This window comes from Mastigoproctus giganteus, chromosome 3 (genome assembly GCF_048544385.1).
Source record: "Mastigoproctus giganteus isolate SK-2022 chromosome 3, ASM4854438v1, whole genome shotgun sequence".
NCBI classification, from domain to species: domain Eukaryota; kingdom Metazoa; phylum Arthropoda; class Arachnida; order Uropygi; family Thelyphonidae; genus Mastigoproctus; species Mastigoproctus giganteus.
In genome coordinates this window covers 17432694-17504782 of record NC_143577.1, presented here as the reverse complement: position 1 = coordinate 17504782, position 72089 = coordinate 17432694, and the positions used below count along the sequence as shown (strand labels likewise).

Below are 72089 nucleotides of genomic sequence, written 5' to 3'. Positions count from 1 at the left end.
GATAACAAATTAAGAGGCACTAAATCCAATAGTAATGATGGATCTGTGAAGGTAAGTTATTTAAGGTGTCTCTTGTAGAAAATAAACATATTACGAGGTTTCCTTTTAATTAAAACATGTTTGATGCATTACCAACACGTTTAAGCAGATTTATAAGAACACTCGTTTCGTTCCGTTTGCTCGTTGTTATGGTTGTGTGTATGCCAAGTTTTGTATGGCATTTCAAATATATGCCCTTCAAGCATGTGTCACTTCTTACATCAACCCAATCTGAGGAATAGCCATTTATTACAACCCTCTGCCTCCTGCCTTGAAGCCATCCTACTATCCATCTAAGAAATTTCCCAGTGATTCCAACCCGTTCCAGCTTATAAAGCAACCGCTCATGTGGGACTGAGTCAAAAGCTTTGCTGAAATCTAAATAAACAATGTCAAAATTATTCCTTAAATCCAGCTCGTGAGTGACCCTTTCAAAATAGCGAACCAGATTTGTTAAACATGATTTTCCCTTTTCAAAACCATGCTTAGTATCCTTGAGAATTTCAATTCGATCCAAATGATCCTGAATTCCACCCCTTCGAGTTAATGTGTTCGTCGAAGGCCAAGAGGACTCAGAGATCCCCCGAGATTTCTTTTGAGCACAACCAACACGATCCAGCAAAGGGCCACCATTTTCATGTTACAAGAAAACATTGGACCTTCGATCTCGTGCTGTGTACTCTTGTCTGTCTTTATTTTATTCTCACTCCAATAATTAACTAATTCATATTAGTTAATTGGCGAATAGATTTCTACAGCAATCTGATTCGTTTAGGTCACGAAGAATGTATTAACTGAATTGTGAAGAGAAGTGGGTTAATCTTTACAAGCGGGTACTGCCTTCTTTGGATTTTTCAAAGGACTTGGAGTGATACACTGTTTAACAAGCGTCGCTCCTCCTCCTAATTGATCACGTGGTGTCACGTTACTTACATTCCTAGAGAACTGACTAGATTGCTCCTTGCCTTCGCAAACTGGTCATTGATATCAATCGCGCCATGTCGGTGTTTTCCCTCCGATCTCAGCGACAAGCCAAGAGAGAGAGAAAGTACGGGTACCTTTTTCACCAGTCATGACCAGGAGACCGGATTTGTAGAGAAATGCAGCGTCTGTACTAAGAGAACTCTTAGTACAGACGCTGAACTATCAATATCATTTATCCATTTAGCTTGAATTTTCTAAATAGTAAAAAATTCCTTATGGCAGCTCCACTCATTCTTTGGCACATCCTTTAAGGGCATGAAGTCACGCTTGCAACAATTAATACTGTTGCAAACTTTTTCGCCTCCAGGACGGTGAAAACTACTTCCCACTGGAAAGCGTGGTTGAACCACGACCTCCATGTAGTTTTTCAATTGAAACAAATTTATAAAATTTAGAAGGAGAGATCGCTGAAGAATAATAAAGTTTACGTTTATCCTGACCAATGGATGGACCACATTACGAGATTTCGATTAAGTGTACTGCCCCCAAACCTAGACGTGCCAGATCACAGATCACATGTCCCATCTGGATAACCTTCATAGTTATAATTTCACTACACCTCAACTTATAAAAGCTATCAATTCATTGTCTCCCGCTACTGTCGCGGGAGCTAATAATGTTCCCCAATTCATCGTTAAGTGCCTGAACCCTTTTATTATTCAACCACCATTATTCGTTCGTTCCCAATTGAGTGGAACAGTTATAGTGTTAGGCCTATTACTCATTTGAAAAATGCTGCTACCAGTCCTCACCAAACAGATTCTTGCAGATTACATTATCAGCGTTCGAGAGCATTTAACTTATTTAGATATAGAGGTTGCATTTGATGCTGTGAATGTTGTTTGTACCTTCTCTATTGTGGCTTTTAGAATCATACTATCACATTAAGGGAGATATTCTGTGCTTTCTTTCTGCTCTCCTTGGCAAGAGGTTGCTGTGACTTGATATAGCAGAAAGATGCTATTGGAGCACTGTTACCGCTGGAGTCCTTCAGAGTAGCATTCACTCTGGATTGTTATTCACGGCGATTATAGTCCCACTAGTACAGAACCAACAAATAGTCTCATACGCCGATAACCTTAAGATTCTTATCCCAATTGGGCCTAGTCCCAACCTCAACTTGACCACTAACCATACCAATGTTCCCTTGGTATGGTTAGTGTATGGTTAATCCTTGCTTCAGGAAGTAAAATTTACTTCCTGAAGCAAGGATGCAATGAAAATTGCATCCTTGCTTCAGCACTTTGGCCTGATGAACAACCCCGAGAAGACCAAGATGATGGTATTCTCTCTGAAGACCAATCCCACAGTAATCGCTGCGACTTTTGGTAACACCTAAATCCCTGTTGTAACTACGCATTCTGGTCACGTGTAATGTTCGACCCTAAATTCCGTTTTAATACAGTTGGATAAACTCGCCTCACGAACCTCGAGTCTGCGTTGAACAACAAAACAAAATCTGCTGCATACAAAAGAGATCCAGGAATCGTTAAAAAATACATAGAACGATTGTCTACCCACTATTATTGTACCAGTCGGAAGTAGGGGCTTCGGCAACCCTAACAACCAAAAAGCCTCTCATTGCATCTGAATATTGGCTACTGAAGTGGACCAATTGGAAGTCCAATCTGATGCCGCAAATTAGAACAACACAATTAGTAAATGCAATGGGGGGGGGAGGTCCCCGTCTCTCCGAGCTTATTGACTCCCGGAGGCTGATTATCATGGTGAAAATGGTTGCGAGACTTATTTCTGAACCATCCATATGGGATTCATTCCCTCCCCCAGAATACGAGACTTTTCCTGATTGTTTCCTCCCTTTTCAGATGCTCTCTCAGATCTATAAACCGAGGATGACCTTCACAAATCTGCACGTGACAAAAAGCTTAGAAAGGAAGTCTTATCCATGCAACGACAACCGGGCAAAGATATTGACTCTTGTGATGATGCTTCCCAAAAAGAATTAACTGTCATGTGATATACAAACTGGAGGTGTGGAGAGCTGTCTCTCTCTCAGTGTTTATTAACTTTAATTTATTTTATTTTTTTTTTGTAAATACCCTGTACTTTGTATGTAAAGGTATTTACAAAGAAAAAGATTTAAAAGATGGATTTTAATTTTCGGGAACAGAAAAAGTCGCACGGCGCTAGATCTGAAGCATAAGGCGGGTGCTCCAATGTTGTGATCTTGTTTTTCGTTACAAACTCTCTCACTGTGATGGAGGAATGACAGGGTGCATTATCATGATGCGAAAACCATTTGTCCGGCCATAAATGGGCCGTGTCTTTCGGATTTTTTCAAGAAGTCTTCCTAAACCCTCAATGTTCTGATTAACAGTCTGATTTGGCGGGACAAAATCCTGATGAACAACACCACGACAAGCATGAACTTGATCTTTGATGGACACATTCTTGTTTTCTTTAAACGGAGAGAAGAGGGAGTTTGCCACTGCATGCTTTGAAGCTTGGTTTGTGGACCATACTGAAAGACCCCGAATTCATCTCCTGTTATCACTAAATCCAAAAATTTTATAACAGTCTTTGCTCTAAATTACAATCACTTATTTTTCCACCGAAATGTTAAAACATTGATTCACTCAAAGAAGCACAGTTCAATCAAAACTTAATCGATTGTAACGAAACAAAAACTAAACTATAGAGGAAAAAACAAGTTATAGCAAAATATGAATGTTGTTGACATGCGCAGTTGTAAAGCGTTGGTATGCAACGATTCTCTTTTCATTTTAGCTGCACCTTTTATACCTCTATGTTTAACTGCTGCAACAAACACCATATGTACATCACCTGTAGAAGAACATGGCACTATTAGAATAAACGGCGCCCAAGAAGAACCCTCCTGGGTAGCACAGTTGGTAGGATAGCCGTCCTCCCCCACACCAGGTTAAAAAGACCTGACTTCGAGTCCCAACAAAGACAGGAGGAATTTTATGAGCTGTTTTCACAACGTGGTGAGTTAGTTAGTCTCAGGCAAGGTGGCATAGTTTTTCTCCCGGGTTTTTCATCCAGCAAAACAGAAAATCGACCTCAGAACACTGACAGTATACGCGGTGCAATATTCCCTTAGTTGCTGATGCTCCTAAGACCTCACTACTACAACAGCCAAGGACGTATACATAAGCAATTTTTTTTTTTAAATAAAGGGAAAAGTTGGTGTAATCCTCACATATATTAAATGAGAGTATGTATTTTTTCGCTGTAGTAAATTTGCAATGTTCTTACAGTCTGTACTAACTTAATTTAATTACTGTTTATCTTTCTAGATTCGTGACAATAAAAAATAGTTAACCCCGTGATGGAGGCAGCAGGAGCCCCGTGAGGGCCAATCGAGCCCACGTTGTCTGTTAATTGAGGATAAAACTTTGAGTTGCTGTACTATAATAAATACTGTATAAATAAATTTTTACTTCGTTGGTTTTTGATTTTTTTTTATAGTTTTCTTATAGTTATGGCGTTCGTGGGCGGATTGGGGACAGGGCCGGTTGTTTGTCCTATATTTTGGTCATAAAGCTTGCATGGAAACCTGATTAATATTGGTGATAGAAAGAATGGAATTAAGTGTTGTTTCTGTTCAAGTTATTTATAGAATTCTCTCTCACACATGATCTATAGACGTCAAACATTTTTTAAATTCTTAAATGACTTATTTTCAAATTAAGCCATGAATGATAATTTTGAAATGATGAATTTCGAAAAAAATTGAAAATGGAAGTGAATAAGAGCTTCGCTAATTATCAAAATTTGCCGCCCATATATAGCTGATCTTCTACTTCACCTTTTCAGACCAATCCTGCAATCTGGAATAGTTCCTCCAGTTTGGAGAACTCACCATGTTAAGCCCATTCTAAAAATCAAGAAACCCAAATCTCCTAAAGACCTGCGACCAATCTCCATCAGTTGTTCTTTACTTGGAGCCACAATTGGGCTGCATCTGACCCCTTCCAAATCAGCACAACTGACGATAACCAAGAAGAGAGTCAAAAATGATATCAAAATCTTTGTTAGTAGGGTGCGAAAAGTGACCTCCCATACTGACAAGGAAAGATTGGGGACACAAGAAAAAAACCCTGATGCTTTACTATAAAACAACCTTCCTGCCAGCAATCACCTACGCAGCAGCTGTGTGGTATCCAAAAACGACACTGGTAGTCAACAAAAGAACACTAGAAATGACCCAAAGGACCATACTCTATCAGCAACGCGCTTGCAGCACGGTAAGTACCCCATCATTGCAGGTACTTGCTGGAGCGCTCCCTCTGGACCTGGACACTGTTCGGGCGGGGCTACTGTTTTTGCTGGCCAGGGGAGTGGCCGCCACCCACCAAGAATACACTACTGACCCAGCGGGCAACCTAAAAAACGAAAAAAATAGGCTACAGATCCACCTCCTAGACCTTTGGCAGAGAAAGTGGACGGAGACTACAAAAGGCGAAGTAACAAAAAGATTTCTACCAGACCTCCGGAAAATATACCCAAATCAGCCGGCCTGGTACTTCCCAGGGTATCTTATGACAACACTATTAACCGGACACGGACCCTACAAGGAGAAGCTGTTTGGCTTTGGACGCGTTGAGAACCCCAACTGCGTATGTGGGGAGAGCTAAAGCTGGAGCCACATACTCTTTGATTTTCAACACAATGAAGACCTCAGAGGAGTATCTTAATCTTGTTATTAGTAGTCTTTGTTTGCAAAGGACTGGAACATCACTTCCTGGACACTGAAGATGAATATAGGGCGCTCTCCCAGTATGCGCAAGACCTATTCACCAGAGAAAAACACCAATAGTTATCTACAGCAACGTACATAGAGATGAACAGGATGGTAAGCCACCCCCCCCCCCTAACTATCTCCAGATCGATCCTACAAGCAAATCTGGGCACCACTCCCTGGAGACATCTCATCATGACAAAAAATGTCCTCACGCTTGCACGGCTTCTAACGAGGCGAATTGATGCTCTAACGGTATCCACATTAATCTCGGGCCAGAGGAGGGCAAGAGGGGAGCACCCCGACTCCTGTCTCCCTCTGCGTCTTACGCTGTCAAGCATTGATTCCATGAGGAACATGTTTCCAGCCAATTGCCTTCAGATCTTCAATAAATTTAGGATACACAGTGATAAGTTCTGTGAAGACAAGCACCACAGGAAGGAAATCCTCAAGAACTGCTACCAGATAATGAATCGACGATATTCACCTGCTCCTGGACATGACTGACTGTTTTTTTTTTAACTAGCCTCTTTGTATTTGACAAAGACTTTGTTTTGTCTCCATGCAATTGTATATTTAATGCTGTAAATTTCTCGGGTCGAGCACGCATGTACGCTTGTTTTTGGGTAACATAAGTCAGCATGTCCCAAGTGGATCGACGCTGAAGGAATCCATACTGGCGATCGTCGATCTGATGGAGGGGTTTCATGATAGTTTAGGAGTTTGCAATTAACGGATTTCTCCATACCTTTAGAAAAAACACAAGTAAGCCAAAGGAATGATGGTTGGATGGGAGGAATTTTCCACCCCTTTTTAGGAACTGGCTGGCTGGATATGAGAAATTTCCAAGCAGAAGAAAAACGCCAGTCAAATAAGAAAGTTTGAAAAATGTGACTCTGAGCAGGGATTACCTCACGAGCACAGGTTTTGAGAACAATTGAAGAAATACCATCAGAATCTCGCACTTACTCGGCATCAAGACTGCTCAAAATTCTGATATCCTCTTGATGGAAGACCATAGGAGGCACTGAATGGTGTACTAGGAAAAGTTTACCAAGGTCATTAATACAAGAATTAGAAGAAAAGTATGATGCTAGGAGGTTGGCTTTATCTTTACCTGAGCTGTCAACAGAACCATCGGGTTTTAACAGAGATAAGAGTACAGATGGACAGAAGTTGCGATCAATAGCTTCGGCAAGAAACCAGAACGATCGACTACCATTTGGACAAGAAGCAAGTTTTCTACTTTTTAGCCTTTTCAAAATCTAATTTGCAATGATTGATAAGTGTTTTACAATTGTTGTGAGCTTTGGTGTAGGCAAAAAATAAACATGGAGATTTGAATTCAAGCCATTTGCAATATGATTGTTCAAGCCAATTTGGATGCAAGCCAGTTGCGAGATGTGCTAAGGCTGTTGAAGATATGAATTACATTTATCATGAACAGCCTTAGCGCATTTATGGGAACACTACGGTTTATATCAAGAATGAGAATTTAAAGTGAAATGTAAAATAAAGGATTTCATCCCCACAAGAATAATTTCCCTTATAACATTTGAGCACGCATTGACATCAGAAGATTTAAAACAGTAATCAAACCAAGGAAACCAATAGAAATCTTGCAGTTCATCCAATATTGCGTTCTTGAAATGAGAAACAACCAGAACCTTAAATGGCCACAAAAGATCATTACCAAATTGTGATCATAGGTACCTAAAGGACCACTCACCTCGACAGTGTATTTCAAAGGTTTCTTTCTGAGAAAAAAAGGTCAGTACTTAGTAGTACTTAGTACTGTGCTTGGGTTGGAGGTTGAGAAGACGAAAGAAGATATTTGTTGACATTGGACTTGAACTTCTCCACACTGTAATTTGCAGGAAATACGTATGAAGGAAGGTTCAGAGTCAATTAAATCTTTGGTCTTGTCCATTCTTGCACTGATTCGCGTACAGCAACCCTATCCACTTGCATAAAATATCGCATCGTATAACAGATAATACTAGTATCGAAGAGTTCTCCTTTTTATGAAAAGGGTGTGTATGTGTGCGTTCCTAATAAATTGGATACTTGGCGTATATTTGCTTGTTTTTAGTTTTGATTTTTAATCCTGAAAACAAGACTGAAGGAGATGCAGATAATTTTTAATGGTTTGAAGCTGCATGATATGAAATAAGATTGGACAGATTTAAATAAAATAAAAATTAATGGAATTATTTAAATCTTTTGCATAAGAATAAAATTATTAATGTAATATCTCAAGGCCATTTAGAGTACATGTGTAGTAATCTCACACATTAACGAAGCAACTAAAGGTAACTCTGATAACTTTTTCAATGTACACGAGTGTACAATAAATGCTACCACATACGTTGTGGCAAATAGATGAATTAATCAAAATTACATGTAAAAATGTTTTTCATAATTTTCTTCTGAAAACTTTATGCGAATTAATACGGTAAAATACGGTTTATACGGGTAAATACGGTTTGGTTTATTGGGATGGAAATAAATTATCAAGTTTCAGTATAAAATCAATTTTTATTATAAAAACTGTTTATACATTGGTGGTTAAATTTATAAAATTAAATTTAACACTTGAAAATTCAATCGTCACGAAATCTTCATAACTACTTCTTTGGTATAATGTTCTGTAACAAGTTGCTAGATGAACTCAACAATGTCTGTACCACTATCTTCAAATGCTCCAGAAAGTGATGTAATTATAACACAGTGCAGCCCTAGAAAGACAAACAGTCATTAAATGAGTTAACACAGAAGAAATGTAAAAAAATCTTAATTTTTTGTTGTGGTGAAAACATAGACTGCAATTTAACAATGTCTTCTAAAAGCAATGGCAATATATCTTTTTACAAGTGTACATTGAACTAATTTCATCGTTTCCCAGGACATTGTCGTTCAAGCAGTAGTCCAACATGATGATATATTCACCGAGTTCGCTTTTCATTAGAAACACACCTAATAGCTCGTGGGGGCACCCTTTGCCCGTAATATAGCGCGTACAACGTGCTGGCGTAGATTCCAAAGTGACTGTAAGATGTTCTGTGGTAGTGCTGCCCATGCATTACATAATGCCCAGTAAAGCTCGCACATTGTCAAGTGGTTGGTAGTAGCATCCAATATCCTCTTCCCAATAGGTCCCAAACACTTGGGTTAAGATCGGCTGATTTGGAGGCCATTGTTGGATGGAGAATTCACTGTCCGGATTCAGAAGCCAGTTAGTAACTTGCATAGACTTGTGGCATGGCGCGTTGTCTTTTTGTTAGAGCTGGAGTTGTCTGGATACACTGTCATAATGAACGGGTGTAATGGTCGACGACGATAGAAGGGAAGGCGTTCCCATCGAGGCTTTAATTAATGGTGATCAGAGGACCTAGGGTATGCCATGAAAACTGTCCCCAAATTACAACACCACCACCTCAAGCCTGCCGAACACCAAGGGCATCTAGGTGCCATGGCCTTTACTTTTCACAAATGCTGATTAGTACATACATCAGCATTTGGAGTATCTGATTTAGGGCTGCCTCTGAATGCCCTTCCACTACGCTGTGGTGTTCTGTGATGATACAGAATTCTGTATCACCACAGAACACCACAGCGGAGTGGACGATACAGAATTCTGTATCATCACAGAACGGAAATAAGTGTAGTGCTATTTGTGCAGTGTGTTGTTTAGTTGTTCCTGGCCACACCCATCAGCATGATAGAGCTGTAAACGGAATTCATCAGACCAGGCCACGGATTTCTACGTGTCAATGGTCCAGTGTTAGTGCTGAAAGGTGTCGATGCTGACTTCTTCTTCCTTGCAGAATCTCAAAATCTGTTCGCCACGTGTGCTAAATAAAATTTTATGTCAGCCGTTCCCGACTTTGAGGCCTTTACCAGCTTCACAGAACAGTCCATTTCTATGCCAGGGGATGTTCTAAGTAAAGCCAACTCAGTATATACTGTATTTCTTCTGCAAGCAACTCTGTCGGCTGTTGGTGGAACCATACTTCGACGACTGTTATGACTTCAGCATTTGAAATGAATCCTTATAAAGGTTATACCTTTGAAGAAAAAGATGAAAGAATTGGAAAGGAATGGAAAGGTGTGCTCTGGAGAAACCAGTCGCGGTACATGATCAGACAGTCGTACCAGGTAGTGTCGGATGCCCGAAGAAAGCTATCTACCGAACTATATCATTTCGACAGTGGAGCTTAGTGGAGAGAGTGCGTAAATTTGTGGAGTTGTCTTTCATGGTCTCGTCTGAGATCAATCGCTATTTTGGACAAAACCATGAATGCTGAGGTCTGTCTAGACGTAGAAATTGGTGAAATAATGAGCATTTAAACCTAAATGGAGTGTAATCTGTCTTATTTCTTAAATAATTTCAGATTTCTCAGACATTTCGTAGTATTTCTTGTACCACTGCTTCAGTTCACCAATTTCCAGTTCTTGATATACCTGCACATCATATCGCTAAAAGACTGTTTAAGATGTCTAGACGTCCTGGTCTTTAATGTCTAGACGTCCTGGACAATAATGCATTACCTTCGTTGTGGTAGCACATCGGGGGAAGGCCCCTACCTGTATTAGCAAGACACACTCCACGTCTACTGCTTGCTTTGTAACTGACTTGTTTGAAGATAAGAGCGTCGAAAAGACCGTGCTCCACTGTCTCATTCGCAAAGAAAACAGCAAAATTTTGTGTTTCTCTGCTGCACTCTTAACAAGATAGTAATAACTTTTAAATCACCGGAAATCTGCCATTGGTATTTCTTCTTGATGAATTCAATAAGAAGCTTTAGTTATCGTACGATTCTTTCATATGGACAACATGGCCAATTGTAATCGATAGTAGTACGTTGCCATTATGTAATAGCACTACTTTTGACCTCAATTTAGAATAATCTATGAAGAGTCTCCAGTCTTGTGGTCAATATTAAGAGAGTTCGTTAAACCATTGATGTCAGTGCAAGCAAGAAGGTTATTTTCCATTTTACTGGGTAAAATCCTTTTTGGCGGCACCGGTATATAAACATTTTTAACATTATCTTGAAGGAGATTCCACTGCAGTCTTGGAGCCTAAAAGTTCTTCTGCCTTATTTTTTGGTAAATCAAGATCTCTGATGAGATCATTTAATTCATTTTGCGTAATACTGGGTGGCTCTGTAGAGGGATAAATTGGAAATAAAATCAGGATCTGTTGATGTGGAGGGTTCAGGAATTTATCTCTGCCATCACCTTTCTCTTCATCAGAACCTAAAACATATTTGGCTCCCGAATTGGAAGTCCTTTTCTGAGGGTTACCGGTCGAATAGGAAATTGTGTGACTCAGCACCTAATGGCTGCAGCGTTGCCACACAAACTATAACTCAAGGCCAAAGTCCCACAAAAATCTAAAGTCTAGACTAGAGTCACCAATACAAACTACATACTTAGATAGATTTGGTATTTGTAATTTTTTCAAAAAGCAGGATTATTCGCTTTGCCACAGGATTCACTGTGTCCCAACTTCCTACTCTCTCTCTCTTCTGTCACTATTCTAAGAACTGTCACGTGTTTCAATTACAATTAAAACATTAATTGAAAACAAACCTTGCGATATACTGTATGTTAAATAACTTACCTGCGAGCTTTCATCTTTGAGTCTTGTGTTTTTCTCTGTTCCCTTATCTTTTTCTTTCTCTCTCTCACATTTGAACACTTGCTGGCGTTTCTGCTCACTGTTGACTTCAGGTGGAAAGTTGGAATTTCGGTTATTCCTTTCAGGGACAAATCCTCCTCGAAAGCTATCTAGATCTGGTCTGTTCTCTAAGAATGGATTTCTAGCAGTCATCTTGAATTTTTTATAGAACCTCGTGCGAATATAAAATAAATGTGCTTCATTATGTGTTAGAACTGTGGCATGATTTTTTATTTTATATAAAATAAATAAATATATTTTTTATTTTTGTTTATTTATTTATTAATGCAGTTATTCTTTACATTGTGAAGATTCTGTCATGTTTTTGTTTTGGTTCTGAAACTATCCAATCAGATTCCATCCCCTTCCTCAAGGATTATCGACCGATATGTTGGGGGGAACTTGGTAGACATACCATAAAAACCTTCCCATATCACCTGTTCGTTCCCTCCAGAAATCTGTGCAGTTCTTTTATTTATTCAAACTGCCCACTTCCTCAACAACAAATGAAAGTTTGTTCCAACAATCAGCCGCCAGCTGGCTGAATGCAAACTTCTATCCTGCAATCATCCTTCCACAATTAGAATTTGTGGCACCTCATGTGAGTAGTCTAAGCAAGAGAAAGAATGCCATCAGCATTGAGTTTGCTGAAGCCATTCAAAGCCTTAAACACCTCAGTTAGGTCACCTCGCAGCTGCCCACTCTCCAGACGCAGCAATTTGCAGAACTGGGGCCTTTCTTGATAAGAGCGCTACTTTTGTTATCCTTACTAATCTCCTTTGCCCTTCTCTGCACCTGTTCCAGCAGCTCTACATCCTTCCTAAAATGAGGCCTCCAGACCTGTATGCGGTACTCAAGAAGCGGCCAAAGAATTGTACATTAAAATTGCACATAAGCCATGTCCATTGGGATAATCACCTCCTTATGCTAGCAAAAATCCTGTATATCATTGACAAAACCACATGGGCCGTCCTGGCAGTCTGTCTGCAGTGCTCAGTGATCTTCATGTCTGACTGCACAATCACCCTCGGGTCTTTTTCATTTTCCATCATCAGGAGTGTAATAACACACACACAGTTGGTCATTACTCTGGAATTACTGATACTCATATGCAGTAATCAACAGCCAGAGACAGCTAAAGCCCAGAAGCGTCACCATATAAATAATTAAATAAATCGCAACTATTACGTATATATTTCACGATCTGATTGATATTTTTTAGGATAAAGAACTCAGATTTTTTCGCAAAAAAACAATCTTCGCACACAATTAACTAATTGCACCACATTTTCGTTGTGGCCAATTTCGCCGTGCCCTCAGGTATGATGGACCAGCTGGACAGAAGGACGCTTTGACAATTGAGCAAGGCACCAGCATGGAATGGCGATTTTCACCGCGCGCATGTTCGATGAGATTAATGTCGAGTGTATTGGGTCTCCGGAAGGGAGGGACACGAAATGCTTGGAAATGGTCCTCGAACCATTCCTGCGGGCCTTGTGACATGAGGGATTGCCTTTTTGATAGAGTCCAGTGCCATCTGGATACACGGCCACTAATTAGCGCAAAACGTGGTCTGAAACAACGCCAAGGTGGGAACTAGGAGGAGGGTGTTCAATGGGGATGAGAAGACCCAGTGATGGCCATGAAAACATCCTCCTAAACCACGATACCACTACTGCCAGAGATCTAATTCAAAAAATTAGATCTCTCCCATAATTGAAATGAAATGACAGAATAAGGAATTTTATATGCAAATTTGTTTAATCTGCATTGTATACTTTATATTATCAGATCTACATTGAATTCAGGAAAGCATTTCAAAGGATGAACATTTAACGGGAAAAAAAAAAACATTCAAGGTACTGCCATCTATTGTCAGAATAGTCACCTAAGTGCTCCTGGATCTTCGTGACCCGAAACTTCTATCCTGATAAGGCTGTAGAAAATCAGATGAAATCTTAATCCGTCTGCCCTCGTGGGTAGACAGTTGGTAGGATCACTGTCCTACCCACACCGGGTGGATAAGACCTGAGTTCGAGCCCTTCGATGAAGACAAGAATTGTTATGGGCCTTTTTCACAACGTGGCTGAGTTAGTTGTTCTTATGCGACGGAAGCATGGTGGTTTCTCCCAGAAACTCGGATTTTTCGACCAGTAAACAGAAAATCGACCTCAGAACACACAATTTACAGACAGTATACAAGGAGCAACATGGCCTTAGTCACTGATGCTCCTGAAACCTTACCACAACAACCTAATTCGTCTATTCGATAGAGATTCGAATATATACTCATAGAGGGGAAATTGTTTGGCCCATCACAACAGATTAGGGCAGGTGGAACAGACCACACAGAGAGAGAGAGAGAGAGATTTTTAGAGGCCCAAAAAGAAGATCGTGGTCGTAGAACAACAGTAATTTCATTATTATGCTTCAAGTTTATAATTATAACTAATGTTCTTATTCCTGTAATAACGTGTATTTTTATTTAAAAATTATTTCTAATTGTAATATTAATCCTCGGCCCTGGAAGTTTTTTTGTAATTAGCTCTTCGAACCCTAAATAGCCTGGTTGACTTTCGACAGTAATGTTATATTACTATCCTTCATTCTTTTAAATAAAGTATGCTCACGAACAGCGCGAATTAGAATGAAGTGTCCACTACAGAATGGTTAGGATACTTGGGAAACATTAAGAGAATTTTACGAAAGGAAGAAGACCTCAGTGATACCAAAACAGTACTATATTCTCTCAATAAATCTTCATAATAAACATCTTTCTAGTTAGAACACTTACCTTTCTCTTAGCTATTGATTTCTTCCTGAGATTACTCGCACCACCTACTCTTCTGATCTACACACGAACTTCTACCCTTTCTTAAGATGAGTTATTATCGGAAACCATATCAAAAGAAAAAAGTTCAACATCCAATGAACTTCCTCCAATGTGACCTCATACTCTTAAAGCTCCGATACACAGAGATAGCGTAAAACGAAAGTAACTGCCCTTGGAAGTTGGATGAATATAGATGGCAGCACAAGTTGTATACATCTTGGCTGTCCATGTCTGTTCTTCAAGGATTTGTTTGTTTTATTTACTTTATAATACTGGAAAGTCGAGAGCTACACTCATCCAATATTTTGACCTTTTGTGTGCAGGTGATTGTGAAGATTATGACAAAAGCCTCTACATGCAGATGGAATGGGCAAGTAAGCGTCAATGTCTTATTATGGGTGATTTCAATTTGCCTCTAATTGATTGGAGTAATTAAAACACCTGATTCTTTTATCTAATGCGCTTTGAGGAAAACTGAGGTATCTTGCCAGGAACACGTTGCCAGCTCGTTTTTGAGCATTGATCATGGCCACAGGTTATCCTGGGGAGGCTGATTGCTTACAATAATAAAATAAGAAGATTCGAGAGTGTGCTAAATAAGATTGAAAAGTTAAGAATTTTTTTATAAACTATGGATTATTCATAAATAATGTATGGAACAGTCAAATGAAAAGTGACCTTTTCTGTAACTGATTAACAACTGTATTGCTAAGGGTGCTGTAATTTATCTTATCAGAGTTAACTGATAACAATAATCGCTATTAGTTATACACCTAACAGCTGTACGAATTGGACTTTGAATGTTTTCCTTTGACAATTGAAATACGTGAAAGTGGAAGGGTTGTATCCCCGGATCAAATCAGCCAACGAAAGGATTGCTTGTTTTTATTTTCATTCGGTGATGCAACATTGCTCCAGGTACCAATGAAAGGATCGCGTGTTTTATGGTTCCATTCAGCGAGGCAACGTGACTTTGGGTAATAGGGCAAAGAGAAACTAACAGGGACCCTGATACCATGCAGAACACACTTCCTCTTATTATTACAGGAAAAGAAGGAACTTCAACAAAAATTTAGAAACGATAGATGTCACGTGTCGGTGATTTTTTTTTTTTTTTTTCGGATTGGTAAGTTGGTTTCTATGTTTTTTTGTCGTGTACTCACGGGGGAACCCTACTCCCTACATTCCATGTCCTCTGAGTTAAAATCTATAAATGAACTATAACCATTGATAGGAAGATTACCAATAATGGATTTATTGGATGATTGTTTTCTGCAGCAGCATGTTCGGGAGGCAACTAGAGGGAGTAACACTCTTGATTTGATTATCAGCAGTGATTCTTCATGCATTAGGAATCTGCAGATAAAGGAACCACTAGGTGGCAGTGATCACAGTGTGCTGAGGTGGGATTTACTCAAAGAGGTAACTACCATTAGGGGCAAAAGGAAGGGTTTTTGCTTTCGTAAAGGCGACTACGATGGACTGAGACAGTATTTAAATTCTGTACAGTGGGACCAACTGATGATGTTACCAACAGCAAACTCAAAATGGGAAGCATTCAAAGAACTTATCTTGGAAGCTACTAGGCTTTACATACCAACTAAGAAATATTGTTCAAGGTTTAGGCCAAAATGGATGTCAGATGAACTAATGAGGCATATGGCAGAGAAGAAAAATGCATGGGATACATACAAATTAGCACGTGACACAGAAGCCTATGATAGATACAAGTTGATCTGTAACCAAGTTAAAAAGGAGGTAAGGCAAGCGAAGGCAGATTATGAGAAATCCTTGGCAAAGGATGCAAAGAAAAACGGAAACGAGTTCTTCACCTATGTAAACTCTGGAAGGAAGGGGATGAATCAGATTGGTCCACTTGATGTCGATGGGTCAACTGTTGATGACCCTGCTCAGGTAGCTAACAAACTAAATGAATATTTTGCATCGAAATTCACACATGATGAGTTATTCAGGAAGTGGAATGTCAGAAGTGTATTCAACTCTGGCAGTAAGCTAGATAATCTTGTAATAACTGAGAGTAAAGTGGAGGAGAAACTGTTGAAGATAAACACAAGAAAGGCACCCGGGGTGGATGGGATCTATCCAGTTATATTAAAGGAGGCAGCAGAGGAAGTAAGCAAACCCTTAGCCATAATTATGAGAGCTTCCTTGGACTCAGGGGAGGTACCCATAGACTGGAAATGTGCAAATGTGACCCCAATTCACAAAGGAGGATCAAAGGCTGACACAAGTAATTATAGACCTGTGAGCTTAACTTCTGTTCCAGGAAAATTAATGGAGGCACTGGTTAAAGACGCACTGCAGGATCATCTAGACAAGACTTCAGTTATAGCTGGGACACAGCATGGTTTTGTTAAGGGAAAGTCCTGTCTGACCAATTTGATTGGATACTATGATGCAGTCACAAAAGAAAAGCTGGTTGAGAGAAGATTGAGGGCCGTTATAAAAGCAAAAGGTTTCAGCACAAAATATTAAATGACACACAATAAAAGCTCTTTTTTTGTCTAAAGGCAGGTGTTCAGATATTAATGTAGAGCAGTGTATATGCTAATGCGCAGAATCGGCCCCAGGTCTATCAGCGCCCTGTGCGAGATTTTTTGGTGCGCCCTCTCCGACTTGAAATTTACAGCAAATCAGTGACTTTTTGGGGAACTTTGCGCCCCCTAAATTTTGACGCCCTGTTCGGGGAAGCTGCTCGATCGTGCCTTAAGCCGGCCCTGCTAATGCGCCTAAATACCGCAGTGTGATCTCTGAACTTACTTCATGACATTATTTTCAATTTTGGTTTAACAATTCCCATAGACCGAATTCTCGAACGCACACCGAATCGTCATGCAATGAAGTGACGTGACCACCCCCCCCCTTGCAGCTGGCGTCAGTTCCTGGATTATATCTAGTGTTTGTAACCTTGAACAGGTCATTGGCATTGCTTACTATCAAATTGCGCAACGGAACTTTTACGAGTACTTCGACGTTATTGCACAACCAAAGTGAAATTCAAATTCTTGTAATGTTTGAGTGAATGAAGGGTTTTTTTCTTGTATTGAGGAAAAGCGATAAGCAATCGCTTTATGAAGTACAGGAACTCGACTGGAACTGGTTTTTCCTTACCTATGGTAAGGCATTGATGTGTACAAGGACATAAGCACCTCTTATTTATTATCAAGGACTATTGCATGTAGATTCCACAGGAGGCGATCAGTCTGTGTAGCACTGTAAACACTTATTTTTATTTTATTACCTCTTTACTTCTTAATTCATCGTAATTTATTTTGTTATAAAACATACATTGTGTTGGGACTACCTTCTTCATATTTCTGTGAAAATATACCTATTTGATCTCACTTAGTTTTATTCTTAAATTTGCTTTTCTTCCACAGGTATGGACAAGTACAGAAACGCAGTCTTTGATACATGATCAGGTGTAGTCCCCTGATGATGAAGTATTAATATTTATTTTTAGCTAACATCAGATTTTAATTTCATAATTTCTCTACCCCCCCCCCCTTTTTGGATCTATTACCAAAATCACCCATCCATATCAAGGGGACTGATTTTCATTAAATTTTATATTTGGATCTTTTGAAAAGATTTGTCGAGCCATTCCAATATCCATTAAAATCAGACTAATAGAAATCCGAAAATTATTTCTTTATCTGTCCGTCCGCATGTAATAATTGGCTGTCAATGGATGGATTTTCACGAAATTTTATATTTGAGACTCTCTCAGAAAGATTTTTGAGCCTTCCCAAATTAAATTAAAATTATACCAATAGAAATCCGGTAATTATTATTCTTATTATTAATTTTTTTGTGCATTAAATAACTTGTTTATTTAAAAATTACAAACAGAAATGCTTTTGTTATTTGATAGCTCTTCATTTACACAATTTTCGAATAAAAAGAGAAACTTGATGAGTTCGTTATGGTCTCCACTAATTCTAAAGAGGTAGATAACGTATACAAAGAAAAAATGTATCAAGGAAATCTGCTGCCTAGGAAACCACAAAACACATCTCTCTCTATCAATCTTAACCTTCTCTATAAGCTCCAATATGTCCCCAGTTGGAAGAAACTCATAAATTTGAAATACCAATGCACAAATACACTGCTCGACAGAATTAATAGAACAAAATGTTTTAGATGAACATTTTATTGTGAACAGTGTCACCGAAGAAGAGTATTTGATATAATAGACATCCTGGCATGCAAATTCCCAGTATCCAATACAAATCGATCTACCACTTTACACATATTATACAAATTTATTCACACATCTAAAAACACGGGTTGTCACATCACTCTAGTGAGATAGCCTCATCTCCAGTACTCAGGATGGCAAGTCATCGTCGTTTAGATGATTCCTTGAGATGGCGGGCCGTTGGAGGCGGAAGTGGCCCGTTGGCTTAATGGTTCCTATCTCCTGAAACTGCTTCTATTCCACCGAGAGGACACTGTGTAAGCATCATTCCGATGTCCTGGAAATAACGACGGCAACAAAAACGCCCCAAGGATCCCTCACTAAAACATGGGATGATTCAATTAATAACATTCTTAATACAATCATTCTAGAACCCCCAGACAATCTCAGTGACAAGCAAGAAGAAATCTCCCAAGCGAACGAGGCATACACATCGCAACAAATGGAGCCGCTCTTCACCATGGAGGAGCTACAAAATGCCGCGTCACAGATGCGAAATAGGAAATGCCCGGGACCGGATCTCCTGGAGCCGGAGCTGATCAAAAAGGCTGTGGAACACATACCTGGCTTCCTGCTTCTAAACTGCTGCCTGCAAGCGGGGAAATTTCCGACCTCCTGGAAAACCGCAAATCTGAAACTCATCCTGAAGAACCCTAACAAGCCACCGGAACAACCGGATTCCTACCGACCAATAGCTTTACTGACTACCCTGAGTAAACTATACGAAAGGCTGTTGCATAAAAGAATTATGAGCCACTACAAAGCTGCAAACCTAGAATCACCAAAACAATATGGATTCAAACCGGGATTATCAACCATAGAAGCAGTCCAAAACCTTATATTCAAAGCAACCCAATGCGACAGGAAGTACTTCCTAGTCATTGCAGTGGACTTCGCAGGGGCGTTCGACACCCTGTGGTGGCCGAGCGTCCTCGGCCGGCTCCGTGAGGCAGCGCTCCCAACAAGTGTATACCTCTACAAGTGTATAAAGGATTACCTAACTGATCGAAGAATTGAGGTGGTAACACCTTTTCGAAAAGTGGCTCGATGGGTCCGCAGGGGCTGCCCCCAGGGCTCGGTCTTGGGGCCACTCATGTGGAACATTGTCTTTGACGACTTCCTGGCTCAGGACTTGGGCGAAGTGAGCTGCCAGGCCTTTGCTGACGATTTGGTCCTGATGGTGGAGTCAGACTCCAGATCGGGCCTGGAGATTCATGCAAACAAGGCAATACAGGTGTTACAGGATTGGGCAAAGCTACACATGTTGAAGATCTCACCCACGAAGACGAACTCTGTTCTACTGAAAGGAGTGCTCGACATTCACAGACCACCGCAAATAAAGATAGCAGGAGCAACCATCAAACTTGCAAAACAAATACGATACTTAGGGATTACAATCGACAGTAATTTATCCTTCACCCCTCACATCATCCACCTGAAAGAAAAACTAAGAAATTACGCAGCATTAATAGCAAGAGTCTCACGCAGGGACTGGAGATTAAACAGAAAAACCCTGTCCCTGTACTACAAAGCAATTTTCATCCCAGCCATTACCTACGGATCCCCGATATGGTACAAAAAAGCAGGAACAGTAGTAAATAAAAGACACCTGGACACAATCCAGCGTAGCATTATGCTCATTATCTCTCGTGCATGCAGAACAGTGAGCACGCATGCCCTCCCAGTTTTGACAGGAGTCCTCCCACTGGACCTGGAGGTGACTCGCTGCGGGCTGATGTACCACCTGTCTAAGGGAACACCCACTACAATCTATGGGCTCACTCTAGAACCAAACAACAACCGCAAAGCAGAAAAGCATAGAATCGTGGCTCACCTGCTACAGCTCTGGCAGGACAGATGGACAGCATCAAACAAAGGCGAAGTGACGAAGAGATTCGTACCACTGGTTGCCAAGACTTATCCAAAAGCCCCCCCCGTGGTTTAACCCGGGGTTAAATGCAACCTACTTACTAACGGGCCATGGCCCATTCAAGGCAAAATTGAACATGCTGGGTATAACGGAGGAGCTAACTTGCACCTGTGGTGAGCCTGAAACATGGCATCATATAATGCACGACTGTGAGTGTTATGAGGAACACAGAAGCGTGCTAATAACTAAAATAAAGTACATACCGAAAAACAAAGAACACCATCTCTTGGACACAGAAGACGACTACGCGGCTTTCAGCAAATTTGCACGAGAAGTCTTCGACCGAAGAAGAACAGAAATTGCCATCCACAATGAATGAAAGTAAATTACATACTCGAAGAAAATCGACCACCCCACAAGACTGCAAAGAGCAAGAGGAAATCAAAATGAGAGTGGAAGAAGACAACCCCGACCAACGTGAGGCCACAAATGGGTCAAAGGACCCAACAGGACCCTACAAAGATCAAGGAAATAGCAAAGTGACAAGGAACCTGGTCAGACACAGCCACAGGAACTACCCGACGAAGATGAGTTTTGGCAAACAAACCAAGTGACAAAAAACCCGGACTGGACATAAATGCAGGAACTACTTGCAGTACGCCATATGGCGGTCTGAATAGGACACCCTAGTCCTATTCACCTTTAATTCTCAATCCCCAGGCAGGGGGAGACGGTTTCCTGTTCCCTCCCCTACCACTCCCCGTTTTTCTACTCCTGGTGGGGCATGGGCCTGCCCCACTGCTTTTGGGGACACCTACTCTATTGTCCCCATACTTCTGGCTTTTCCCCCCAGTCTTTAGTCTCCCTCCCTTACTCTGTCTATACACCAGCGCATGTCCCACACAATGTTAAAAATTAAAATATGTCCAAATTCAAACCGCGCACGCAAAACTCTTTCGGTTTAAACCTTTCTCAGCGATTATTTTATTTTATTATTATATATATATATATATATATATTTTTTTTTTTTAAGGCCCTAGCCACTGAAATCTCAGGAAACTAGGTGGCAGGGCCTGCCAGAGTAAAATATCAACTACTGGGTACCTGATCTGCCTCCACGAGGCTAAGTGTGGACAACGTTGGGCCCCAGTAGGGGTCTAGCGGCTAAATGGCCAGAAGAACAACGATACACAACACTACACTTACAAAATCCATACACTTTTAAATCTCTGGCCTTTACAGTGAACTGTTACACCTACAATGAAAGCAACGCGGAGTTGGGGGGAACCCCCGGTGCCGCTAGACACGAATACACTTTACACTTTACACTTTTTGTCCTGGTCCAACAACAGAGAGGTAGCGCAGTGTTTTGGTATGGAGATGTTTTCTGGGGAATCTCGTGGAGCCCTACTAACTCTAGCTCACTCTCTGAATTCTGAAAACTGCGAATCCATTGTGGCTTATCAGATGCACCCCTTCATGGTCACTATCTTTCCGGATGGCACAGGTACGTTTCAATAGGATAATGCGCCATGCCATGATGCCAGTATTTATCGAGAATGGTTTGTCGAATATAAAAGTGACTTCCAGCTGATACCTTGGCTGCCAAATTCGCCGGATATGAATCCCATAGAATATCTCTGGAATTACGTGGATCGACAGATCCGGCGTTTGGATCCTCAACCATGGACTATCGGGGATCTACGGGACGCAATCCTGGCGCGTTGATATATTTCGTGCCACTGGCCCCGAATTAAAGTAAGAAACCGTTCCTTCAGCCTTTCTAGAAATAAGTTCTCGGGGGTTAAAAAGGGGGCGTCAGCACGACTTATAGAGTCTGTTAGTGAAAGAACTGAGTATTACAGAGAAGGATTCAATCATGTTTCTTTCTTTTTATTGGTGGTAATACTGATATAGAAAACCATAAAAGAAACGAATATTTTTAGGTTTTACTAAAATCTTTAAAAACTTCATAACAATAAACATCTTTTGAACCACTATTTGCTTCAGAAATCTTATTGGACTTATAAATGCCGTTGCTTCCCAGGCCAAAACTTAATATCGTTATTCTGATGAAATAGTTGAGTTATTCAAATTCTTCTATGTACAGTTGTTATGTCCTGGACTGCGGTTTCTTCTCTGAAAAAGAAAAAATAAATGGAGTTAGAAACACAACTGGGTCACAATTTTTAAAAGAATATTAAATAAAATTATTTACAGGTATAGAATCATAGTGTATCAACCTCCAAAATTAAAGGGTGGATGTTCCACTTATGTACTTCTGAGGTCCGTTAGTGTCCCATGTGATACAGAATGCCTTAAGAGTGAAGAAATGAAATTAGTTTTCCTATTCCAGAAGACTGACAACATGATCGTATTGGCAAACAATGAAACCTTTGCTTTTTGGGGAGTGGGAGGGTTGGTGAAGATGAATGTACCAGCATTCATCCATCGTTATAGTTTGATCAAAAGAATTATCAACGGTCTCTCTACAAAGATGTAGCAATTGTAAGGAATATTCTTTCCTGTGGGACTTTTAAGAGGTCAACAAGATTTTTTTAATAAATATTTTGAAGGGAGATTTATAAAGAAATAAATATGTAGATTCGAGGGAGTATATCAGGATATGTTAGCGAAAAATAAAACAAAAAATTTAGCAAGAACTCACCAGTTGAAAACGAGATTCAAGCCCACATCGAACCAGATCCACTTAACTGTGAGGTACCCTTGCCTCCACTGCCTTCACTGGGTTTTGGGGGTGGAGGAGCAGGCTTAGGAGGAAAATTCGAAACTCGTCTACCCCTATCAGGGCAAAACACGATCTCTTTTCTTCCTTCACCTGCTCTTCCGACAGCATTTGAGACGTTTGGATTGCTTGCCTTTTCACTCATCCTTAATTGGGAAACTGAAATTAAAAAAAAAACAGAAGGTTGCATTTTAAGAAATGGTGTGATACATGTAAAGCTTATCTTTGCAGTTAATCTCATTGTAACAAACCCAGTCTACCGAAAATATCAGACTTCCCCCACCCAACCCATGTTTGGGATCTAATTGTACAGAAAGCTATTACTAAAAGGAATTAAAAATAAATAAATTAATTAATAAAATGCCCTTTTGAGGACATTCCAGAAGTACCTCATCCAGTTTTAATGTCTTTATTTTTGGTGTGCTCTCTGACCAGATTTGCCTCTTTTCGGGTTTTTTTGCCTGTTGAACGAAAAACCCGAAAAGAGGTCCCGAAAAAAACCCGATCTCAGGAGAGCGTTGCATAGTTTTTTCTCCAGGAAACTCTGGTTGGTTTTACATCCAGAAAACAGCAAATCGAGCAATTTACAGATATATTGGTTGATGTTTAGAAGCGTGTACCCCTACTGTGGATTTCTTGGAAGGCGTAGCGTGATGCTGTGTTTGAAGGACCTCGCTCCTCCTAATTGATCACGTGACATACGTGCCCGGAGGCCTGGCAAGGCTGCGTCTTGGTTTCCTGGGATCAAAATGGTCGCTGGGAGAATCTTCGCGCCCAATAGTTGGTACATCGTGTGTTGGGGAAGCCCCCAACGAGTTCTCCTCCAAAGCTTTTTGCTCTTCTTCCAAGGCTACATCTTAAAGACCGCTTTCTCCCTTATCAAAAGTTCCATCTGATCCAATCCTTGGACGCCAACCTTCGCGTAATCGTACATGACAAAAATTCCAGACGTCTCATCCGCTTGTTAACTCTTGGCTTAGTGCATTGAAGGGCCTTGTAAAGTCACAATACCAGCGTGCACCTTTGAACCTTACAATAAAGATCATATTTATTTATTTATTCTGGGCAGGATCCATTAATAAAGAAAGAATATAAAAATCATTTATTTAAACTCAGACATAAACGTTTACGTCTGAGTTTAAATAAAAGGAGTTTATGTCCAAAAAGCATATTTACATTTTTATTTTTTATTTATTTACATAAATACAAAAATACATAAACAGAAACACTTTCTACAATCATCCCAACCCTTGTAAGAAACTCCAGCAGAATCTCGCATCCACTGAAGGTAGTGCAATACCAGTGGATGCCAGGAATCCAGTACTTAGCATGCCCAGTCCTGAGTACCAGAAAGGAAAAAAATAAAATAAATAAATTAATGAAAAATAAATAAAATAATAATAATAAAAACCCCACCAGTGGTTGACATCTCTGAACAACCTCAGAGATCAAAAGAATTCAAGTCCACGATGACTGGTAGGTGACACAGGGAACAGCTCAGCAAGAGCTTGCTGAATTATCCAGTGTGGTGAAGCATCTGCATTCTTCTGTCGAAGACGTCGTTGGTGAATATTTGAAGGGCTTGAAAGTTAGTCTCATTTTCAATTAAGGCTTTAAGATTGTCTTCTGAGATGTTCTGAACCTTATTTTTACAATAGAATGTGGTTCTAGGATTCCTCTTCCCTTCTTCTTTAATGCTGCCGAATGGCGTTTGAGACTTCGTTTTGATATTGTTCTCTGTCTAGCGCTGCTTGTAGAATTTGTGCTGTTGTCATGTGAAGCCAGGTGTTGATGTTATCTAGCCATGCCATTTTCGGTCTGCCTGGGCGTTTCTTGCCTTCGATCTTTCCCTCCAGGATGAGTGGTAGTAGGTGATATTTTTGTTGGTTCCTAGCGATGTGACCTAGGTATTTGCATTTCCTGCTGATGATGGTTTTGAGCAGGTCCCGTTCCGTGTGCATGTCCTGCAGGACCTGTGCGTTGGTTATCTTGGCCGTCCACGGAATTTTCAGCATTCTTCGGTAGAGCCACATTTCGAAGGCCTGGAGCTTTTTTGTAGTGGCTGATGTTAGAGTCCAGGTTTCTACACCGTAGAGCAGTATTGGCCAGATGTAGCATTTCAATGTGCGTAATTTGAGCATGATGTTCAAGCTTCTGTCGGTGAGGAGGGTTCTCCATTTGGTGAACGCCTGCCTGGCTTGTTCAATTCTGCTTTTGATTTCGGCCTCATGGTTCAGGTGGTCATCAATGAGTACTCCGAGATACTTGAAGCGGTGTATTTGCTCTAATTTTTCGTTGTTTAGTTTGATCGTGATTTTGCTTGCAGTCCTGCTGACCTTCATCACCTTTGTTTTCTTTTTGTTGATTCGTAGCCCCCATGCTTGGCTTTCTATGTCCACTTCGTTCAAGATGGTCTGTAAATCTTGTTCTGAATCCGCTATTAGTGCTGTGTCATCGGCATATCTTAAGTTATTGATGTAGTGTCCGTTAACTTTTATGCCGATGTTCTTGTCAGCCAGTGTTTGGTCGAAGATCATTTCCGAACAGATGTTAAAAAGAATGGGAGATAATGGACAGCCTTGCCGGACGCCTTTTTTTATTGGAATTGGGTCTGTCAGATCGTTGTCATAGCGAAGCCGGGCTGTTTGATTCCAGTAGAGAGTTGTAATAAAGTTGATATCATTGTTTTCAAGCCCAAGTTTTCTCAGTCGGTCAATTAGGCGGTCGTGGTCTACTGAATCGAAGGCTTTCTCGTAGTCAATAAAACATATATACACGTCTTTTTGATGTTCATAGCACCTTTGTAGCAATATTTGTAAACAGAAAATTGCTTCTCTGGTGCCTAGTCCCCTGCAGAATCCGAACTGTGTGTTTCCTAGTGCACTTTCGCACTTACATCTTATCCTTTGCTGAATCACCTTGAGGAAGACTTTTAGCACCTGGCTCATTAGACTGATCAGCCTGAAGTCTTCGCATTTCCGGCTGGTAGCCTTTTTTGGTAGGGCCACAAAGATGGATTGGAGCCATTCGGATGGAATGCCGTTGTTGTTGTAGATTTGATTGAACCATTTCGTTAGTTGTTGGATGTTGCTGTAGTCTAGTTGTTTCAGCAGTTCCACATGAATCTGATCAGGTCCACAGGCCTTGCCTGGCTTTGTTATTCGGATGGCATGTTCCACTTCAGATGTTAATATGTGGAGATTGTCTTCCTGTGTTTGTTGTTGCGTTTCTGCCGGTTTTCTGTTGGTGCCGAACAGATTGTATATATAGCTCTTCCAGGTGTCGAGTTTGGCTTGTTTGCTTAGTATAGGTTGATTGTTGTCCGTATATAAGCTTGGGATAGGAGCCGGTTTGTAGAGGTTTCCAGCTTCTTTAAGCTTCTTGTGCAGGTTATAGTTGTCATTTTTCTTGATTAGGTCTTCGATTTCTGCGCACTGATCTTCCATCCATTTTTCCTTCGCCTTCCGGATTTCCTGTTTGATCTTTTGTTGTATTTCTTTGTATTTTTCCCGGTTGTTGTTGCTTTTGAATATTCTCCGTTCATCCATCAGGTCTAGTATGTGCTGGGTCATCCACCGTTGTTTCTTTTTTGACGCCTGATGTCCTAGCAGGGTTTCTGCTGTTTCATTGATGCACTCTTTGAGTGAACGCCCGAATGCTTGCACGTCTGTTGTTACTGCTTCGATCGATCGGATTGTAGTGTTGAGATGAAGCTGTACTTGTCGTCTGTTGGCGGTGTTCTTCAGTTTCTCCAGGTCGATTCTTTTTGTTGTGCTTGTGCGTTTGACTGCTCGTAATTTGAGACGTAGTGTTGCTATTACTGGGTTATGGTCTGATGATATGTCAGCTCCGGGGTAAGTTTTTGCCTTGAGGACACTTGACTTATATCTGATGTTGATTAAGATGTAGTCAATTTGGTTCCTGACGATATTGTTGTCAGAGTCTTGTGGTGAGGTCCAGGTGTATAGTCGTCGAGGTGGTAGTTTGAACCAAGTGTTGGCAATGCTAAATTTTTCTTCCTGGCAGAACTGGACGAGTCTGTCGCCTCGTTCATTCCGTGTCCCCAAGCCATGTTCTCCGACTATGTTTTGTAGCTTTCCTTGACCGATTTTGGCATTAAAGTCACCGAGGATGACCGTCATGTCGTGCTTCTTCAGCGACTTTAAAGTGTTGCTTAGCTTGTCGTAGAACAATTCAATTTCTTGATCGTCTTTGTCCGCTGTTGGTGCGTAGACCTGGAGCACATTCAGGTTGATCTTGTTGCCTGCTAGCTGTAGTAGTGCGATTCGTTCCGATATTGGGGTGAAACTGGTGACTTTGTTGGCCAGTTGTTTGTGGACAACGAAAGCGACGCCGTACGTCTGCTTGGTGTTCTCTTCTCCTCCGGAACAGAAGACGTGGTGGTCGTTTGATATAAACTTCTTTGTTCCAGGCCATTTGGTTTCACTTAGCCCAAGTATGTTGATGTTAATGCGTTCCATTTCTTGTAAAGCATTGGCTAGTTTTCCTGGTTGTAGTAGGCTTCTAACGTTCCATGTAGCTAGTTTCAGAAAATTCTTCGACGCAAGCTCGGAGATTCTTAGCACCCCTGTCCCATTCAAGGGACGCCGAGACTCGGGGCCGTGGTTTATTTTGCTTGCTATCATTGAAGTTTTCAAGGGAAGGATAATCCAAGTAGTTTCCCGTTGCTTTCTTGGATCACAATTTAGTTGAAAAGGTCGTGTGTGGACCTTTTGAAACGGGTTTCGTCTGACGTCTCCACTGAAACCTTTCCGCCATGGGAGGCCCTTCTGGGAGCATATAGCTCCCGACGGTATAGCTTTCAGTTTCTTTAACGTACGCAAACTCTCTCGCCACGTTAAGGCACCGTTTCTCGAGAGAGTCCTCTTCCCTACAGGAACAATAAAGATTTGTTGCCAGTCCGTAATGGAACAGTTTTGCTTTAAGAGTGCCATGTCTTGTTAAGATGTAAGACGTGCTCATAGAATTACAATGCGGATTATTCATGGCAAAGGTGACATCCGGGAAAAAAAGTCTGGCGACTTCTCCAGTGGGACTTTCATCCCATCTAACCTGCCAAAGGGTGAGGAGTTTATTCCATAGGTTTATTTTTTCCTGTTTGATATTTGTAGCAGGATTGCAGTCTATTCCAGGGGAACGGAACGGCCCATGATAGAACTTGCAGTGCATTAGCCGAGGTTGTTCTTGGTACTCGGTATGTCGCAAGCAGCATGGTTCTTTGCATGGAAAGGAGTTTGGCCCGTATTTTACTGTTAGTGACCCTATGGAACCAGACCCCAGCAGCACAGGAGGCAATTGGCAAGGACACAGCGTTATAGTAGAGATACAGGCTGCAGTGAAGGCTTTGGTTTTGTTCCAACCAAACTGTGTGGTTGGAAACTGAGCCTGTCGTCCAATATGATGCCAAGGTGTTAGTTTGTGCCACATATGGAATTTGCTTCCTGTGAATAAGCACTTTAGGGGATCTGCGGTAATCCAACCTGTTTTTGAAGATCATTAGCTTTGTTTTTGTGTTTGATATTTTTAATTTATTTGTGAGGATCCAGCTTACCAGGTTATCCAGGACAATCTTTGCTCGATCATAAAGGAGAATCCTTGAGAACCCTTGAGAATCTTGGAGCTTCCTGCAATGCAAATAACAAACTCGTCTGTATAGACGAAATTTACGCAGTTGTCAAAACTTCAGGTCAGCCCCTAATCAAGTAAGGAGTTCCAAAAGTGGTCCTAGCACTGCTCCCTGTGGGCAACATCTGTTTATAAATTTTGAATATGACAGGTGTTGGGCAGTGACCCGAATCAATCTGGTACTGAAGTAGGATCTTATGACTTTGTAAAGATAATTGCAGTTTTCCAGTCTAAGGGACCTGAGGGAATTCTCCCACCAAACAGTATTAAAGGCACCCTCAAAATCTACAAAGATGGCCATCTCATAGACTGCTGTGGAATGTGTACAGTGTTTTACAAAGGCTGCAGTGGCATCTTAGTCAGACCAGGTTCCTGCTACTGAAGACCCTATTTAATGTTTTGGAAAAAAAAAAAAAAATGGATCGAATACTATATCCCAACATTAGTAATAGTATTAGTAATAGTAATAGAGGCATGTTATGCAAGAAAGCAAGCGTATGAGTTTATATATCATCAGCCAAAAGAAAAAAAACTCACACAACCATTCCTTCTAAATGTTTGTTCAGTTCCTCCTTGAATTCATTTAAACTATCAACTTTCACAACGACAGATGGCAGTTTGCTCAAACAATTAATCACTCGCTGGCTAAAGGCAAATTTCCGCACATCTATTCTACATCTGTCTTTCCTCAATTTGAATTTATGCCCCCTTAGGTCATTAATCTGAGCAAGTGGAAGAATTCCATGAGAATTCAGCGTGTTCAACCCATTCAAGGCCTTATACACCTCAATCAGATCACCGCGCAGGTGCCTAGTCTCCAGCCATTGCAATTTGCAGAACGTAAGCCTCTCTTGGTAAGAGGATCTCTTCATTCCCCTCACCAATCTTGTTGCCCTTCTCTGTACACGCTCAAGCAACTCGACATCCTTCCTAAAATGAGGCCTCGAGACCTGTACGCAGTACTCAAGGCGTGGCCTGACCATTGCCTTATACAGAGGGACAATCACCTCCTTTTTTCCCTGCTAGCAAAATTCCTATATATCATTGACAAAACCCCATGACCTGCCCTAGCAGCCTGTCTGCATTGCTCAGAAAACTTCATATCTGACTGCACAATTACTCCCAGGTCTTTTTCATTTTCTACCACCTTAAGTGTAGTACCACACAGTTGGTACGTTTCTTTGGGGTTACTTCTACCCATATGCAGTACTTTGCATTTGTCTAGGTTAAACTTCAGTTGCCACTTCTTAGTCCATCTGCCCAAATTATCTAGATCCTGTTGCAGTAGCACACTGCCATTACTGTCATTAACAACCCTGCCAACATCTGTATCATCTGCAAACTTCGACACTAAGCCTGATATACTTTTATCAATATCATTGATAAATATACAAAACATTCTCCAGATCCGCATAAGCCACCTATTATTTCGACAAAATAATCTTTCTTCAATTAAAAAAAAAGAATTGTCTTTGGTTCATTGAAGGAGCGCGAGACTATAGACTAGGTTTTAAGAGAAAAACCGTTAAATTTTTTTAAAAAATTACGAAACCAGCAATATGACTCCATTAAAATAGCACTTCACTGATTAAATATTAATAACAATACAATAATTTCATCGTCAATATATGTTTTAAAATGCATGCATTTTAAAATATATTTGCAGTAACTAATAATAAACACAAAACATTCTTTCAGTTTGAACTTACCTTTCCTCCTGAAACTAATTTATCGATTGTTCTTTCCTGGTCGGACAAATATCGTGGCTACTTAGCACAGTCGACAAAAGAATTAAACAGCAGACGACTCTGTGAGCCCGAAATTCTCTTCTGTTTGCAGCGCCGACTATAGTTTCCTTTTATATGCACCAATTTTATTTATTTATTATTCTTTTTCTTTTTTTTTTTCAGTGGTGAAAGGATGTCTGAAAATCTATCATTAAAAAAAAAAAAAACCAGCAAAACCAACTTCCGCTTAACATCATCAACATTACTAGCCAATGGCAGTCTTTCCATATGACGTCATATCTTGAACGTTCAAGTACAGAGCAAACGGAAAGTGAAAGTAAACGAGGAAGTTGGACGAAGAAGCGCGTATGGTTACATCTGTGCCTGCCTTCTTGGTTTGTCAAGGATTTATTTGTATGTATTGCTATATTATACATAATAATGATTAAAAATAAAGACAAACTTTCTATGGCTTCCCATAATTCTAGGAGTGTTGACCACTTCATGGGAATTAAAAATTTTGAATATAAGGATCAAAATTTTCTAGATCCAACTATAAGGATTTTATATAGCAACCTTAAGTTCAGATCTGAACATAAGGCTTCCGTGTAGGAGTTTTACAGTTGGATCCAAACATAAGGTTCTCAGTAAGCTGTTAAATGTTCCTTTAAATTTTTATTATTTATTTCTGCTGCTGTTTTTTTTTGTTTTTTTGCAAATATTTTTACATATGTATTATAGAAAATCTGAATTTATCAGTATAATATTATCATAAATTTAAAAAGAATTTCGCTACTATTTGTGGAAGAATATTTTATATTTGAATTTTAGTTTTCAGAAATCCTGGGAATATTTTAGACTCAATTGTGATTTCATGTCCCTCTCCAAACCTGAGTTTTTTTTGTTTTTTAATAAAAATCTATAAATATATATTGTCCCACCAAAAGTCAAGGGACACTCATCTGGTTGCAGGGAATTGTGGATGACAACGAAATAAGTAAATATTTTGTCCGACGAATGTGACCAGCCCAGAATTCGTTTAGCACAAGGAGAGAACTAATTGTTTCAGAGGAGATTGATATTTGAGTATCATGGGGGGGGGGGTGCTATTTCCTCAGGAATTAATTAATATTTTCTCAGGAATTAATATTCCTGAGGAAATAGCACCACATCCAAGCCAACACGTTGAAGAAATAGAAGAACAGCAGTACTGATTCTAAGAAACGCCCGGGTAGGCATAAAATAGTGACAGGAGATGATTTGTTCTTCGTTTTTTGGTATGAGAAAGATGAATCAGGGAGCACAAATACAAAATTTTGGGGGCGGGTAACAAAAGCCTGGATCTCGTGAAGTCTGAGAGTGTTATTGATCACTGGAATGAATGAATTGTTTGCTACAGGTAGTGGAGGTGAAGAGTTTGGTAAAGTTCAAAGCGGAATTGGACAGCCACGTTTTGTCAACAAGGAAGGTATCAGCGATAGAATTCCCCTCCCTCCGCCCTTTTTGGCAGATGCCGAAAGAGCCCTCTTTCTTGAATCATTTCGCCATTATAATATTAATATTAACACTCCTAATTCTGTCTAGACCAGCGATTCCCAACATGGACGGTAGCGCTCCCCGGGGGAACGTTACAGACTTTCAGGGGGCGTTGACATGTCTAAAAACTTTAAGGGGGCGTTGACATTTGGTGGTCTGATGCGACATTTGAAACATTTAAGTTTAAATTTATTTAATACTGCGATATCTACTTTCATTATGAAGTTGGAGTTGTTTAAACATACCATGTGCAGAAGAGTTTTTTTTTTGCACTTTCCTACCATGAGCAGCATAAAAACATTCTATTTAGACTGTGAGTTGGAAGAATATTGCTTACATCTGCAGTCACTGAAAAGTGACTTTGAGAATCGCTTTAAAGATTTGATTGATTTGGAAATATCTGTCTCGGTAACAAATCCATTAATTTTCAAAGCAGAAGACCAAGAACTTAGTTTGCAAGAAGAAATTGATGCGCTTCAAAATGATGAAGAATCGAAGCAAATCTTCAACAGTAGAGGACATCAAGTCATGTGGCTGAAACATCATGTGAAATTTCCTGCTGTATGGAGAAAAGCAAAACTTCTTTATATTGATTCACTGCACTAAATCCTCGTCCAACGAGGATTTAGTGCAGTGAATCGTATACTAGTGAAGAATAGAAACAGTTTGATATTGTTAATCCTGGTGACTTAAGACTATCCAAGTATACTCCAAATATTGTGAAGTTAGCCAAACTCATCAAGCTCAAGGATCACACTAGTATTTTATAATAAACTCATTTTATTTACTTTTCTATAACTATGTATGTATATTAATAAATCATACTAAGAATTCAATTTATAATCTAAGTGCAATAAAAAGACATGATAAAAGCAATCATTGAAAATGCCTTTTATGCATTACTCATATTTTAAGGGAATAATAGGAAGCATTGGCATGTACTTAATCTGAGGAGGAGGGGCGTTGGGCAGAAAAAGATTTTGTAAGGGGACATTGGGTCGAAAAAGGTTGGGTAACGCTGATCTAGACCGCTTCAAAGCGGTTGTTGTTGTGGGGCTTTAGGACATAAGCAACTAAAACCACATTGCTCTGTGTACACTGTTTGTAAATTGCTTGTTTTCTGATTGATTTTCTCTTTGCTGGTCGAAAAACACGAGTTTCCGGGATTTGTTGACTTCTTCCGGAAAAGAAATCCTTCTTTCCGGGAGAAAAGGCCATGCTACCTCGTCTGAGATCGACTAACTCAGCCGCGTTGTGAAAAAGCCCCATAAAAATTCCTTGCGTCATCGGCAGTACTCGAACTCAGGTCTTTTCCACCCGGCGTAGGGAGGACGACAATTCTACCAACTGTGCTTCTCATGAGGGTTTCAAAACAGTTTTCAGTGCGTAAATGTCATCAAGACTCTGCTTTAATGATTCTTTGAGGAGGCAAGCAATAGGACAAACGGAGCCAGGTCAAGTGGTCAGGCAGCTAAATGTGGTTCACCACGACGTAAGCAGACTTTGGAATCAGTTCCCGAACATGTGAAATCTGAAACTTTCTAATGTCACTTCCACGAAAGATATCCGTTATCTAACCCTAACTGAGAGGAATCTTAGGGACTTTACTGCATGGGTACTTTCTTCAGAGATAACTTGATCTACAGATCGGCTCGTATCCAGGCTGTCTATAGACAGCTCCTTAAGAGGGGTTTTATGCCCAACGACCAGCTGTCTGTATTCCCTTGATCCCTGTTCATAAAGGAACGCATCGGTATAGTTCAGTTCTGTGTTCATAAAGGAGCCCGTTTACACTGACGTCGATGTATCTAGACTAATCTAGAAGAAATGGACTATTGGACTCTTCATTTATGAATCAAGATACAAGAAAAGCACGTTTAAAGATGTTGGGTTTATAGTGTGGCATGGAATCACTGTGATTAGCCGTTCCATTTGTTCAAGCGAGGAATTCTCAGAGCTGTAAGGTGTTACGATGAGATCTTTCATTCTCATGTTCACCCTTTTATATGAGTAACTTCCAGAGTTTCTTTTATTATAAGATAATGCAAGTCTTCACTGAACTCTCCTGATGAAGTAATATCTTCAGAGAGAGAGAGAGAGAATATAATCTGTATGGAATGGTCAGCTGGATCTCAAAGCTCAATCCTACATACAGAATACCTGTGGATTTTGTAGGCAAAGGGATTTGTCAGTCGCAGGCCCCTTATAGAAACCTCAACAGACCTTGCCTCAAGACTGAAAATTTATACTTAAAGCACTAATTAACTGTTTCGTTCTCAGCATGAGGAGCCAATGTCAGGCCATATTCTTAACTATGGAGATCCCACCGAACCATGAAATCACACTAATAAGGACAGTTTACATGGATTATCGATGAATCATTTTTGGGCCCTCATGTGCCGATTGAAAAACTGTAATATCAAACGAAATTTGACCAATTTGTGAATTATTAAGAGACACATTTTCATGTGCCTTGAATGTTTCAACTTCCTCACGCAGGTGATCTTTGAGTTCAGCTGATCTTTTAATTTTCCCAAGCTGCCAGCCTCAACTACCTGCGGAGGTAACTTATTCTGGTAATTAACAACTCTCTAAATCTCTTTTTCCATAATTTGAATTTATGGCTCCACAGTGCCTCCGTAGCCGAGTGGTCAGGAGCGGGAGTGCAGTAGCAAGCACGCGCTCTTTGAGAAGACCGGGGTTCAAGCCCCTGACTGCTAAATACGGTCGATCTGTCAACCTGCACTGAACCAGCGTGGCAGATTATGGTCCATTTCCTTCAACACGAATCGTTGAGGAGGCTTCCATCCTGCAGCGGATTGATAATGGCTGCAGTTTACCTTTAGTGCTGGAATTAACAGTGAAAATTTCGCCATTATTAATTTTACTGTCCCCTCATAAAACCTTGCAGGCTTAAATGAGGATCCTACTAAGAGGGCTGATTGTTGAGCACTGTAGACAACATATTCAATGTCTTTCCTTATACACGTTCCCTTTGGAAGATCTCACCAAGCCAATTGTCCGTTTTTGGACAATTATGATCTCCCTATCTCTAAAATAAAATGTTTGTTAAAGCATCGATTAGATACCATAGGCCTTCCTGGCCGACTGTCTACACTGCTCAGAATTTACATACACCATTGTCAAAACTCCCGTTGTCATCTCCAAGAGTCTTACACGTCTTTAAGCTTGAAAGTTTTTTTTTACTAAATAATCTATAATTTGAATATCGCTAACTTCATGCTTTCCAGCTTCACTCGCACAGCCTCTCCTCATCGTGAAGAATCTTTCATCCTTAAATGTTGATGCAAAGTACCAGTTCACTTCATCAGCAACATCAGCTGAGTTATCTAGGACTTTCCCACACCAGTACACAAAGGTTTGATCTGATTCGTTTTCTTCTTTGTATTCACATACATGAAAAACTCCTCGTCTCCATTCTTTTCTCTCTTAGCCAGTGCTTTCTCATACTCAGCCTTAGCCTTGTTAACCTTATTTGTGGTGGTACTATTGCGATTATTTTGTAGCCGTTGTGGGATTCAGTACTTTTCATCGCTCTGTAACTTTCCCATGCTATTCTTTTCTGTTTTATTAAACTTGCTAGCTCATTATTAATCCATCTCAGCATCCTCCTAATTCGCATCAAATACGTTGCAATCAAACAGAAAGAACTCGGAATAAACCTTATCTATAACAAGGAAGACTGAGAACTGCATATACTTCCACCAGTAATAGCAACCAAGTTCCTGGTCTACTTCTCCGTTCGTTGAAACCTTCCCACGGTACATGAAAAGGACCCGATGAAGGACTGTAGATAATAGTTGGAAGTATTTGTGACGTCATGCAGGAGATGGGTTTTTCTGCGAAGGGTGTTTTATCTTCAAGAGAAAGAGGAAAGGTTAACAGTAGAAAATTACTATTGCATTGCAAGCAGTAATTAGAAAGGCAGCTTTTCTCCAAGTTCACATACAAATTGGTCATTATTAAGTGCATCCTGTTTGCAACGGCTGCTAAGCAGCTAAGCGAAAATAAATCAGACAAAAAAGCCAGAAATCCACACCAAAAGACATGCTTCTTCTTCTTTTTCTTCTTCTTATGCAATACACTTGGAATACAAAATTTAATATCTTAAGTATCGAGAACAGGAACAGACGCATTCTTCTGGGGTGGAGGAACCCAGCCGAATACCTGAACATGACAAAAGCCCGATGGGGAAGATGGGCCTTCTCTGTCAAACAGTTGGTGCCACAGAGTGGCCTGCAACGCTACTTCTGCAGCCTTCCCCGTTGTCTTACGTCCACCTTCCAAGTGGATGTTGTCGCAGAGCATGCAAAGTTTTAAAAACAACTCGCGATTAGGCTTCTGGCAAACCCCAATTCCACATATCCTTCCAGGGGATTGCCTTTTTTGTCTCAACCCATCAGCTCATCTCCCTCTCATACAGTTTTATTAAATTAAATGAATAATTTTTTTTACAGGGCACACTCTTTAGACCCGAAGGTCCTAAGGCATGAGGCGTGTGTACAAATATATTGTGTCTGAAGATTGCGCGTGTTCTCTGGTCGATTTGATCTTTATAATATCTTTCGCAAGGTTCTTTCCCTATATTTTGGAAATTTATCTTGTTGAAAATCCTACAGAAGCCTGGTAAATAACATACTTCACCTCGTTTCTATAGGCTTATTGCTCTCTTTTCAGTTTATGAGAGACTCCGCACATTTAGACTTTCTGTCTTGCTTCTGCAAAACAACAGTTTTTCTAATAATCAGTTTGGTTTTTTCCCCAGGGCTTGGTACCAAAGATGCTTTGGTTCAATTGGTGAAGTTAATTCATCCCACTACTCATACAATGGGTAACGTGAGGTGCTTTTGATTCTCTCTGGTCGGAAAGTGTCTTCAAAATTCTTCACCTTCTCCATTGCTCAAAACAGCTTTACTTAAATTTTCGGGACTACTTCTCCAATCGTTTTGTCACAGTCGCTTCGAACTTGCACGCTATAACCAGACCAGTATTTCGTGGCTGTTCCTATGTTCCTAGGGCTCTGTTTTGAGCCCCCTTTCTATGGATTCTAGTTTTAAACCAACGGCTTTTAAAGGAATACTAATCTTACTCTTCACTTTCCCTTGCCGATAATCTTCTCTAGTTTTCTATGGTAACTTCTCGGCTCAGCTTGAAACCATTACTAACAAAATTCTGCTTGACTCCCACAATTTGGTTTCCATTAACAAATTGAAAATTTCAATGTCCAAGAGTTGCATGATGGTTTTTAAAGAACATTTTTCTACCAACAGACCTCCTCTTCTCAAGTTTAATAATCAATCCATTCCTTTTGTTATTTAGATATTAAAATTGATAACTGGCTCACCTTACCACGCATCTCGCACTTGGCGGGAAAAAAATAAAAAATTCTCTGGTACGTTTGTTCGTATTTCCAAATAGGAGTGGGGACTTAGTGCTAAAACTCTTCCTTTAAGGTGTAAAACAGTTGTTCTTCGCATTGCCTCTTACGAGACTGGAGCTTTGTTTCACCATGCCAGGCCCTTCACTATTCGATCTAAGTCAATAAGTTCAAATCAACGTTCCTTTCTCCTTGTTTTTGTTCGTGCTTGTCGCACGGTGTTCATTCCTGTTCTTCAAATTCTCATTAACACCCTTCCCCTTGATCTTCTTTTAATCTTCAGAGGACTTTCATACTGCATTCGAAAGGATCATTTATTTGAATTCGATGGTATCTGGATTGAACTGGATCTTTCTCTAAAGACAGAATCACTTATCGATTCTTTCTTACTGCTTCCATCTTCAATAAGGCAAATTTAAAATGGCTAATCCCACATCTCTTCACTTGCATGAAGAGATGTGGGATTATGAAGCTTTCTTATTTTATCTACAACTCCACTCGGTTTCTGTGTTCTGCCTGAAGATGTTGCCCATATATTATTTTCAATTGTCCCGCATATGAGACCTATAAATAACGGCTATTTTCCATCACTGGTCTTGTTATGTCTGGGCAAGGAAAAGTGTTTATCACCTGCAGAAACAACTTTCAAACATTTTAAGCATTTGCGTTTGATGTATCCCCCCTAAGAAAACCATTAACCATTATTCCTCATCATAGTCTCCGACAATGCTCCTTCTCACAAGGCTGTTCTCACAATGGATTTTACAATCAGCTGTGGCTTTGAAAACCTGCAGCACCCACCGTATCCTCCTGACCTCTCAATTTTATACTTCTTCCTTTTCCCTAAAATGAAGAACCACTTACAGGGCCGCAGAAACAATTTCATCCTCAGAGACTCACGAGGGAGTAATTAGCATATGAGGCATATGATGCGAGAAAGCAAGCTTATACAGCATCAGCCAAAAAAAAAAAAAAAAAAAAAAACTTCCCATTTCACCCATCCTGTCACTCCAAATGTTTGTTTAATTCAGCTTTAAATTTATTTAAGCTATCAACTTCCACTACAACAGATGGATGCCTGTTCCAGCAATCAACTACCTGTTGGCTAAAGGCAAATTTCCGCACATCTATCCTGCAACTGTCTTTCCTCAGTTTGAGTCTATGCCCCATCAGGTTCTCAATCTGAGCAAACGGAAGTATCCCGTCAGCATTGAGCCTGCCCAAATATTCAATGCCTTATACAACTCAATCAGATCGTCTCGCAGGTGCCTAGTCTCCAGATGCTGAAACTTGCAGAACTTAGCCTTTCTTCGTAAACGCATTTGCGTTTGATGTATTCATCCCTTTGTTCCTCTCACCAATCTTGTTGCCCTTCTCTGTGCTCGTTCTAGCAACTCTACATCCTTCCTAAAATGAGGCCTCCAGACCTGTATGCAGTACTCAAGGTGTGGCCTGACCACTGCCTTATACAAAGCGATAATCACCTCCTTGTGTCTTCTAGCAAAATTCCTATATATCATTGGCAAAACTCCATGACCTGCTCTGGCAGCCCGTCTGCGCTCTCAGAGAACTTCGTATCTGGCTGCACAATTATTCCCAGGTCTTTTTCATTCTCCACCTCCCTGAGTGTAGTACCACAGAGTTGGTAAGTTTCTCGGGGGTTACTGCTACCCATTTGCAGTACTTTGCATTTGTCAATGTTAAACTTCAGTTGCCACTTCTCAGCCAATCTACCTAACTTTTCTAGATTCTGTTGCAGTAGCATATTGTCTTTACTGTCATTAACAACCCTGCCAACCTTTGCATCATCTGAAAACTTGGACATTAAGCCTAATATACCTTCATCGATATCATTGATAAATACACAAGACATTAATGGGCTCAGCACCGAACCCTGGGGGCCTCTGCTAATAACATTAGTCCACGTAGAGCAGTGTCCATTTATTACCAATCTCTGTCGTCTCCCATTCAACCACCCTTTTATCCATTGCAGTAACTTTCCCTCCAATGCCACACTGCTCCAATTTGTACAGCAGTTTTCCATGTGCAACAGTATCAAAAGCTTTCCTGAAATCCAAGTATATGATATCAAAATTATTTTTGGCATTCAGTTCCTTTGTGACCACATCGTAGTATCCAATCAAATTGGTCAGACAACACCTTCCTTTAACAAATCCATGCTGTGTCTTAACTATTGCTCCTGTCTGGTCTAGGTGATCCTGTAACACCTCTTTAACCAGTGACTCCATTATTTTCCTCGGAACAGAAGTTAAACTAGCAGGTCTGTAATTATTTGTGTCACCCTTTGAACCCTTTTGTGAATTGGGGATACATTTGCACATTCCAGTCCATGGGGACCTTCCCTGATTCTAAGGATTCTCTCATAATTATGGCTAAGGGTTTGCTTACTTCCCTTGCTGCCTCCTTCAGTATAACTGGATAGATTCCATCTGCCCCAGGTGCTTTTTTTTATCTTTAACTTAAACAATTTCTCCTCCACTTTGCTCTCAGTTATTACAAAATCACTTAGCTCCCTGTTAGAGTTTGATAAACTTCTCACATTCCCCTCCCTGAATATTTCCTCATGTGTGAATGTAGATGCAAAATACTCATTCAGTTTATCAGCTACTTGAGTAGGATCATCAATAGTCGAACCATCTATGTTAAGTGGACCAATCTGATTCATCCCTTTCCTTCTAGTGTTTATATAAGTGAAGAACTCATTGCTGTTTTTCTTTGCGTCCTTTGCCAAAGAATAATATGAATAATCTTTCTCGTAATGTGCCATAGGCTTCTGTGTCGCATGATAATTTATATGCATCCCACGCATTTTTCTTCTCTGCCAGGAGCCTCATTAATTCATCTGACATCCATTTAGGCCTGAACCTTGAACATTATTTCTTAGTTGGTATGAAAAGCCTAGTAGTCTCCAAGATTAAGTCCCTGAAGGCTTCCCATTTAGAATTCACCGTTGGTAACATCATCAGTTGATCCCACTGCACAAAATTTCGAAATCACGGTAGCCACCTTTACAAAAACAAAAACCCTTCCCTTTACCCTTGGTAGTAGTTACATCTTTAAGTAAATCCCACATCAGTACACTGTGATCACTGTCATCTATTTACCTGCAATTCCTTTATCTGCAAATTCCTAATGCATGAATAATCACTGCTGATAGTCAGATCGAGAGTATTACTCCCTCTGGTTGCCCCTCTAACATGTTGCTGTAGAAAACAATCCTCCAATAAATCCATGAAAGTTTTGCTAGCGTACGAGTGAGCAACCCATAAGTTCCAGTCAATATCTGGAACGTTAAAATTCCCCATTACAAGACATTCTGATTTACTTGCCCATTCTACTGTATTTCTCTACACCACTGTTCATTGTACTCATCTGCGTAATTAGGCCACTGTCCACCCTTGTCAACTGGATGCCTTTCCTTTGATTTTATGTGTTTGTTAACATAACGAAGAGGAAGCCTGGTTTTCTGTTCCAAGTGAGGAGTATCAATAAGAGGTCTGAAAGAGCTTCTCAACAAATGAGAAAATTTATAAATTTCTTTGGGCAACTGGCAACCGTCCAGTAGGTAGCTGAGTTGAATAATCATCGTCTTCCCCACAGGAGGAAAAGAACCTGAGTTCAATTCCCAATGACAAGAAGAATTTTTGTGTCTTTTTCACAGTCTGGCTATACCCCATCGTATCTCCGACCCTAGTTGGAGTAATGATTTGAGCTAAAAGCAGTTATATTTGTATCCAAAACGCTGTTATCTCCTGGCCCTAATAAAGTTGCCAGACAGTGTAGAATTTCTAACGATATAATTGCGTGTTTGGGAACAATATTTTGGTGGCGTAATAAGCTGATAACAAGGAAGATGGAGAGTACTACATGTGCTGCCACCAATAACAGCAGCTAATTTCCGGGTCCACTTGGTGCTGAAAGTAGTTATAAGCTACTGAAAGTTAAGCGCAGTTAAGATATTTGTATTTGAAAGCAAGAAAGGAAGATTACGAGTGTAAATCAGTCATTGAAAAGGTAAGTTTTTCATTACTTTCTTTATTTATGTTTCTGTTCCAAAACTTCGCTGGCCAGAAATTTAGAAACCTTTTGCAATTGTTGTCAACAGATAATTAAACGGTATGCAAATGCGAGTTGTCGCATGGTATTATCACAAGCTCATTGATTTCAAATAAATACTGTACGCATTCCTGGATCGCCTTCTCAATCGATCCGGTAATGCGAAAGATAGGTGATCTTTCTGATTTCCAGAAAGATGTTATGGAAGTTGAAGAAATTGGGATTTCAAGAATGATGTAGACGAGTCATCAGGAAGGAGAGGGGAGTAACAAATGTTCTTTGAGTGGGTAGTGTAAGCTTGCGTAACTTCTAAATACAATTAAGGATTGTATTCATGATATATTCTAAAAATTATCCAAAAACTCATGTGCCAATCCTTGGAAAGAATCCTCAGGTATCTGACACCAGCTGGACAGAAGAATCATCTGAAGTTCCTCACCGGCGCAGGGCACTTGCGTGGACTGGCGAATACTGTCTTTACCACATCCCATAAATGTTCGATAGATTGATGTCGAGGAAATTTGAATGCCAGGGAATAGAATACAAGAAATACTTGGACATGAACCTCGACTCATTCCTGCACAATGCAGGCCTTGTAACATGGGGCGTTATTTTATTATTATTAGTGGCAGATGATGCAAGAAAGCAAGCTTAAATTGCAACTGGAATGAAACCGTCCACATTACCTGTCAATCCCATCCAGTTATTTGTCCAGTTCTTCCTTGAATTTATTCAAACTGCTCGCTTCTGCAACAACAACAGATGGAAGTTTGTTTCAGCAATGAACTGGAACAAACTTCCATCTGGCTGAGGGCAAACTATCGCGCATCTCTCCTGCAACCGTGGCGCACTATGGCCATAGTTGCCGATGCGCCCAATAAATTCCGAAACAAACAAACAACTCCTGCAACCTTCTTCCTCAGTTTGAATTTGTTTCCTATTTCGTGTGTAGTCTGCGCAAGAGGAAAAATGATATCAGCGTTGAGCTTTCCCAATCCATTTAAAGCCTTGAACAGCTCAATCAGATCGTCATACAGGTACCTAGCCTTCAGACGCTGCAGTTTGCAGAATCGAAGCCTGTATTTGTAAGACCACCCTTTAATTTCCTTTACAAATTTCATTGTCCTTCCCCGTACCGTTCCATTAGATCTCATCCTTCCTAAAACGAGGCATCCAGACTTGTATGCAGTACTCAGGATGCAGCTTAACCAATGCCTTATACAATGGGATAATCATTTCCTCACCCCTGCTAGCAAATCACGGTTAGTCCGAAGGTACGCCTAGATAGGATCTGGAGGTGAGGGTGTGTTCAATGAGTATGAAGTAGACCCAGTGATGTGCATGAAAATATCCCCAAACCATGATACCACCCACCTCGTCCAACCTGTATTAGTAATAGTTAAGGTTTTTAGAACATCAGCGACTAAGGCCATAGTGCTCCGTATTCAAATTGCGTGTTTTCTGGGATCAATTTTCTGTTTTCTGGACAAAAAAACCCCATGATCCCTCGTTGAGACCGACTAACTCAGCAACGTTGTGAAAAATACCCATAAAAATTTCTCGCATCGTTGATGGATTCGAACCCAGATCTTTTTCACCGGGTGTGAGGAGGACAGCGATTCTCCCAACTGTGCTACCCACGAGGCCACTTGTGGGAGGAGATAAATGCAGGTTATTGCTGTACGTTATTTCTGTTGACTACTTGGGCCTGCATAATGTGCTCATCACATATAGGAAACCTCTAAAATGATGTATATTTTAGAAAAAAAAAATAGATAAATTCCAAATTATCCTTAGGGATTATTTAGGGTCTTGGTCCTTAAGAGAACCATTAAGAACCATTACTCCTTAAGAGAACCATTAAGATAAATTCACCTTCAGTTCTCCTATGACTAATTCCTTACCTCCCTGGACGTGTGCTTGAATCAGGTGATGAGCGTCTGTATTTATTATTTTTTAAACGTAAATAAAGCTTTTCACAATTCATGCTTCGGTTGAGTTCTTGTTCAAATATTCAAAAATAACTTGAAATGCATGCACATATTCTGAAATGGATCTCTTTCTTGCCCTTCATTGCAGTTCCACAATTCACAGATGGATGAAAACACAGACAACTCGCTGGAGCTGCTTAAACTTATCCAAAAAGAAATCTGTGCTGACAGAAGTAATCGATATTCTAATTTTGATGAGGTCTCCCCTATTCGTTCTTCTGTTCCCCAAAAGAATAGTTTGGAAGGTGACAGCAAAGAGAGTTCCATTCAGCTTGACGACAGTGCTAAACAAAGTACACTATCTGAAGGTAAGTTCAAAGCATGTGCAAAATTTCGTCTTGGCTTCTTATATCAATATAAGTGTAATATGAACAAATACAGAGAGAGAGAGAGAGAGAGAGGCTTGACCTGTAGTTCCGAATCTTTTTTTTCTGTACAGTACTCTTTTTTTTTTTTTTCCTGTACATCACTGGGAGAGATTCGATCCTGCAGTCACAAGTCTCATATAAAGAAGGTGTTGCGCATCAATTATTTAGGAGAGCGATGGATCCCTCAGAGCGTTGGTAAGGTCCTTGGCATGAACCATACCAACAACCAGTACCCTTTTTGTCGTTTTAGCAGAGACATTTCTAGCTAAAAACATTTGGCGATTGGCTGACAAATACATTGGTGTGCAAAATTTAAGGACCAGTCAGGTTTTCACCTATAGCTTCTCATAGGAGTGGCCTGGATATGGGAAAAGGATACCAAAGGATACGTGAGGTACAGAAATGACAAAGGAAACAACACCGACACAACAACGGAAACAAAACGGTACAGAGGGACTTTATTCAAAAAGGGCAACATAGCACTGCCAAAGATGGAACAAAGGGAAGTGGTCAGTAGGAGATATGGCCACCCCTAATGTCGATGCAGGCTTTTCACCGCCTGTCCATACTTAGAACAATGTTGTTGATAAGTTCTTGCGGTAACATCGTCCATTCCTCTGTCAGCGCCATCTTCAGCTGGTGAACATTTTCTGGTGGTTGTGAACGTGCCGCTATGCGTCTCCCCAGAGCGTCCCAGATGGGATTTAGATCGTCGGATCGGGCAGGCCAATCCATACGAACAATGTCTTCACTTTTCAAAACATATCAACAGCTTAAGTGGGATGGTGTGTGTGGCGTTATCATCCATAAACACGAACTCGGGGCCAATGGCACCTCGGAACAGATGCACATGGGGAAGAATTACCTCAGTACAGTAGCATGCACCGGTTACAGTACCGCCTTCCAGTATCTGGAGTTGTGTACGCCCATCCAGATAACGCCTCCCCAGACGAGAACACCTCGACCGCCATATCGATCCCTTTCAGTGATGTTAGCTGGGTGATATCGTGTGCCAACCTCTCGCTAGATTAGCTGACGTCCAGAATCGTTGCTGAGACTGAATCTACTCTCATCAGTAAAGAGTACCTTAAGTAAAGATTTTGTGGTTGTAACCTTTAGAAATAGTGTTGATCCTTATGTTTTGCACACCAGTGTAATTAAACGAAATGGTATTCATATATAAGTTGTTAGATGGTAACTTAACCTCCAATAACAAACACCTTCATAAAGGTGTTTGTTGTTGAAGCATATTTAGCAGGAGCCACAATTGTGAAAACGAAGGAAGTCACTGATGTGTCGAAAGCAACCAGCTGAAAATCATAAAACGAGTTGAAGACGAAAGGAGAATGCAGCTATACAAAGAAGAGATACGGCGAAAAGTTGGTACTCCGAGAACAAGACTGCAGAAATTTAAAGAAAATTGTGCGTCAGAAGAGAAGGTCCAGTGTACAACAAATAACTAAAAAATTCAATTTAGGCAAAGAAATACTCATTTTCAATGTGGTGGGAGTTGAAGAATCTGAGATTGGTCAGTGGTGTGCCTATACGAGTGCCACTTCTTTCTGTAAAAAATCGAAAGAATTTTTACAGAAAGAACTGGAGTGGTTCTGCCAAGGCCAAGACTAGACAGACTGTGAATCAGTGGGAAAAAGATCATGTGGTCGGACGAGTCTTGATATTCTTTTTTAACCAATAGTAAGGTGAAAGGTGGCGTGAACCTTATGAGGCCATCCATGCATTCTGACCATCTCGTGTTCAAGAATAAAGATGCTGGAAATAGTATAATGGTGTGGGGCATGTTTGGTTCTGTTGTACTTAATGGGTCCGCTAATATCGTTAGATGACGTGTTGCCTCCAGTGAATATCCTTCTGTCGTAGGGATTAAGTTCACCTGGATTGCGGATTTTTTAAAGACGACAACGAAACTGTCTACCGTGCAAAAATCCACAAATATCCTGATGGAAGAATGGTCAAATCCGGTGGTAGATTCCTTCACCTAATGAATAATGATTTCTAATTTTTCACCCAGTGAGTGTATACTCGCATATATAGATATATATAATCGCACTTTAAAGTGTGTACATCCATTTCTTGCGGATAGCATTTATTCTTCTTAAAGGTTTCTGTATGGCAGCACCAGCAAGTAATGGATTGCGTAAGTGAATCCATTAGGTGAGGTGTTAGTATTAGTTCCATTTATAGAAATGGCAGAAGGAAAGCATATGTTTCACGATCCATGGCTAACGACTTATAGTTTTTTTCATTCATTTATTGCTATGGAAACCGAAAATGCTCGTGTAATATATAATGACTTTCTGACAGCAATTGTCATCATCATCAGTGCTAAAGATACTATCTTTTATCTTTTGGATCCTATACAAAATACTTTTGTTATTAGCTGTATTTGTTGTCATTGAGGGCGCTTTTGATTCTCTCTGGTGGGAAAGCGCCCTCGAGGTCTTCAGGCCCTTAAGCTCATGCGCCACTGCTTTTCGGATTGCTTTATAACTGTCCCACCTAATTTTCAGGCTGTCAAAAAACAGGTTTTCCATGAGTATCCTCAAGGGTCTGTATTTGTACCCTTCATCTAAAATCTTGTTTTAATTTAATGGTTAATCAAGGATTTTCCAAACTATTCTGCTCTATCTTACGCCAAGGATTTGGTTTTCCTTTTTCACAATAACTCTCCAGATGGCAATTAGAACATACAACTGATATCATCTTAAAAGAACTTTTCAACTGGTCAGGTGAAAATAAACTAACCATCTGCATCTAAGATCCAAATGATAGTCTTTAAAGGAACTTTCTCGTCCACTTGTTAAAATTAAAAGAACCTCCGTTCCCTTTGTTACCTCTTTAAATACCTTGGCACTCTTATTGACAACTGGCTAATTCTGTTGATTGCTTGAGTTTGTAGCATGAACTGATCGTAGAGAGAAAGCTACTGATATGACCATGTATACTGTACACAAAAAATGATGGACCATCCATAAAGATGAGTTAGGATCTTGGTTAATCCTTTAGAATGATTTGAGGTCCATTAAGATAAATTTACATTCAATTCTCTTAACTAAGATATTTGGATTTCAGGAAAGTTTTTGACACTGTTGCGCATGGAAGACTATTGTACAAATTGGAGCAGAATGGTATCAAGGGTAAGTTGCTACAATGGATAAAAGGATGGTTAATTTGTATCAGCTGATGAATCGCTGTATTTATTTTTCTTTATTAATTGCAAATGATGATTTTCATAATTTCATACTTTGGTTGAGTTCATGTTCAGATAACTGGAGAATATTTTGAAATTCAAGTTCTGAAATGGGAATTATTCGTTATCCTTCATTACAGGTCCCCAAATTGTAAATAACCACTACATCTGGCAAGAAGACCAGCGTATTGAAATACAGTTTTGTGCTAACAGAGATCAACGGCTTTCTAATTTTCGTGAGCTCTGCCGGATTGTTTCTTCTACCGTTTCCAAAGACTCCAACTGCGAAGTTAAGAGCAAAAAGAATTCCAAGCGTATTACAGACAATGTGCATCGTGCATCGACAGGTAAGTGCACAGTGGTGGAACACAATACGTTATGCTGTAATGCAATACATTGAACAACTTCTGAAAATCTAAAGTTATTATAAGTAAAATACACACGCTGGTCAAACAATAAGAACCTTTGTATTAGGACAATCGCAGACAGAAGAAATGTAAACGCATCGTGCCAGAATCGTGAAAGAATAGTTCGGAGAACATGGCATGGATTTCCTCCATCCTCCTTAGTGTCCACTTACACCTAATCTCAATCTTTTTGAGAATGTGTGGATATGCTGAAGAGAGCTGTTTGGCAACGAATCCTCTTTCTTCAACCTTCTCGCAGCTACGCGATATTTTACTGGAACTGTGGTCATAATTACACCAAAAGCACTAAAACGCCTTATAGAATCCATGTCACGCCGCACACTTGCTGTTATTCGAAAGAAAGCTTGCCCAATTCGATACTGAATAGAGGTTCGTTTTTTTTTTGGCCAGTGTGTTTATTTTATATGTAAATTGCCTGTGTTCTGTGGTCAATTTGCCTGTTTGCTGGACGAAACACCCGAGTTTCGAGTTTCTGGTAATGAAAACCCTAGCTTGAAACATATAGGAAACGTCTAAAGTGATTCATGTCTTTTAGAAAAAAATAATTGCTACAAATCATCCATTAGAATGATTCTGTTGTTTCTGATTAATCATTCAATATGATTCGAAAATCCCGATTATTCCTTAAGAGTGATTCGATATTTCAGTTAATCCGTTAGGATTGTTCGACATCCTGGTAATCCATGAGGACGTAGCGAGATCCTGATTTATGCTTAAGGATGATAACAGACTTATTTGCACCATTAGATTTCTCTGACATCCAAACCTGTCACCTTCAACCATGGAAGCCGTAGCCCTCAAAGTGAACTTCCAACAGCCAAATTTCTTGTTCAACCGCGGTGTACTGGTGCAAGGTCCAAACATACCCTACATTGTAGATTATGTATTTTTTTCTCCTCTGTCCCGTCTGACTATTTCGCGGTCAGAACTCTTGGCACTAATCTTCCAGCCCGCACTTACCACAAACGATCTCTCTACAGGAAACTAAACAGACACTGAAAGTATCCCTCTGATTACTACTCTTTCACAGAGTCTTGGTCATGATTACCGATTTTTCTCTTCCTACAAAATTAGATGGATCAAGCCACACATGAACTACACAGCGAACAAAAGACACAGCTATAATGTTGCTATGGGGACATCAACAACATGTAATGTTTAAGCCATGGAACCAAAAAAAAAAAAAGCATTAAACAAAAAAACCTCTTCTTCACCAGCCTCCTGATACTCCTTTACACTCAGACCATTTTGCAGGAGCTTCATAGTAATTTTGAAGGCTAATAACTTCCAACCAAATGGCCCTTCTTATACATCGAAGCATATTTACTGTACACAGACTGACTCTGAAGCTGTTACTCAACCTTCGTTTTGGCCTAGGGGTGTGATCATTCGACCTTTTTTCCAGGTATCTTGATGATTCCCTGCTGCAAATAGCACCATAAGCTCTACAAATGCAACGGGCTATGAAGTGTCTTTCACATCAAGGAAGAATTGCAGGGGAGGTGCTGCAGTCATATACAAGGCAGATAACCTTTTCTTTGGTAAGCAGTCTTCTAGTGAAACTTTTGAACAGATTTGGGAGTCACTGACAATTAAAAAATTTCTTAGAGTGATTAAGCAAGCAAAGGCAGATTACGAAAAATCTTTGGCAAAGGATGCTAAAAAAAAAAACAGCAAGGATTTCTTTATTTATATAAACTCTAAAAGGAAGGGGATGAATCTGATTGGTCCACTTGATATCGATGGTTCGACTGTTGATGATCCTGCTCAGATAGCAAAGAAACTGAATGAGTATGTATTTTGCATCTACATTCACACATGAGCAGTTATTAAGGTTTGAAAATGGCAGAAGGTTATCAAATTTTACCAGGGTGCTTAATGATTTTGGAATAACTGAAAGCAAAGTGGAGGAGAAATTGTTGAAGTTAAACATAAGAAAGGCACCTGGGGTGGATGGGATCAATCCAGTTATATTAAAGGAGGCAGCAAAACAACTAAGCAAACCCTTAGCCATAATTATGAGAGCATCCTTGGACTCAGGGGAGGTTCTCACTGACTGGAGATGTGCAAATGTATCCCCAATTCACAAAGGGGGATCGAAGGGTGACACGAGTAATTACAGACCAGTTAGTTTAACTTCTGTTCCGGGTAAAATAATGGAGTCACTGGTTAAAGATGCATTGCAGGATCATCTAGACAAGACTGCAGTAATAATTAAGACACAGCATGGGTTTGTTAAGGGAAAGCCTCGTCTGACAAATTTGATTGGATACTATGATGTGGTTACAAAGGAACTGGATGCAAAAAATAATTTTGATATCATATATTTGGATTTCAGGAAAGTTTTTGACACTGTTGCGCATGGAAGACTATTGTACAAATTGGAGCAGAATGGTATTAAGGGTAAGTTGCTACAATGGATAAAAGGATGGTTAAGTGGGAGAAGACAGAGGGTGGTAATCAATGGGTGCTGCTCTTCGTGGACTAATGTTATTAGTGGTGTCCCACAGGGTTCGGTGTTGGGTCCACTGTTGTTTTGTGTATTTATCAATGATATTGATAAAGGTAGATCAGGTTTAATGTCGAAGTTTGCAGATGATACAAAGGTTGGCAGGGTTGTTAATGACAGTAATGGCAGTGTGCTACTGCAACAGGATCTAGATAATTTGGGCAGATTGGCTAAGAAGTGGCAACTGAAGTTCAACCTTGACAAATGCAAAGTACTGCATATGGGTAGAAGTAACCCCAGAGAAACGTACCAACTGTGTGGTACTACACTTAAGGTGGTAGAAAATGAAAAAGACCTGGGAGTAATTGTGCAGTCAGATATGAAGTTTTCTAAGCAATGCAGACAAGCTGCCAGGGCAGGTCATGGGGTTTTGTCAATGATATATAGGAATTTTTCTAGCAGGGAAAAAGGACGTGATTGTCCTTCTGTATAAGGCAATGGTTAGGCCACGCCTTGAGTACTGCGTACAGGTCTGGAGGCCTCAATTTAGGAAGGATGTAGATTTGCTTCAACGTGTACAGAGAAGGGCAACAAGATTGGTGAGGGGAATGAAGGGATCCTCTTACCAAGAGAGGCTTAAGTTCTGCAAATTACAGTGGCTGGAGACTAGGCACCTGCGCGGTGATCTGATTGAGGTGTATAAGGCCTTGAATGGGATCAGCACGCTGAATTCTAATGAGATCCTTCCACTTGTTCAGATTACGAACCTACGGGGACATAAATTCAAATTAATGAAAGACAGATGTAGAATAGCTGTGCGGAAATTTGCCTTTAGCCGGGGGGTGGCTAATTGCTGTAACAAACTTCCACCTGTCGTTGTGGAAGTTGATAGGTTGAATAAATTTAAGGAGGAACTGGAGAGGCATTTGGAGGGATTGTGTGATTTTTTTGGTTGATGCTGCATAAGCTCATACACTTGCTTTCTTGCATCACGTGCCAGTACTACTACTAGTACTACTATTTATATTATCCCCTGCACCGACTACAACCATCATTACAGAAACCACTAATTGGCTCACTGACCAAATGTATCTGAATGTGACGTATCATATGAGGCAATTTTAACCTTCCACCACAACTGCACTATTTTGAAAATTTGCTTGTATAATCACTCGCAACAGCTGGCCTCAATATTGCTGATGACTTCCCGACCAGAGAGCTGAACCGTCTCGATCTAGCGTTCACATCTATACCAATCATCATGGTGCATCCCCGGAGACTTTCCTTCCTTCTGACCATTTTCCTATTGTTTTTCTCCTCCCCATGGGTTTAAATGCTTGTCTACTTGGGTATATGTTTTGTATATTAGGTGATGGGTGTCTGTATATGCAAATAACGACTGTCATTGTTTCATGCATTGATTGAGTTCCTGTTCAGATAACTGAAAAATAATTAAATTCCTGCCACATACACTCATGAGCCAAAACATTATGACCACCTATCTAATGGCGTAATGTGCTGCCTTTCGCCGTGATAATCGCTTTCACCCAACGTGGCATCGACTCCACGAGACCGCCCGCAAGCATCATGGAGCATTTGGACAGAAGGACCTCCTGGAATTTGGCAACGGAACGAGGCACTGGCGTGCCTCGTTCCGTTGCCAAATGGTGCGTTCCACCGCATCTTACAAATGTTCGATGGGATTGAGGTCGGAGGAATTTTGCCTCCAGGGTAGCACACGAAATGGTTGAATACGATTTGTGAACAATTGCTGCACAAATTCGTCTTTGGGACGCGGGACGTTGTCTTGTCGAAAGAGTCCATTGCCATCTGGATTCATGGCCACCATGTACGGCAAACCTTCGTCCGAAACAATGCTTTGGTTATGAGAGTGCGTTCAATGGGGATGAAGGGACCCAGAGAGATCCATGAAAACCCTAACCCATGAAACCACGACCGCTGGCCTGTTTTCGTCTAACCATGCAGTCTGATTGCGGCTATTCACCTGCTCACCGTCGAATACGCACATTATAGTCTGGCGTCAACTGAGGGATCGTGAGACTGTTTGTTATCCCGGAAAGCACGTGCCAATCACCGTTCACTTCGACTGTTCCAGGACAGGAACACTACCCGTGGTAGTGTCCCTGTCCTGCTCTCAGTAGCCGACAATGGCTGCAGTTTCTTAGCGCCGCAAGTAATTCCCTTTTCAAACTCTGTCATGTTCTTCCCATTTCCCATTGCAGGGGCTCCGTATTGGCAAACTGACAAGCACTACCTTATCGTCACTATACATGTTGCACCGATCGGTGAAGTCAATCTTAGGTGCTGTGGGATGTGTTCACTCGTGGAAACAAGGGTGGACGTAATGTTTTGGCTAATGAGCGCAATTCTTAAATAGGACTTTTGTACTATATTTCCATCATTGCAGTGCCACAATCTGAAAAGGACCAACCAGATGATGATGAAAAGTGCAGAGCTTCGCTCGGATCTTGCTGTCCCAAAAGATGTACGATTTTGTAATTCTCATGAGTGTTCCTCTGCAAATTCTTCTTCCGTTCCCAAAAACCCCCAGGTGGGAGGTGATAACAGAATCTCAAGCAGTTTTTTGGCGACTCTACACGTAGTCCTACAAGAAAATGCATCATCCACAGGTAAGTACAGAGTAAATGCACGATAAGTTCTTCTGTGGTAATACAGTTCAAAACTTTCTGTTGGCTTCTGATGCACAGATTGTGTTTGAAAATTTCTTTCCAGTAGATTATATATTTAGTTTAAATGAGTAGGGATGGGCACCGTTCAGTCTGGTTCCCCAAGGTTCAGGAGTGATGGGAAAGCTAGGTTTCCAGAATTCTCGTCGACTCGTATCTCAACTATTGTCCCAACAAAGAAGTTAATAAATCTTGCAAACTTCTGTAATGATTCCTATATTTTATAAAAAAATAAATTCCGAATCATCCTTAAGGATTATTGGAAAGATTCTGTTTAATCCGCAAGGATTATCTACAGATCTGATTAATGCTTAATGATGATTTTTTCCTGTTTAATCCTTAATAATGATTCGAAATTGTGACTAATCTTTAAGTATGATTTCAGACCCTAATCACCCCTTAAGGATGTTTCGGGATTCTGGTTAATCCTTAAGGACTATTTGAGATCCATTAAGATAAATTCATATTCAGTTTTCCTATAACTAATCGCGTGACCTTACCTGGCCCACTGTATTAAGTGATGGGTGTCTGTGTATAGTATATACGAGGTACAGCAATAAAGTTCTCGGAGTGGCGCAATACAAAGAGCGCAAAGTGAAGGAGCTGAAAAGTGGTTTTATTTTTAATCAAATCAAATTCTATTTAATCAAATTCTGATTGAATGCACTTATTACAGCTTTCTAGAAGATTCTGAAAAGAGTCAGTGTAGGCGTCCAAAAAGGTGATGCTCAGGTCGGCGGTTTTTCTTTATGTTCTCAACATCCTGAAATCTCTTTCCTTTGAGGGCAGTTTTCACCTTGGGATTTGCGTGTATTACAGACACAAATCAGGGTTTATGTATTGAATTAAGGTGACCCTAATATAATAATTTAAATTTATTTTTTCGCCTTGGGAAAGAGGAAGAAATCTGCTGGTGCGAGATCGGAAGAATAGGGTGGATGGGTCTTCTGTACAATGCCATGTTTCGTCAGAAATGTCTTCATAACAAATTCCAAATGGGAAGGGCATTGGCATGCAACAAGAACCAGCTGACTTTCTCTCGAAATTGTGGCCTTAACCGGGAAATGCGCTTCAGTAGTTCTTTGAAGCATCTGTACGTAGAACGAGGTATTGACTGTTTCTCCCGTTCACACCCTGTTTGTCGAAAAACGTAATCATCATCGTCTTGATCCAGAACTTTTGTAAACGAAACCTTTTCGGCCTTGATGATTTTGAAGTTTACTGGATGCTCTGATTCTTCTTCTTCTCTGGGTCATTGAAACACCCAACACTCATCTCCAGTGACAACGCAGTAAAGGAAATTAGTATTGTCTTGAGAAATCTGATGACGTCTACGCATGATGACACTCTTCATTGCTTCAGCTCATCCGTGAGGCTGTACAGCAAAGATTTTGCAAAGTCCTTCCTTTTCTCCAAATTTTCATGCAGAATTTGACGAATCATCTACTTCCATTTCCAACTCATCAGCCATCATTCTGAGGGTCGAACAACGATCTCTTGCTACAATTTCCCGAACTTCTGCAACTCTGTCTTCATTTAGAGAAGTTTACAAGTGCTCACTTTTTGAGTCATCGCGAACATCCTCAACTCACCGAGTATGCCATTCAGACGCATTGGTATAACTTAATATTTTCTATGTTTCTGTTGCAGTTTTACCAATTTAAAGCAAAATTTGATATTCGTTCATGCCTCCATTGCAAAATCCTGAGAGGAAACGTTAACGTTACTAATGAAACTTGCAGCCCCTCAGCCTCCTAGACAATCTCTGTACCGCCATCTGTTGGAAAAATCTGAACTAAAACGTACCACTTCCGTTTGTTTTCAAACTCATCGAACATAACCCCAACAGTACCAGTTCTGGACCTTTATTGACACACCTCATATACATATATATATAGTTTTTCTAATATATACCCATATATGTATTTTGTGTGTAAATTTCGTGTGTTCTCTGGTCGATTTGTCTGTTTTGCTGGACGAAAAAACTGCAGTTTCTGGGGGTTAAAACGTTGCTATCTACGCCTGAGACTGAATAACTCAGCCACGGAGTGAAAAAAGCCCATTAAAATTCCTCGTGTCATCGACGGGATTCGAACCCGGGCCTTTTTTGTGGGGAGGATTGTGGCGGTACCACTGTGCTTCCCGCGCAGACCGGCATTAAGCACCGAGGAATTTATCTGTGATGAGATATCGATACTAGAGTCCCACCCTTAATGAAATTTACTCTCGCAAACCATTATATCTGGTTGCTGCCAAAAAAATTTTAAAATATTCCTCCTGCATATGAGTATACAAGATTCTGCTCAAAACTGAATGAAAATCTGCTGACAAGGCTATCTGGACTGGAAGCTTTTTCGGGTACTTAAAACCTTCCAGTCCATCACCTGATTAAACGGAAATCATGCCTCAAGACTAGAGGAGCAAAGCAATGGACTTGAAATAGTGGGAGTGCTGTGATTCGGGGGAGAACTGAAGATGGCGGTTCTTCTACGAATCACGGCCTAATGAAATGTGTTACTTGTGCGATGTTTGCGGGTTGCTGGAACGGGGCATTATGGAGCCAATAGAGAGAGAGAGTCTTTGCGTGTGTCAGTGCAAAAAAGTATAAGGAAATTAGGCACGTAGCTCAGAGTTCTGATGGGCTTGTTTGTATTAAAGGATCTTATGAAAATAATTTTACTGATACGATCTGTGCAAACATTGACACCCGAAGATTTAAAACAATCATCTAACCAAGAAAAATAAGAACAGAGATCACACAGATCTTCTGATTTTACATTCTTGTAATGCCAAACAACGCAAGAGTGGCCAGAAGAGGAAGGGTCATTAGGGGAAAAAACCATCACCAAGTTGTGATCTGAGATGCCCTAGGACCACTGATCTCGACAGTGTACTTGGAAGGGTTGTTTGCCAGAAAAAAAAATCAAGAATGTTGACTGTGTGGTGTTTGAAATTTCTGGTATTCTGGTAGGTAAATGAAAAATCTGTGCGAGGTCATTATTAATATAAAATATTTTTTATAACACTTATTTTCGTATTTATGTGTTGTATTTATATTATCTCTTTGTTTCATTTCAGGAAAGGAACCGGTGATCAGAATAAAGTCATGAACATTCGGGATATTTTGGTACGTCATACATCATTCATACATCATCTCATACGTCATTCAAAATATTTGCGTACGGCGTTCATACGTCCTTCATGGTATTTTCAAATGTTTCTAAAAGAGACATTTCGTTGCCGCATCCATTCGCAACGTGCAACTGCTGTTGAAGTCATCATTATGGAACAGAAACAATAAAAACAGTTTTAGTAATTTATTGTGTCTTGTAGTTCTAATAGCAATTAAACCAAATTTCTATTAACAGGAAAATTTATTTTCCAATTACTGTACTCATATACGCTGATATTGAGAGCATCACAGCACCCTGTGACAAGAAATAATTTCGGTTAAACAGTACTAAGGAATCAGACCCTGTGTGCATTTGCGCAATAGGGATCCATCCTTCTGCAATGAGGAAGAATACGCCAGGTGTGCATGTTATGGATGCTGAGAATACAACATCACCTTTTGAGGACACAAAAGGTGATGTTGTTGTACACGTTACTAATAATAATATTAAGAACAGAAGATGTGACGATTTACTTAACAAGTACAGGGCAATGTTGAGAAAAAAGCCCCCGACTTAAGACTAAATTTGAAAGTGTCTGCTTTTCTACATAGACACATAGGAGGGAGTACATGATAAGAGCCTTGTCAATCAATTCGGCCCTAAAGAGACTATGCAAGGCTGGGACAGTATTTTTCTCAACATGGCCAGTGCTTGTTAAAAGGAGAAACTGGTTTTACTGGAATGGGATACACATTAATAGGTGGGGTGATAGAATATTTGTTAATGCTACTGGGGCAGTTAAATGGGTCAGAAAACTGCAAGCTCAGGGAAATACACGGACTAATAGATTAACAACAGAAGCTGCTGGTAGAGGCGAATTCATTTCAAGGCCTTGGGGGAGTTCATGGTACAACCAAATATAGGGGGTTCTATTAGGGTTACTTAGCTCAAACACAAGTAGACATACTTCCAGTAATTTCCAGACATTGAATGCAACTTGTGGAGTTGGTCATTCATAGCAGAACTTTTCCGAATTTATTGGATGATTCTATTCTACACCAGCATATTAATGTAGGAGAGAGTGAAAGCATTACTATAGACCTGATTACCAGGAACGATCATTCTTGTATTAGGAGTCTCCAGATTCTAGAATTCTAGTTCTCTAGAACCACTGGGTGGCAGTGATTGTAGTGTATTAATGTGGGACTTACTGAAAGATATAACTACTGTTAAAAAGTGAAGAGAAGGGATCTTACTTTCCCTAAGATGATTACAATAGTCTAGTTTTCAAATTCTTGTCAGTTGTACCACCTAATGATTTTAACAATCGCAAATTCTAAATGGAAGCACTCGTGGGAATAATACTAAGCTTTTTGTTCTAAGAGATATTGCTCTAGGTTTAGACCTAAATTGATGTCAGATGAGAATCGTTGCTGACAAGAAAAATAAGTGGAATGGTTATTGTTTACCAGAGGACGGGACACTCACGGGTAGCACAATTAGCAGAATCGCTGTCCTCCTCACACTGGGTAGAAGAGACTTGAGTTCTAGTCCCGTCGATGACTTGAAGAATTTTTAAGGGCCTTTGTCATGACGTGGCTCGGTTAGTCAGTCTCAGGCGAGGGTAACATGGTTTTTTCTCCTGGAAACTTCGGTTTTTCATCCTGAAAACAGAAAATCGGAGCAATATGTCCTTAGTCGCTGATGCTCCTAAAACCCTATAACAATAACAGCAACAACATCAGGGGGTGAGGATAATTGTATAGTCGTACATGAAGTTATCTGAGCGGTGCAGACGGGTTCTAGGATAGCTCATGGGTTAATAATATGCCAGAATTTTTCTTGCAATTACAAGGAGGTGATTATCTCGTGAGGCAATGGTTAGGCCATATATTGAGTACTACATGCGGATCTCGAAGTCTCATTTAAGAAGAGCGTGGAACCGAAAGGGTGCAGAGAAGAGCAACAAGATTAGCCACAACACAAAAGGTATTGTCCTTAAGACTTCCGTCCTGCAAATTGCAACGGTTAGAAACTAGGCACCAACGTGGAAATCTCATTCAAGTTTTAAGGCGTTGAATGGATTGAGTGCAAATGCGGATGACTTCCTCTGGACCAAGCCAGAACGCGTTGGGAAATTTAGGGACATTGTTGCCATCAAAGATTTGGTGCCAACGATGTCCCTAAATTTCCCAAAGATTAAGCTTCCCTTTAAAAGTTTATATTTTATCACCGAGTATTAATATATTTGTTCCTTGTCCTTGTAGACTTAAATTTAAATCTTCCCTTGCTGATAAGTTTTTCAAATATATCAGCGAGGAACTAAGTTTTCCAAGCCATTTTTGATTTGGCAAAAATAAAAACAATAAAACTTCGTGTGAAGTCAAAAAGACGTCGCAACACTTTACCACTGGACAACCATCCCACTTTCGTGTATAAAAGAAGCGTTTCATCCTTTGAAATTTCATTACAAATCATTGTGAAAAGTCTGCTATTTAATGCAGCTGCACCATCAGTACCAATCGCAAAGCAGTTGTTCCACTTTAGGCAATATTTGTTTGAAAGAAAATATTTATAGCATTAAAAATCTTCTCGCCTGTCGTTCTTCCTTCCAAAGCTTTGCAAAATAGAAAATTCTCCAAAATATCTCCCTCGTAGCAAAATCTCACATATCGAGGGTTTAAATATTTGTGAATGAATCTTGCAAAAATTAGACTTTCTCTCAATCGATTTAATAAATTGGATTTTATGTTGTTCACGATAACTGTCTCTGGATGTTTTGTATGTAAGTGTCTTTTTAATTTAATAAGTTTCATGCCTTCGTTAGCCAGTGTTTCGTAACATATTACGCAAGCAGGACGTTGGTCATCATAAAGAACACTTTCATTTATCCCACGACCCCTCTGGGGGTCAAGCCCCATAGTTTGCGCACCACTGGCCAAAGTACTCACTGGAACTTATGAAGCATCTGATATCCTTAGTAAAATCAACTTCCATGCTCCTTGCAGACAAGTCAGGAAACTTACGCCGTTTCGCTTTGACTCTGCCACCACGGACTTTATGAAGTTCAGTCCACTGAACAGGATCAGCAAATCAGCAAATGACTCTTTCATTGACTTCTTTGACAACTCCCAGTCACTGATGAACTCCATCCACAAGTATGCCTCTTCTCTTGAACTGCAAAATGACTTGCTCTCGTTTGTTTATGTAGTTTATTATTACTTTTTAAATTATTATTTCCCTATTCTCTAATTAATTTATTTATTATTTGTTTTATCGGTAACTTACCTTAATGCATTTCTCTTTTGTACGTATGATTTTAATGTTTGAATCTATATCAATGTTTATCTTCCTTTGGATCTCTTATTATTGTTATCAATTGTGTTCATTGTTCAGCTCACAGATACACTGTTAATAGTTACCCCTGTTGTGTATCTTGTTATTAATAAAAATAAAAAGTAAAATAAAAAATATGTATATATTGACATGTCACGGCTCCCTAAAGGCGAAATAACCTCCTTAGGGCTGGCTGATGGCCCAAATTGCACCTGTGGTGAGAGTGAAGACTGAGCACACATTCTATACGAATGTATAATTTATGACATCCCCAGAACAGAGCTAATAGCACAGATTGGCCCCCTTCCCAGGGGAGAAGAATATCTCTTCATCGTAGAAGAGGATAATTATAAAACCTTTACAACGTTCACACAGAAAGTATTCGAAATGCGCAGAACAATCCAAAGAATGGCAATTCAGTTGTTTTTGTTAGTTGTTGGCGCATCGGCTTCTGTGGCCATAAAATGCACCTCCCAAAGTTTTTGCATTTTACTGTGATCCAGCCCGAGGCGGGATTCGAACCCCCGACCTTTGGGTTGCACCTCTCTGCCACTGTGGACAGCCAGAGACGTGGGAGCACCTCATTTACCACTGCTAACTATACGAAGACCTCCGCTGCCTCTTAATGACCAGAATACGTTTCTCGCCAATAAACCAAGAACAATATCTGTTGGAAAGCGAGAACAATTATAAAGCCTTAACGCAGTTTTCGCAGGATCTTTTTACTAGAAGAAGAACATACCCACAACCTTAGCAGGAGTTTTCCTACAAATCAACTACTCGTCATCCAGAATAAAGATCCTTAGATGTGTCAACCAAACAAAAACCTAACAGCTACAATCTGAAGAACAACTAATCATTGATTTAACCTGGATCTGACTACTGGCTTAAACTGTAGCTATTATCTGAACTTGACCACTCAAACGGATGGCGCAACGTGTCCCAGGAATGGCATAGGAAGACCCGACAAAGACATTGTGCAGTTTGCTGCCGAAACGTCATTTGGTGATCTGAACCGGGTACCCTCACTCGGTTCACTTTCTTTTCTTTCCCTTCCCTTGGCAGGGGGGGGATGGTTACTCTGTACCCTCCCCACTGCCATCCCCTATCTTCACCTGGTGAGGCATGGGCCGGCCCCACCGACTTTTGGGGTTATCTTCACTATTGACCCAATATTTCTGTCTTTCACTCCCGGTCTTCAAACTCCCTTCCCTCTCTAGCTATCTTGCAACTAGCGTTTGACCCTTGTCAAAACTACACAAGCCCTACACTAAAAAAAAAAAAAAAAAAAAATTGAACTCTCCCCCGCATAACTTATATCTCTTTCGGCCTGACTGCTTCTAGTGTTCCCAATTCCTAGCCACTGAAATCTCAGGAAATTAGGTGGCAGGACCTGCCAGAGTAAATAGTAAATCTCTAAAATACTGGTGTACCTGGTCTGCCTCCACGAGGTATAGTGTGGGCAACGGTGGGTCTCATTTGAGACCCAACGGCTAAAAGACTAGATGAAGAACTGTACAAAACATTACACATCACAATATCCATACACTTTCAAACCTCTGGCCTCTAAAAGTGTTCTGAATCAAACCACAATAACGCGGAGATGGGGGAAACCCCTGGTGCCGTTAGACCCTAAACACACTATACCTTTGGGTTTCCAGGCAGGCACTTTACCCACCTGGCTAGCCCCGTCGGCAGTCGAACAAATGAAATGAAAGCCAGAAAAACGAATGAGAGTGCAAGTGCGTGAGAAGAACACGAACCATAAATGTTACAGTTAAGTACACACTAACCCTAGTTTTAATCTTTTTATATTCTTTCTTATTTAGCTTAATTATTAAGCATTAGTACTTAAATTTATATTGCACACCATTGCATCCCCCTGGTGTGTGAGAAAAAAATGAATGAGTGTGGGAAAAATATAAATAAAACCTAACAGAAAAAAAAAAATGATAAATTATAGGAAAAATGTATAAAAACAGAATGCAAGTAGAGTAAGAATGCGGACTATGAATGAAGTAAATTGTGTCTCTCCCACCTCTTCTCCTGGTGGGTTCCCCACTGCCGCCTAACATGTCCCACCCCCCCAGAGCGGGATGGCCAGTTTGGCCTTCCACCCGGATTCGACACTACATGGACCCGACAACCAACCGACAAAGACATACTGCGGCTTTACTACTGACACACCATTTGGCGATCTCAACTGGGTACTCTAACCTTTGAAACCACATCCCCAGGCAGGGGAGAGAGGAGGCAGATCTACTGAGTACCTGACCTGCCTCATCGTGGAAAAATGTGGACAGCGGTGGGCCCAATAGGGGCCCAACGGCTAAATGGTCAGAGAAACAAGAGAACGTAACACTACACAACAAAGCGGAGATGGGGAATTCCCTGGTTCTGTCAGAAAACAAACTTTACTTGCGCTGCCACCTATAACAGCAGCCAACTTCCTGGTCCACTTCGCTGTTCTTTGAACTTCTCTCTGATACGTGTAAAGGACGCGATGAAGCGATGCAGATATTAGCTAGAAATGAGAAGGAGATTGGGCTTTTCGTGTGGGCGTTGTTTTACATCTAAAAGGAAGTGGGGATGACCTCGCAGCAGCAGAAAATTGCTGTTGGTGCTGAAAGTATAAATCAGAAAGACAGATAAGCGAAGTTGTCACGATAGTTTTATTTAAAATAAGGGAAAACCACGAGGGTAAATCCATCACTGAAAAGGTAAGCTTTCCATTAAGTTCTTTATTTGCATTCTTTCCAAAGGCGTCAGAGACCTTTCCTTTCTTTGACTTTCCTTCCACAGTCGGTGGCGAAAAATTTGGAAATCTTTTGCAATTGGAGTCAAGAGATAATTAACGGTATGTAAATGGGAGTTGTCACAGGGTATGATCACAAGTTCATTGATACCACATAAATACTGTCGATCCGGTAATGGAAAAACAGGTGATGCGTCAGAAGAGATGGTCCAGCGTTCATCAAAAATTAAATTTTGGTAAAGAAAGTTCCATTTCCAACCGAAATGGAACTTTCGGTTGGTTTGTTGTTTGTTATTTGATTTTTAGGAGCATTAGCAACTAAGGCCATATTGCTTTAGTTGCTAATGCTCCTAAAAATCAAATAACAACCAACAAACCAACCGAAAGTTCCATTTCGGTTGGAAATGGAACTCAGGATGCCTTAAACTCATCTGTAATTCCCACATTGAAGAATGTGTGAATTTCAGATGAGTCATCAGAAACGGGACTACAGTAACAAACGCTCTTTAACTGGATAGTGTAAGCCTTCGTAACTGCTAAATACGATTAACCAATGTATTCATGATTTTTTCTACAAAATGAGGCTCTCGTTGGTGGCACAGTTGGAAGAATCGCTGTCCTCTCCACACTAGGTGGTAAAGACTTGAGTTCGAATCCCGTCGATGGCCTGAAGAATTTTTATGTGCCTTTTTCACAACGTGGCTGAGTTAGTCGGTCTCAGTGGTTTTTTCTCCAGCAAACAAAATCGACCTCAGAACACACTTAAATTACAGGCATACCCGGAACAATGTTAGTCGCCGATGCTCCTAAAATCCTGCTACTACAACAACTATAAAATGATCCAAAATTCATGTGCCATTCCATGGAAAGTATTCTCAGGTTTCCAGTACCAGCTGGAGAGAAGGACGTCCAGAAGCTCGACAACGAAGCGGGGCACTGACTTGGACTCGCGAATACTGTGTCCACTATTTCCCATAAATATTCAATGGATCGATGTCGAGGAAATTTGGGTGTCAGGGAACACAGGAAGTGCTTCGATATGATCCTCGACCCATTCCTGCACAATGCAGGCCTTGTGACACGGGACGTTGTATGATTATTAATAGTGGAGTCTGCGAGGGTAGCACAATGGATCGTCACCGTCCTCCTCACACCGGGTGGAAAAGGCCCAGGCTCGAATCCCGTCGATGACGCGAGGAGCTGTTTTGGGCTTTTTTCACTCCGTGGCTGAATTAGTCGGTCTCAGTCGTAGATAGCAAGGTTTTTTACCCAGAAAATGGGGTTTTTTTGTCCAGCAAACAGGTTAACAGTTAACAAACAATTCTTAACAGGCAAATTGACCAGAGAACACACCTAATGTTACAAGAAAGCAAGCTTATAAAGCATCAGGCAAGAAAACCTCTCACATCACCTGTCCATCTTCTTCAATAATTTGCCTAGTTCTACCTTGAATTTATTCAAACTGCCCACTTCCACAACAACAGATGGAAATTTGTTCCAGCAATCAACCACTAGCTAGCTGAAGGCAAACTTCCGCAATCTACCCTGAAACATCTTTTCCTAAATTTGAATTCATGCATGCTCCTCATGTGTGTAGTCTGCGCAAGGGGAAGAATGACATCACCATTGAGCGTGCCCAATCTGTTGAAAGTCTTGAACACCTCATACAGGTGCCAAGGCTCCAGACACTTCAATTTGAAGAAATGAAGCCTGTCTTGGTAAGACCACCCTTTAGTTCCCTTTAACTACGTTATTTCTCTTCTCTGTACCGCTCCATTAGATCTAAATCCTTCCTAAAATGCGGCCTCCAGACTTGTATGTAGTACTCAGGATGCCTTAAACCAACCCCTGCTGGCAAATTCCTGGTAGTCTTGTTAAAAGAGTCTAGTACTATCTGAATACACGGCCACCATGTAAATCACGACAATGCAGTTTCAAATTGGTTTCAAATTCCATCAATTCATTGCCTGTTGCAGGCAACAATAAAGTTCTCAATTACAGAACTTTATGTGATCATCCCGGAGTATGAAGTGAAAATTTTATTTTTATTCATTTGATGTTTAAAGATGTATCTTGAAAACAGAATCTTATGATTATCAAACTAAATGTGTACGTGGACCTGATTTCGATGGTCCTGAAGCATACCCAATTAGGAGTAGTTTTTGAACTTAAGCTACAGTTCAGTAATAATATGGAAGTGCTGCTCATTCGCGCCAATCCATCGATCATTAAACATCTCCAAAATATACGAAGTACAATGTACACGACAAATCAGCAACGATCAAGTACGTGATAACTACCCACCAACCCTGTATGCAGCTGAAATCTGGTCATCAGCTGCTCCCACCATAATAAAATCCATCTGTGGCAATAACTGAATCGAGTATGCCAAATTTTGTAAGTATTCACAGAATTCCACGGAAAAATATCTGAGAGATTAACCTCTTCAACTAGTAGATGTCGCAGTGACTGGTTGAGAGTAATAACAGTAGTAGGGTTTTTAGGAGTATCAGCAACTGAGGCCATATTGCCTTAGTTGCTGATGCTCCTAGTGAAGAATGACAATTTAAAGCTGTCTCAAATGACGTAATTGGAATCAGCTTACCACTTTTACTAGTTACTTGATTTTGACATACAGTTGTTCATGTAATTGGAACCTGCACTTCTAAAAATCATGACCACCGTGGGTTTGGTACAAACACTGTCCTCCCCACAATGGGTGGAAAAGACCAGAGTTCAGGCGTTTCAGCAACTTAGGGCATATTGTACTGTATATAATATATCTGTAAATTCCTACATGTGTTCTGTGGTCGAGTTGCTGTCTGCTGGACGAAAACTTGAGTTTCCCGTAGAAAAGCATTGCTACCCTCGCCTGAGATCGACTAACTCAGCCATGTTGTGAAAAATACCCATAATATTCTTCTCATCGTTGTCGGGATTCGAACTCGGGTCTCTTTCACTCGGTGTGGGGAGGACAGCGATGATTCTACCAACTGGGCTACCCACCAAGGCACTTGGAGGAGTAGATTAATGCAGGTTATTGTTGTATCTTGTTTCTGTTGACTGCATGGGCCTGCATCATGTGCTCATCACATATAGGAAACCTCTAAAATGGTGTACATTTTAGAAAAAGATAAATTGCGGATTATCCTTAGGGATTATTTAGGGTCGTGTTTAATCCTTAAGAGAATCTTTAAGCTAAATTCATCTTCAGTTCTCCTATGACTAATTCCTTCGCCGTGTTTTTGTATCTATGCTTCGGTTGACTTCTTGTTCAAATATTCAAAAAGAACTTGAAATGCATGCACATATTCTGAAATGGATCTCTTTCTTGCCCTTCATTGCAGTTCCACAATTTACAGATGGATGAAAACACAGACAACTCGCTGGAGAAGGTTAATCTTTTCCAAGAATTCTGTATTAACAGAGAAGATCGATGTTCTATTTTTGATGAGGTCTCCCCTATTCGTTCTTCTGTTCCCCAAAAGAACAGTTTGGAAGGCGACAGCAAAGAGAGTCCCATTCAGCTTGACGACAGTGCTAAACAAAGTACACTATCTGCAGGTAAGTTCAAAGCAGGTGCAAAATTTCCTCTCGGCTTCTTATATCAATATAAGTGTAATATGAACAAATGCAGAGAGAGAGAGAGTGGTTGGACCTGTTGTTCAGAATCTTTTTGTCTGTACCTCCAATCAACAGAAAATTTGTTCAGGTCATTATTGTGTCTACTGTAAAATTTGATGGTGTTAAAACAGAACTGAAAGTTGGAGTGGCGTCCAGTGTACAGTAAATTACTAAAAACTCAATTTAAGCAAAGAAATATCCATTTCCAACCGAACTATACGGTGGGAATTGAAGAATCTTGGATTGGGTATTCGCATGCTTCTCCGAAAGCCCTTTCTTCCTGTAAAAAATCGAGATTTTTATAGAAATAACTGGAATGGTATAGCCAAAGCCAAGACTGGACATGCCGTGAATCAGCCGAAAAAGATCATGTGGTCTGACGAGTCTGCACTCGCGTTCACGAATAAAGAGGCTGGAAATGGTATCATGGTGTAGGGTATGGTTGGTTCTGTTGTACGTATTGGGTCCGCTAATATCGTCAAAAGGTCATGTTGCCACCAGTGAATATCCTTCTGTCGTATTGGACCAACTTCACCCTTCATTTTCACCCGGATTGCATTGGATTTTTTCAAGACGATAACGAAAATGTCCACCGTGAAAAAATTGTATCCGTGTGGCTCCAGAAACATTCCCAAGATTTCCATCATCTACCATGGATTCTTAAATCTTCAGATCCAACACCTTTTAAGAATTTCTGATATATGTTAGACAGGGCAGGTCTGCTTCGAAGTTCACTACCGACCACAATACATCAGCTGACAAATATCCTGATGGAAGAATGGTCAAATCTGATGGCAGACTCCTTCACCTAATGAATAAGGATTTCTAATTTTTCACCCATCGAATGCATATAATCGCACTTAAAGTGTGTGCATTCATTTCTTGCATATAGTTAAACGTTTCCTATATGGCAGCACCTGCAAGTAATGGGTTGCGTAAGTGAACTCCATTACGTGAGCCGTTAGTATTCATGATCCATAGCTAAAACTTAAGGTTTTTCATTCATTTATTGCTATGGATCGTGAAAATGCTCGTGTACTATATGCTAGTACCCTTGATCTGGAATCTTGTCTTAAATAAATGGTGTAATCAAAGATTTCCCAAACAATTCTGCTCTGCCTTACGCCGAAGATTTGGGTTTGCTTTTTTACGATAACTCTCTAGATGGTAACAGGAACATACAGCTGATATCATCATAAAAGAACTTTTTAACTGGTCAGGTGAAAATAAACTAGCCATCTCCGCATTCAAAATCGAAATTATATTGTTTAAAGGAACTTTTTCAAACTCGTCTACCACTTGTTAAAATTAAAAGCACCTCAGTTCCCTTTGCTACCTCTTTAAAAATACCTTGGCATTCTTATTGACAACTGGCTAATTCTGCTGATTGCTGAGTTTGTAGAATGGACTGATCGCAGATAGAAAACTATTGAAATGACCGTGTATACTTTACACAAAAAATGATGGACCACCCACAAAGATAACAGTAATAGAAGAGGTATATGATGCAAGGAAGCAGGCTTATTTCGCATTAGCCAAAAAAAAAAAAAAAGTTCACACATCCATTCCCTCTAAACGTATGTCCAGTTCGTCCTTGAATTTATTTAAGCTATCAACTTCCACAAGGACGGATGGAAGTTTGTTCCAGCAATCAACCAACAGCTGGCTAAAAGCATATTTCCGGACATCCATTCTAGAACTGTCCCTCCTCAATTTTTATGTCCCCCTCAGATTCCTAATCGGAGCAAGTGGAAGAACCCCATTATAATTGAGCCTGATAAACCCACTCAAGGCCTTATACACCTCAATCAAATCACCTCGCAGGAGTCTAGTCTCCAGACGCTGCAATTTGCAGACTTCATCCTTTCTTGGTAAGACGACTCCTTCGTTCCCATCACCAACCATTATTGCCCTTCTCTGTACTCGCTCAAGCAACTATACATCCCTAAAATGAGGCCTCCAGATCTGTACACAGAACTCAAGGCATGGATGGCCTGACCATTGGCTTTACTAGTAGGTAAAAGGGATAATCATCTCCTTTTCCCTACTAGCAAATTTCCTGTATATAATCGACAACACCTGCTCTGGCAGCCTGTCTGTACTGCTTAGAATTCGTATCTGACTCCAAGATTACTCCCAGGTCTTTTTCATTTTCTGCCACCATAAGTGTAGTACCACACAGTTGGTACGTTCCTTTTACTTCTACCCATATGCAGAACTTTGCATTTGTTAAACGTCAGTTGCTACTTCTCAGCCTATCTGCCCAACTTTTCTAGATACAGTTCCAGTAGCTTACTGTCTTTACTGTAATTAACAACCCTGTCAACTTTCGTATCATCTGAAAACTTGGACATTAAGCCTGATATACCATCATCGATATCATTGATAAATACACAAAAGAACAATGCGCTCAGCATCGAACTTTGTGACACTCCACTAATAAGATTATTCCAGGAAGAGCAGCCTCCATTGATTACCACTCTCCGTCTTCTCCCACTCAACCACACTTTTATCCATTGTAGCAACTTACCCTTAATACCATACCTCTCCAATTTATACAGTAGTCTTCCGTGCACAAAAGCTTTCCTGAAATCCAAGTATAAGATACCAAAATTATTTATTGCATCCAGTTCCCTTGTAACCACATCATAGTATTCAATTAAATTTGTCAGACAAGACTTTCCTTAACAAACCCATACTGTGTCTTAATTATTACTGCAGTCTTGTCTAGATGATCCTGCAATGCATCTTTAACCAGTGACTCCATTATTTTCCCCGGAAGGGAAGTTAAACTAACTGGTCTGTAATTACTCGTGTCACCTTTAGACCCCCTTTGAGAATTGGGGATATATTTGCTCATCTCCAATCCGTGGGAACTTCCTCTGAGTCCAAGGATGCTCTCATAATTATAGCTAAAGGCTTGTTTAGTTCCTTTGCCGCCTCCTTTAATATAATTGGATGGATCCCATCCACCCCAGGCGCCTTTCTTAAGTTAAACTACAACGATTTCTCCTCCACTTTGCTCTCAGTCATTACAAAATCATTAAGCATCCTGTTACAGTTCGATAAACGTCTGGCAATCCCCTCCCTGAATAACTCCTCATGTGTGAATGCAGATGCAAAATACTCATTTAATTTGGCAGCTACTTGAGCAGGATCATCAACAGTCGAACCATCGATGTCAAGTGGACCAATCTGCTTCACCCTTCTAGAATTTATATAAGTAAAGAACTCTTTGCTGTTTTTCTTTGCATCCTTTGCCAAAGATTTCTCGTAATCTACCTTCGTCTGCCTAACCTTCTCTGTGACTTGATTACAGACTAGCTTATATGTACCATTGGCTTCTGTGTCACCTGATAGTTTAATATACATCCCTCATATTTTTATTCTCTGCCACGAGCCTCATTAATTCGTCTGACATCGATTTAGACCTGTACTTTGAACAGTATTTCTTAGTTGGAACAAAAAGCCTAGTAACTTCCAAGATTACTTCATTGAATGCTTCCCATTCAATGAAGAGATAGAATCACTGCCGATAATCAGATTGAGAGTATTGCTCTCTTCCGCTGCCTCTCTAACGTATTGCTGTAGAAAACAATCATCCCATAAATTCAAAAACGTTTTGCTGCTGTGTGGGTGATCAACTCAAAAGTTGCAATCAGTATCTGGGGCGTTTTAATCCCCTATTATAAGACATTCTGATTTGCTGGCCCACTTTGTCTGTACAGTTGTTCATTGTATTCATTAGTCCATTATGTCTACAACACACTTCTACTCTCGTTTTTCCTTTCCCAATGCTTATTTCACACCAAACTGGATGCACCAAAAGTGCATCCAGTTCACCGGTGTCAACTGGATGCACTTCCTTAGATTTTATGTGTTGCTTAACTAACAGCATAACTCCTCCTCCCTTCATGTCCTGTCTATCCTTTCTGTACACATTGTACTCCCCAAGTTCCAAATCTACATTCTTTATATCTCTGTGACACCACATGTTTGATCTCTCAACAATATCTTTCTTAGTTGTCTTGACAAGCACTTCAAATTCATCAAATTTATTTACCAAACTCCTAGCATTGGTGTACACGGAACAAATAAATACATGGGCTGTGTTAAGGTAACTAAGAGTAAGAACAGGTGCATGTATACTTGCATGTACACAAAACTCCAGCACCCCGTCTCCATTCTAATAGAAGCAGTGGAAGAATCAGTTTCACAATCTCTCTCTCAGAGACCTTGCACAATCTCTCCAGGGTCGAATTAATTAACAAGGCTCTCATCATGTATTCCCTCCTATTGTGTCTGGGCAGAATTGCAGTCACTTTCAAATTTAACCATAACTCATGACTTAATACCCATTTCCAACCGAACTATACGGTGGCAATTGAAGAATCTTGGATTGGGTATTCGGTAAAAATCCACTGCAATTCGGACTGCAGTGGATTTTTTCAAGACGATAACGGAAATGTCCACCGTGAAAAACTTAGTGCCAACGTGTAGAACAGTATAACCCTTTGTGCCCATAAAAAATAATATCTGTTCTACAACGTCAACAGCTTTTGCTCCTGGCAGACATACACTGATCCTGTTCCACTTATCATTTTTACACAATATATTATCCGTCTCCCTGACAATGGAGTTACCAACAATAGCTATCTCCTGAGGGACCAGCACATTCTGCTTTGGAGATTGATGCTATGTAGCCTGATGCACAAAAGGGAGCTCTGGCTTCGAGTTTGGCAGTTGTGAGCTTGATGGGTCCCTCACGTTAATACCTTTGAATGTATCTACCCATCTATCTGATTCTTCAAACTCTCATAAGCGGCCATCAGAACGCTGAATTGGCGCCAAATTTCTTTGACATTCTCTGCACCTAGCGCGCACACACACACACACACACACACACACACACACACACACACACACACACACACACACACACACACACACACACAGACATATCCTCCTTGACTAGATTATTTCCTGTTCCGGAAGCTCCGCAAACATTTCACAAGTCGCACGTTTTTTGAGGCTGTTGTTATGCGTTGGAGAATCGCCCCCTTCGGTCCTCCCACGAGCCACAGCATTCCTACTACTTTGTGCCCATTGCTTTTCTGCTCTGGTCTTGGGCATGATATCCGATTGAACACAATGAAAATCAATAAGATAAATCAATTTAATTAATCAGTTAACAATACTACACTATCTAATAGATTTCTAAATGCAGTGATATGTACTACGCTATCTAGTTTTATGTTAGCTACCTATTTACCACAATTAAAAATTTGAATTCCCTACCATCCACTGTATACTATGAAAATGGCGGCAAGATTCGAAAGAAACAACGGTTTTATGTACTCTGTGCTGCCACTTTATTAGGTACACCCCTTCTGTGCTCACAAATGGTTTGTCCCACAACGTTGCAAGTCACATGACCACAGTTGTGGATATTAATGCAACAGAACAACCTTTCTAGTATCAGTTAAGCGTACAAACCGCAGCAAGAATGGGGAAAAGGAGTGATCTACGGACTTAGAACGTGGCCTGGTAGTAGGTGCAAGACGTGCTGGACAAAGCATTTCTAAAATGGCAGTTCTCCTGAACTTTTCAAGCACCACAGTTTCAAGGGTGTATCGAGAATGGTGCAACGAACAGAAAACATCCTCTCAACGGCACTCCTGTGGAAGAAAATCGCTTGTTGATGAGGGAGGTCAGAAGAGGATTTCTAGAATTGGGCAAGCAAACAGACGGGCCACAATGTCGCACATCATGTCAGAATACAACCTTGGTGTTCAGAACAAAATATCGCAACGGACCGATAGTCGCACTTTGTCGTGAATGGGCTACAACAGCGGACGGCCACATCGCGTACCTTTGTTATCAAAGAAGAACAAGAGAGCACGCCTCCTGTGGACACAACAACACCAGCACTGGACTTTCAAGGATTGGAAAACAGTTGCTTGGTCTGGCGAGTCGAAGTTCAGAATTTGGCGAAAACAACATCAATCCATGGACCCGTCATGTCTGATGACTACTGTGCAAGGTGGTGGGGACAGTGTTATGGTGTGAGGTATGTTTTCTTGGCACACGTTGGGTCCATGGATACCCATAGATTCACGTCTGAATGCCACATCGTACCTGAACGTCGTTGCTTACCAAGTGCATCAGTTCATGTTGACAGTTTATCCTCAGTCAGATGGTTACTTCCAGGAGGAATATGCGCCGGTGCACACTATGGAACGGTTCCAGGAACATGATAATGACTTTTCTTTGCTGCAGTGGCCCGCACAGTGCACGGATCTCAATCCTATTGAACATCTTTGGGATGAGCTAGAAAGGGCTGTTCGCTGCAGGCCTACACCTTCGTCGAATCATAGGAACTGCGTGACACACTCATGTTTGCATGGTACTCCATTCCTGCACAACGTTTGCAGCATCTTGTTCAATCCATGCCTAGACTAATTCAGGCTGTTTTGAAGGCTAAAAGAGGCTCAACGCACTACTAGGTAGATGTACCTAATAAAGTGGCAGCACAGTGTATATTAAATAGTACGCTTCAAAAACTGTATCTAAATTAGAACTAAGTAGGTCTATAAAGCTACTTATAAAGTACAATTTA

The 72089-nt window shown here is 40.4% G+C and overlaps 2 protein-coding genes and 1 long non-coding RNA gene across 3 annotated transcripts in view; 2 read left to right on the top strand and 1 right to left on the bottom strand.

Moving 5' to 3' along the window:
- Window positions 1-21402: 21402 nt before the first annotated feature.
- Window positions 21403-30581, bottom strand: LOC150087753 (uncharacterized). The gene is made up of 3 exons (XR_016546758.1): window positions 30462-30581; window positions 23029-23265; window positions 21403-22499 (listed from the first exon to the last, which is right to left on the bottom strand). It is a non-coding gene; the product is annotated as an uncharacterized LOC150087753 (long non-coding RNA).
- A 241-nt stretch (window positions 30582-30822) lies between these two features.
- On the top strand, window positions 30823-55901 carry LOC150087752 (uncharacterized). Its single transcript, XM_090370146.1, has 5 exons — window positions 30823-30893; window positions 43570-43789; window positions 47198-47404; window positions 52363-52585; window positions 55721-55901. Exons 2-4 carry the CDS (start codon window positions 43585-43587, stop codon window positions 52452-52454), a joined length of 504 nt encoding a protein of 167 aa, XP_090226272.1. The 5' UTR covers window positions 30823-30893; window positions 43570-43584; the 3' UTR covers window positions 52455-52585; window positions 55721-55901.
- A 5802-nt stretch (window positions 55902-61703) lies between these two features.
- LOC150087751 (uncharacterized) overlaps window positions 61704-72089 on the top strand; it is a 10907-nt gene continuing 521 nt past the window's right edge. Inside the window, exons 1-2 of the mRNA XM_090370145.1 lie at window positions 61704-61811; window positions 65194-65410. Coding sequence (XP_090226271.1) covers window positions 65209-65410 — 202 coding nt within the window. The 5' untranslated portion in view covers window positions 61704-61811; window positions 65194-65208. The remainder of the gene's footprint in view (window positions 61812-65193; window positions 65411-72089) is intronic.

Coding starts and splice junctions, on each gene's coding strand:
- LOC150087752 (XM_090370146.1), top strand. CDS start 43,585: ATGGATGAAAACACAGACAACTCGCTGGAGCTGCTTAAACTTATCCAA. Junction 43,790..47,197: donor ACAAAGTACACTATCTGAAG/GTAAGTTCAAAG, acceptor CCTTCATTACAG/GTCCCCAAATTGTAAATAAC. Junction 47,405..52,362: donor TGTGCATCGTGCATCGACAG/GTAAGTGCACAG, acceptor CCATCATTGCAG/TGCCACAATCTGAAAAGGAC.